At 36.6% G+C, this 54,679-nt stretch overlaps 1 protein-coding gene across 10 annotated transcripts; it reads left to right on the top strand.

Moving 5' to 3' along the window:
- Positions 1–1,396: 1,396 nt before the first annotated feature.
- plppr2b (phospholipid phosphatase related 2b) lies at positions 1,397–54,361 on the top strand. 10 transcript variants are annotated; one of them, XM_051898024.1, is made up of 10 exons: positions 1,399–1,562; positions 10,552–10,706; positions 11,811–11,853; positions 12,203–12,311; positions 27,893–28,081; positions 44,978–45,098; positions 47,291–47,541; positions 49,442–49,618; positions 50,811–50,950; positions 53,949–54,361. In XM_051898024.1, exons 2-10 carry the CDS (start codon positions 10,562–10,564, stop codon positions 54,058–54,060), a joined length of 1,287 nt encoding a protein of 428 aa, XP_051753984.1. In that variant the 5' UTR covers positions 1,399–1,562; positions 10,552–10,561; the 3' UTR covers positions 54,061–54,361. The 10 variants fall into 10 exon arrangements, with proteins under 10 accessions (XP_051753989.1, XP_051753984.1, XP_051753983.1 ...); XM_051898023.1 differs by having other exon boundaries at positions 53,925–54,361; XM_051898026.1 differs by having other exon boundaries at positions 50,811–50,966; positions 53,925–54,361.
- The last annotated feature ends 318 nt before the right edge of the window (positions 54,362–54,679 follow it).

Below are 54,679 nucleotides of genomic sequence, written 5' to 3'. Positions count from 1 at the left end.
GTGCAAATGCATGTTCACATTTAGTAACTACAATAACCATCATAGAACTACATCAGCGCACACAACACCTCTGCTCTTTATTTCTCTCAACATGGGGACAGGAGAGCTGTCACTCAATAAATGTGAAAAAGTAACTTGCATTACTTATTTAAGAAAGTAACTTTAGATATTTTGATATATTGATATCAAAATAAAGATATTTTGTTGTAAATTGAAAAAGTTATGCGTTACTATACTAGTTACTTGAAAAAGTAATCTGATTGTGTAACTCAAGTTACTTGTAATGCTTACCCCCAACACTGGTAGGGCAATCTTTTTTTTTTTTGCTTGATAGTTCTGATAAAAATAAATTTGCTTAACACATTCTGTTCATGCATTGTTAAAGTGTCTGCTCTGCTTTGTTTTGCTTGGCTGATGCTGATCCGAAACGTTGCAATTTTCACATAGATCGTCCAAGGAATCCATCGATGTTAAAGAGTGTAAGGGAACGTCTCTCTCGTGAGGCATGGTGCCCGAGTTTCCATGGGAACTGCAAATCTACCTCCCGCCCTACATGTAGACCTTGTGATATTTTTTAACAATGTCATGCAGCAGTACTAGCTCACTAAAAGCAGTGGGTTGATCACAGTCCCCTCCCTCTCTCTGTCTTTTATTATTCACATAGATTTATTCACAGCTTTTCAGTTCTGTCTTTTTTTGTTTTATCCAGCTACTTAATACTCCCACAGCATATGCAAACACACTGAATATCACAAACGACGTGTATTTAAGATCCTATACCCATAAAAGTTCTTTAGACAGCGAGGCTCTAAATATCTGTAAACATTAATAATGATCTGTTTATCTGATGCTTTATAAGTCACAACGCTCTGATTGATTATCATGTTAATATTCATGATACTGTTATTTTTTAACTTCATAGTGACTAGCAACTCTGAAACACTGTTCCTTAATGAGTTATTTTTGCCTGATCTGACATGTAAAAATTATTTTTGTTAGCGTAACCTCTTATATTTTTTCTTTAGGTTACATGACATTTTTCTACCTGCACATCAAAAGCAATTGCAAATGAGTTTATTATTATTATTATTATTATTAATTAAAAATTACAGGCATAAAAATGTTTAATCTCCTCTCAGTTTCTCCCAGCATCCTTTGTTTGCTGTTTTTCGCTCCCATTTCATCTATAATTCTCTCTCAGACCTTCATTCAAAAATAGACTCTTAATGAATTAGCTTGATCTTTGCTCTTGAATGCTGGGACATCAGTCCAGCTTATTTACATTACATCTCTTAATGTGAAGAGGGGTGGCGCTGATGCCACTGGCAGTGTGTGTGTGTCGAGAGAGAGAAACAGAGTGAGAGGAGGAGAGAAAAGAGAGAGAGAGAGAGAGAAGTGTGGCTGTATGCCTCTGGTGAAGAGACAGCCGTTTACACGCAGAGAGCTGAGTTAAGCAGGTGCTGCTGTTTCATTCACACACTTCTAAAAGCACTTGTGTTCAAGTCCAGCCGGAATGGCTGTAATATAGCATCTTTACTTCATCACTGCTTTTGCCATTAGAGGTAAGCTTTCTCTCTCTCTCTCTTTCTCACTCTTGCTGATGTGTTTATAATGGTGAATGTGGGCTGTGGGCATTCATTTGGGTGACTCAATAAGCCGGCTGTAATGGATGCAAAAGCAACAGAGGCGTTACTAGATCAAGGCTGTTGTTTGGGCTCTGACCCACATCAGGGAGTCGTAGCGCAGTGGCACTGTGTTGCACAGAGAGACTTTGTTTTTTCCTTTTGAGGAAAAGTGACAGTGATGTAAATGTAAAGTTTTGCACACAAACTGACTGCACGATGGAGTGCATGACGTGCTTTTGTTTGTGGGTTTTAATAGTGTGTGTGCCTACAAGATAACTATTTGTTTACTGCTACATTTGTGTTTTAAGGCAGTTATTACTTTGCAGACAGTATACTTGCACTGTTTTGTCAGGACCTGCAGTATGCAATGATGAATACTGCCCGTTAGTACTGCATCAGCTCAGTGTTTGTGTGTGTGTGTGTGTGTGTGTAAACCCGAAGCCCTAATGTAATCAGTATGTAATCAAAATGCTTCATCTCCCAAATTCGAGTGTCAGCCTCAGACGACATGCCCACGGTCCACCCACAGTCTGTTCACTGACCCTCTCTTCCAAATTACACTCAAAAATGACATGCGCTATCCAAGACCAATTTGCTTCGATGTAGCAGATTCTACTTAACTTATATTAAATATTAAAAACTTTAACATTTATTAAATTGTTAGCATGCTTTTGTACTCCATTAGTGTGCCAGTTGGGTCAGAGGTAGACTTTTTACATATGGCCCTGGTTCAATTTCTATGCTGAAATAAGTGCATTATCCTTTTTAAATACATCAAGTAAAATTGCAGCTGTGTGCCAATATCTGTGTGCAGGATCTCATCTGGTTTCAATAAAATTCATAATTTCACTGACTTTATTAGCTTGACCTCAGAGCAGTGATGAACTGCTGGCAGTTTTATCCTATCATGCTTTATTAGTGATAAAGTTTTAAAAACCAGCTAAAAAGACAACTATTGTAATTTGTATTGCATGAACAGTTACACTATGGCAACTTTGGACTGATTCCAAATTCTAGATTCCCCAAAGTGTTATTTTCTTTCCAATGAGCCCTTTTGAGAAATAAATCATCACTGGATTTTCAAAGTTTGCCAGGTTAATGGCTTCGTAAGTGCCTCAAATTTTTAGCACTCATTATGAAGTAAAATACATATCCAGTACACTCAAAAAAATAACTCTTTGAACGAACATAAAAAAATCATGGAAAGGATTTCCACATGATTAAGTTGCTTTATTTCAGCATTATGCAATTCTGTTATTCCAATTTAATGTACTTAGGTTGGGTCAACTTAATTTATTAAGGTTGATTCAACTCATTTACTATGGTTGGGCACAGCTTAATTTAATAGTGTCAGCCCAACTAATTTGCAATGTTTTGGAAAATAAATAAAAAGCAATAAATAAATAATAAATTGTTTTCATATACATCGATTTTTACAATTAATTCTTCTTGTTTAATTTTGTGATTTGTGTTCTGTGTTAGAAATCTAGATGTGATACTGGATTCATCCTAAATTGCCTTAACCAAAAACATTGTAAAGCCTAAACTGATCATAAATCCATTGGTGGCAATGGTTTTACAATCAACATAGGCTTACAATGCTTTTGGGAAATGCAACTCAGAGCACTACCACAGTGATTACTTTCTTATTAAAGTAATTTGAAAGTTTGTTAGCAGGTCCTCAACCCAAGCACAAGTGCAACAATTCACCACAATGGTAACCCTAAAACTATTAATTAACAGAAACTTTTAAATACCAACATAATAGAACGGTAAACATTAAAAAGTCTTTCCATTTTCTCATCTTCCTAAAAACTGCTTAAAATAACACTTTATTTCAACATTTACACTCCTAGTTCAGCCCCTTTGCAAAGCATGATGGGAAGTGAAAATCCTGTTTGATTGAGTCCTGGTTGGGTTTACTTGATTGAAACATGTTATTCCAATTTAACATGAATCAATCACATTTAAACCAGAAACCTGATACAATGGTGTTGAATCAAAATAAATTGTTTAAATAAACTGAACAGCATCAAAAAATCTTTTTTTTTTGAGTGTAGTAGAACTGTATGTTACGCTAGTTAGTTCTGAGTTTGTGAAATCTGTAATCTGTACTTAAAGGGTTAGTTCACCCAAAAATGAAAATTCTGTCATCATGTACTCACACTCATGTCATTCCAAATCCGTAAGACTTTTGTTCATCTTTGGAACACAAATTAAGATATTTTAACAAAATCTAAGAGATTACTATCCCTCCATAGACAGCTACGCAACTGAAACGTTGATGCTTCAAAAAAGTTCATAAAGAGATCGTAAATATCCATATGAATCGAGCGGTTTAGTCCAAATTTTCTGAAGAGATGATCGCTTTTTATGGTGAACAGATTAAATTTAGGATTTTATTCACATATAAACATTCATCAACTCACACATTAATTGTGGTAAACAGAAGCTCAAGCATGTTTGCTTGACATGTGAGAACCAATGAGGTTCATTCTCATTATGGATTCGTTTTACGATCTCTTAATGACCTTATTAAAGCATGAAAGTAGTAGTTGCATGGACTGTCAATAGAGGGACAGAAATCTCAGATTTCATTAAAAATATCTTCATTTGTGTTCCGAAGATGAATGAAAGTCTTACAGGTTTGGAACGACATGAGGGTGAGTAAATGATGACAGATTTTTCATTTTTGGCTGAAGTAACCCTTTAATATCTGAACGGACAGAAATTTGTATACAATCAGTATACAATCAGTGTGGAAGTCAAAAGCCATACCCGAAACTATGTGGATTCAGTCAAAGTAATTAATTCACAGTGTGGACGTATCTTGGCCACCATGTAGAGGATAAAGCAGCCAGTCAGCAGCTGGTACTGAAGATTTCTGCACTGTGAGTGACACAGAGACCCACATGCCCCCTGTTCTGTGTGTACACAGAGAGCATGAAACATCTGAGTACTGTCATAACATTCATTCTGTAACTTCAGATCATACTGGCTGAACAAGGGGCATGTTTTTCCTGTCTTTGAGTCCTCTACTGATGTTTGAAATGAAACAGACCTGAAAGACAGCAGCAAATCACTTGCAATGGATATGATAAGCATTCAAATCCATTGTGTAGACATTCACAGTTACAGCATTTGGTTAACAAATAGTGCACTGTACTGATAGTTTCACACAGTAGGAGGAACAATATTGGACATTTTTACACTTGAAGTTCTTCACTTAGGGTTCACACTTTTTTTTATCCCTGTGTTAAAATAATCTTGTTGTCTTGTTATCATGTTTCACACTGTTTATACTTTACCCCAGGATAGTCATTTATCCTGGGAAGTCAGGTTTTAAAATTTCACAGTGCTTATGATGAAGCTGGTTGTCAAAAAATCTTGTTGGTTAAGTTAACCAATGCACTACCCTCCAAAGACATGCAAGCCAACCTGATGTCAGCATTACCAAGGTTTTTGCGGGTTAGCAATATTCGGTTAGCTCCTGCTGATAGATCGTATAACTACACCATTATGGGAGCAAATAGGGCCTTTCTCCACTGACATCCATGTATTCTGACAAATAGATCACTCATATTTCATTATATTATAGTAGATGTTTTATCAGCGCCCTATTTTTGGAATGCTCTTAAAAGCGTGAAACGGACTTATATTTATCTGCTGCCTTTCACGTCACAGCTCAGAACAGTCACTAGTGAAGGGTTTGGGCCCGTGTGTGTTCGTTCTTGTGGTTCCATCAACCAATCAGAGTTCTCAGCGAATTTGATTTTCTTTTACTAGTATGTAGTGTCCTGCTAAATGACATACATAGCCTTAAAGGGTTAGTTCACCCAAAAATGAAAATTTATGTCATTAATTACTCACCCTCATGTCGTTCCACACCTGCAAGACCTTCGTTCATCTTCGGAACACCAATAAAGGTATTTTTGATAAAATCCGATGGCTCAGTGAGGCCTGCATTGAAAGCAAGATAATTAATACTTTCAAACGCCCAGAAAGGTACTAAAGTTATATTTAAAACAGTTCATGTGACTACAGTGGTTCAACCTTAATGTTATGAAGCGACAAGAATACTTTTTGTGCTCCAAAAAAACAAAATAACGACTTTATTCAACAATATCTAGTGATGGGCGATTTCAAAACACTGCTTCATGAAGCTTTACAAATCTTTTGTTTTGAATCAGTGGATCGGAGCACGTATCAAACTGCCAAAGTCACGTGAACCATTGCAATTTCAAAACACTTATGACGTAACGAAACCTCGTTAACTGAAATCACGTGACTTTGGCAGTTTGATACACGCTCCGAATCACTGATTCGAAACAAAAGATCTGTAAATCTTCGAAGCTTCATGAAGCGGTGTTTTGAAATCTCCCATCACTAGATATTGTTGAATAAAGCCATTATTTAATTTTTTGAGGGTGAGTAATTAATGACAGAATTTTCATTTTTGGGTGAACTAACCCTTTAAAATTGTTAGCGTTTTAAAATTATTGTTCAAGGTCAAGTTTTAAACCCAATTAGTGCTTCAGAAGACTCTTCCCTTGTTGTCCTGTCCTATCTTTGTCCTCTTTGTGGTTCTTCCTGTCCCTTGTGCTCTCCTTGTTTCTAATGTACCCCTCAGCAGTGACCTGAATTTGTCTTTCCCTTTCTCTGTTGCTAAGAGTGTATGTTTTAAAGAGCTCAGAGGAGAGACGCATCATAAGGGGTGCAGTAGACTTCCCTTTGAAGATGGATTTTTGAAGAACGTACACCTATCCTCGTTTTTCCTGTGCTGTGTGTTTGCTTTAAATGTAGCGGCCCACTTTTCAGTGTGGTGTGAGATTTTATGATGCATGTCAGTGGTCTGTCTGTCAGTGTATTGTTAATTGCAAGAACTGAGATTTTGACAGTTCACTTTCAAGAGTTTCAGCAGTATAAAGTCATTACACCTACTCAACCAAATCAGGCTTTTAGGATTATACAGATGCAGCTGGTCCTCAGGACAAAAACTGTAATGCGTTAGTGCCGCTGTCACTTCAGCAGCTAGTCAGCACAAGGCTTCAAACAGAATTTTAGACATGAGAACATGGCAGAAGTGTTTGAAATTGATGTTTGGTTTAGCCCAGTTACGATTAACCCAGACTGTTCCCCTTTTATTACACTGTAAAAAATGGTCATAATTTTAACTGTAAAAGACTGTAAAAATGCTATGGTAAAAACCTGTTTGTGGTTTTATTCAGTGAAAAACTGAATACAATAGAATTTAATAGATCTAATGGGGTATTTTGTGTAATTTTACAGTAAAATACTTTTAAATGTACAGTTTTTCAAAGTGAAAAAGAACTTGAAGTGAAGTCATGGTAAAAAAAAAAAACGTAAATTGAAATTTCCAGAACTCTGTGTGAATTTCATTTAAATAACTGTTTCTTCTTAGTTTTAAATAAATCTGAAAGACTTAAAATTTTGCTACCATTTTTTACATTAAAGTTTTGGCAACCACACTTTATTTCCCTGTTGTTTTTACATTATGGGCCCTATCATACACTGGGTGCAATGCGGCGGCAGGCACGGTGCATGTGTTTTTTGCTAGTTTCAGCCCGACACAGTTATCATTTTCACGTCCTGCGCCACGTTTTTTAAACAGCAAATGCATTTGCACCCATTTGTGCACCCATGGGCGTGCTGGTCTGAAAATGAGGTGTGTTCAGGCGCATTGTTGGCGTGTTACTATTTTGAGGCAACCGAAATGGACTGCGCCATTGACCAACTGAAACCTGGTCTAAAGTCAATGGCTCAGTATTTTTTTTTTGTTATTTAAAGAGCGCATTAGTAATATGCGCCTATAGGCGGGTGCACAACGCGCATACACACACAGGGATGCGCAGCAACACACAAACATGCCAAATATTAAAAATAAAAGGATTACAATGTAAAAGATTATTATTGTGTGCATAAACATAAAAATGTTTTGGTGGAATCCGGCTTGTCCCGATGACGGTCTGCTCGCGTGTTTTAACCTTGCACACGAGCAGATCCGTTTCCTCGCTATAGAAGCATTCAGTTTTTCCGCTTGCAAATTCCACCATGTAAATAGTGAATCTGCCACTGCATGAGCGCAACTGGCTTTTAAAAGGAATGGGAGATGACACTCTGATTGGTTTATTGCATGTTACGCCCAAAACACACCCATTACTCATTAAGAGAATAGGGACAACCCTTTTAGACCATGCACTGGGCACATCCCGTCGTTAAACTAGCAAAAGTGGATTCGGACACGCCCTAAGTACGCTTGCGCCGTGCACTTTAGAGCGTGCACTTAGATCGTTAAAATAGGGCCCTAAGTGTCCTGTTGGGTAATGTTAAGTGTCCTTAAAACCTTGATTTCTGAGTGTCCTTAAAGTGCCACTATACGCTTTTCGAATATAATATATCTGTTTGTGAATGCAAAGTTTCAAAGATCAAAGTGCACAATAAATTATCTCCCAAAAGAAAGAACTGATTCTGAAATGCCTGAAATGAGTCGTCAATATTCTAGCCTTACTTCCTGCATGAACTGCTATGTAGGTTTGTAACAGGTTTGCATAATGCCAGCATATGGCCTTCATTGCGAACAATGTCTACTTTGACCCTCAACACTGCTTGTGTTGTCGACATGCCAAGAAGATGCTGTTTTGTGCATTGCGAAAGCAAATCCACTCTGCATGCACTTCCAAAGAACAAGGACTCGGGCTCGAATTGATAATCAAAAAATTACTGTTCGTATCACTGTGTGTGCAAGTGCTGAGGAAGCCTCCGAAGCTGAAATTCAGTTATGGTAATGGGAGTTTCCGACACGCACTGTAAGCAGTAGCCCAATCACAACAGACTGGGCCATCTGGCCAATCAGAGCAGAGTATAGGCTCTCAGAAAGGCGGGGTTTAGAGAGAACGAATCCTTAATCAAAACGTTTCAGACACTGTGAGAAAAGAAGTGATGCTGCAGTGTATATTATTAGAAAATTTATGTTTTTTGGGGTTTTTTTTACCTTGGATGCATGTAAATGTATTGTGGGAGACCTCCAAAACCTTTAAAATAGCATAATAGAGACACCTTAAAACCCTTGTTAAAAGCTCATTTGTCTGTGATAGTTTTTTGTGAGGAACAGGACAAAATGTGTTGTTTGCTGATAATCTTACCTTGCCATGCCTCAGTTGGATTGCACTAAATTTGACAACATTAATTTTTATCTATTAATTTAGCAGACTCTTTTATCCAAAGTGATTTAAACATTACAAGTACTGCAATACAACGTTCTAAGATTGTTCTTACTCTAACAGAGATGCAAGAAGTGAGAAATAGTAAAATTATTGTTACAAAGAATAGTGAAAGAATGATTTAAGAGAACACCATTGTTAGATGCTTCAGGTAGACCAGCACCAAACCAGCATACTGTAAACCAGCCTGGTCCAGCATGGAAATTTGAAAGTCTATTGGCTGACCAAAAAATATGAATATGAAAAGGTCTGTTTGAGCAAAAGATCCCTGGAAACAAAGTTGTTAGCTAGAAGCTTTTCTTTCCCTAGTAAGTATAGACTGTCTTTTTAAATTGTTAAAAACTGTACAGCACCAATACGAAGCACAAATATCTTGTCCCTTATTTTAATTTGGTAGAGTTACAGACCTAAGTTGTTGCATCTTAATTGGTGCATAAAATCACATTTTGTTCTTTTTCAACTTAAGCCTCAGCATTTTTAGACGATGAATTTTAATGGCTGTGTGTAGATGGTGACAGCTACAAGATGTTTGTGGTGTTGTGTTTGCTTCTGGGCCTGAGGAACACAACACTAAAGACAGAAGCTAAACCTCATGATTTATTCATCTGTCTTTATTCATCTCTCTCCCCCTCATTATGTAACAATAGTGGAGAAAACATAAAAGTGATCTTGATCATTACAGAGTCTCAGAAGAGAGCTTATATTCAGATTTTTGGTCTCTTTACTAATGCATTCTTTGCTTGGGGCAACATGTATGTAAGTGTGTGTTTGTGACCTATACATCAAACGAGAGAATTCACTGCTCTCTCAAGTGGTGGACTAAGATTATAATCTCGAATTTCAGCTCCATGTCCTATAACTAATCTTCCGTTCAACACAGTGGGAATTCAGTTCTCATTCGAGTCCCTGCTGCAAATGAAATGAACAGTTGCTGTGCTGATAATGTTCTTAATGCTGCTAGACAGGATTTCAATTTAAAGATACAGAGTTGGTGTTGGATAAGCTCATGCCATGGTGCCATTGCTTATGGAAAATCTGCAATAAATAGACCAATTTGGAGCAGACGTCACAGTTACGTCACTTGCAGCTGTGCGTGCATAGTGGTGGCAGAAAAATAGCGGTAACAAGTGTAGGAAAATGGGCAAAATCCACAGAATAATAGAAAAATGTTTTGTTGTGCCTTTGGATGTCAGAATTGGAATACAAAAAAATATACTCTTCATTTTTTTTTTTTATAGAATACCGTCATTTAGGATGCCCTTTGAAGCTAAACGCAGACGTTTGTTGCAAGCACAGACTAAAATTGTAGTAAGTCTCTTCCATTGTAGTAAGTGAAGCCTCCAGTGTGCTAATATGGTGCTGACATCTTGAGTCTCGAGTCTGCGCATAGTGAACTTGGAGCCCGAATCTGCGCAGAAGTGAGCGCGAAGTAGATAATATATCAAGGTCCCGCCCACACTCCCGCAGAATCAGTTAATACTGCAGAACAACTCATTATGTCTGTGAAATTAACAGTTCTGGAAATGTAGTTAAAGTTAAAACACCAATCTCCTCCCGAAGATCCAGAAAAATACTCAGTTGGTGTTTCAGTGAGAAAAAAAACTAACTAAGACGACAGAAACCATCTTTTGACGTGTAATTTGACTATTTAGTTTGTCTCTCGTCTCATTACATTACATGGAAAGGGCGGGGTTTATGACCTATACTGCATCCAGCCACCTGGGGGCGATCGAGACGTTTTGGCTTCAGGACTCGTGTGGCAGTGGTACGCTTGGTCTGACTGGACAGATGAAACCTGAAATGATAAGTCAACTATTAAAGCTTGAATTTAATGTAAACCGTAAGTCTACATAATATTCACATATGCAGTTCATATGGGACATACATAGAAGTTACAGCATGAAGTAATATTTAAACCTATAACATTTTACATAACTTTTAAACAGCCTATAACATTTTTATCTCACAATTCTGACTTGATTTATTGCATTTGCGTGTTTATATCTCCCAGTTCGGATTTTATAACTCGCAATTGTGAGTTTATATCACAATTCTGAGGGGAAAAAGTCAGAATTGCAGGATATAAACTCGCAACTCTGAGGAAAAAGACAGAATAACGAGTATATCTCACAACTCTGTTTTGAATTGTGAGAAATTAACTTTTTTTGTTCTTTTATTCCGTGGCTTCCACAGACTGCTACTGCAGAACTGTCATTTTCTGCCACCAGGTAGGCTCTTAATGCTGCATCGCTGTTTGCAAACACAAAATAGATCTATATATCGTATTACAAAAACATGCATCTGGACGCCCAGTAATCTTCAGTATTTATGTAGGCCTAATGCATTATCGTAGTACAATAATCTGATTACTTTTTTCCTCAGAAAAAGTGTCTTATCTTTAATTATTTTATGCCCTAATTTCACATTTCTTAGAAGGATAATATTTTTATGTGTAAATCGTTTAAAATATGTTTGCAGCTGTTAACTTTTCTGCTAAAAGTGCATGCCCCTCATCAGCTGACAGCACAATTTTTTATTATTATTTTTTTTTTATATAGATTTTACCTCAGTTTTGCAAATTTAAAAACATGAACTACAAAACTGTCATGCTAGGACCTACCTAGAGGGCTATAATCAATCTTGACACCCACCAGAAGTTAGAGTGAAATACGAAGTGGGAAAATGCATTTGTTCTCTTTAAGTTAACATTTTTTGTTTTCCTTGACATATTATTACATTGGGTAGTCCTATCACAGATATAAAAGTCAGGAATCAGGATAACCATGAACAAAGAAGTGACATTGAGGTATAGAGTTAAAGAGAATTTATTTTGGTATCCAGGTGGCGCAGCAAGTAAGAGCAGCCTAATGGCTATATTGAAGTAGTGATGCATTGACATGGAACATTCAGTAAGTCATATTTGTTCTTGAATTGGACTACACAGGTTATGCTGTATTTTTTTCGCCCAGTGCGAGAAACACTATAAGGTAAGTGAAATGTCAGAAATGATTAAATACATGTTATGCCCACTAACGAATGTGTTAATTCTCATCTAATCGGGCTCTTGCAAACTATTCTAACTCAAACTTTCAGGACAAAGGTTTTTAAATAAAGACTGAAAGAGCTTAATGGTGGTGGCATTGAAGTCATGCAACTGTGGTGTAATTCATTTATAGCCTTCGTTTAGCTTTTCACTTCTGGCGACTATTTATAAACTCATAAAACTATATGATCATATACATGAATTAAATCTAAATGTTATCTACATGTACAATCCAAATGAATGAGATAGATGATCTCATTGAAATCGTTGTTTTCTGACTGTGTATGTTCCAGGTGTCTGACTGATATACTGAAGACAGGAGAGATGGACAGAGGGAGGATTGTGGGGAGGGGAGGAGTTAAGAGGAGCAAATATATAGTGCCATGCTTCTTGTTCGTAGAGGTGAGTTGTTCACTGGACGAGAGGTTGTTCACTTCTCAGTTCACCCTTCCACACATTTCATATTCACCATGTGATTGTCATGAATGTTGTGCTCTGCCCTCTAGTGGAACTAAAAGGAATTTAAGATTTTAAAGTCTTCAAAGGGTTAGTAAATCCTCTTGGGTCAAGCATCTCATTTGAGATTTTATCTGGTCTTTGTAGCTTATGAAATATCATAGTAACTCTCCAAGTTCACCATGGGAATTATCATGCCTTTGATTATTTAAGGAATAGTCCACCCAAAAATGAAAATTCTGTCAATATTTTACTTTAAGACCTTTGTCAGAATTATCCTTTTGTATTCCATGGAAACAGTTAACAGAATACAGATTTGGAATGACATCTGGGCTTGCAGGTGAGTAAATATTGGCAGAATTGTAACATTTAGGCAAACTATTTCTTTAGTTTGCGGTGCAGAGGGTGTCAACATCTTTAAGTGAATTCAGAAAAACGTGAAAAATATTCGACATTCCTCTGTAAGAAAGAGGAGGGTTTTTTTTTTTTTTTTGAACACTTCACCTGAGACGCGCTCTGCCATTTTCAATAATCTGTGGAGTGGAAATACATTAAACTGTACCTGAAAATCTGCTCCCAGGACTGGCAGCTCTAATAAACACTTCCAGAAGCGAACACATTACAGTCACACAGTATACCTGACTGCGACGCATGAGTCACTTTACATTAGCATAAACAGTACAGTCATCCTTTGAACTCAGTCACAGTATACTGTCAGTCTGCCGGATCTCCATGACCCTCTTTACTCATCTGTGATGTTCTCTTCCCACATCCCTTTATTCCAGAGTCCTCGCTGGCTCCTAGGTCTCAGAGGCATATACCCTCAAAAGTGCTCTTAATTAATCCTGCTAATGAGCAGTGTTAGCGTACACAGAGCCTGATTGCTTCAATCGCCTTAGGCCCAGTGCGGAAGCAAAGACTGCAGCCAAAAACATTTGCATCACTCTTACATAGAAATTTGATGGGACTAAGTTTGCGTGCCTGCAAACAGATTTCACAGGCTTTCCAAAGTAAGTTAAAGGGGACCTATAATGCCCCTTTTACAAGATGTAATATAAGTCTCTGGTGTCCCTAGAATGTGTCTGTGAAGTTTCTGCTCAAAATACCCCACAGATCATTTATTATAGCTTGTCGAATTTGCCCCTATTTGGGTGTGAGCAAAAACACACAGTTTTTGTGTGTCCCTTTAAATGCAAATGAGCTGCTGCTCCCGGCCCCCTTTCCAGAAGAGGGCGGAGCTTTAACAGCTCACGCTTCGGTTGCTCAACAACAAAAAAAGCTGGAGAATCTCAAGCAGCCAAAATGAGGACTGTCAGTAACGGTGTTCAGCCTTACATTGTTCAAACCGGAGTCGGACACTGATGGAGAGACTCAGGAAGAAGTTACAACTTTTAGAATCCATCTGGAAGTTGTTATTGGATAAATTTATGTAGTTGCTGTGGAGTTGATTCAACTCATCGACTAGCATGTGCCGTCATGTTAATCTTTTGTGCAAATCCAGCGTTGAATTGACCTTCATTTGTGAAGCAGTCTGGCGTAAAATGACGGCATAGTAACAATACTCTACTACAACAGCTTTTCCTTTTCTCTAAAGCAGCCCAACATTTTGTTCAGGGTTTTCAGGACACACCTGTGATCCATTTTTGGTCATAATCCACCATTTGAGAAGCACTGCCCTAAAGACTGACCTGAGGAGTAACCTATGTGCTTTAAAAACATCTGAAAGCATAAACTCAGCAGCTGCCATTTCACAGATGCTGTTCATCCAACTGTTCAACTTTGTACACTTACTGCATGGATTGGATAAATCAGAGATAGAGTCTGAGGTTAAAGCTCTTGTAGTCCACAGACCACCCACAGCCTGTGCAGAGACCATCTGCAAACTGCACACTAAATTAAATATCTATCATCAACTTTAAAAATGCTAGCAATGTATTAAATCATGCTAGCAACATACTAAAACATGCTACCAGTATTAAACCATGCTAGCAACGTGTTAAAGCATATTAGCAATATGTTAATTCATGCTAGAAACAGTTAGCAATGTGTTCAATCATGTTAGCAAAATGTTAAAACATGCTAACAATGTGCTAATTCATGCTAACAATGCTAACAATGTGTTAAAACATGTTAACATGTTAAAACATCCTATCATCTATTTATCATCTATCTATCTATCTATCATGGTAAATCATGCTACCAACATGCTAACAATATCATAATTCATGCTAGAAACATGCTAGCAACATGTTAAATAATGCTAACAACATGCTGATAGCAGTCTGTTAATTCATGTTAGAAACATGCTAAAACATGTTACCAATGTGTTAAGTCATGTTAATACCATGTTAAAACATGCTAGCAATGTGCTAATTCATGTAAGAAACATGCTAGCAATGTGCTAAATCATGCTAGCAACATGTTAAAACATACTAGCAATGTGCTACTGTGTCTGTCTTTTTTTGTCAGACTGTATTACCTTCAAAACCTTCAAACTTTAAGCTTTAAAACTACTTTAAATAACAAACTACTTCAACCTAAAACTTCAAGCAAAACTTTGTCTTTTTGATCTAGTTCTTTTTGTTTGTTTGCTTAGCAAACTAAAAACAGTATCAACAGCATACTAACTTTGTGCTCTTAGTATTTCTGTGGTATGTAGTGTGCATAGTGTGTTTTTAATTACTTATAAATTCTGAACACTAAGTTATTTAATTACTTCTATAATCTATATTTTGACTCATTATTTGATCAGAAGTTAAGACAAAAGTTTAAGTTTAAGTTGATAACTAGGCACTACTCATTTAGAATGTAACGAGGACACTTGACAGCAGTGTAGCATATTACTGTTAATAAACAGTAGGGAGTAAACAGTGTATACTGCACAGTATTCAGTAAGTAGAAAAGGTGCGTTCACACCATGTAGTAATTATGAGATTTCAACTTGTAAAAACTGTTCACATCCTCGTAGAACTTGTACCACCTAACCGCTGCAGATTCATTTAGGCGCTGATAGTGTTGTCATAGAAATGCATAATCATGTGTTGTCATCTCGAGACTATGGTAATTACAACATGGTGTGAACGCAGCAGAAGCTATAGTTTTCCAAACCTAGCCAAAGGTTGGTAGTAACCAGGCCTGTAGAGCCTTCAGTGTCTCCAGTACACTTTCATGTAGCAAAGTAGCACTCTCTGCTGGAATCCCGTCCTCTCTTGCGGCCAATAATCCTTTGTTCTACATTTGCATCTCATTATCAGTTGCTTTTGGTAAAATTCTCTAAGGCATTTCTCTTTTCCCTTTCCTTGATGCAGTTCCAGTTCGGTTTCATTCGCTCTTCATCTCAGCACTGTGGGAAATATGTTATCTGCATGTTAAAAGCTTGAGGATCTCTCAGCACTGACAAGCTTCATCAATGAACACTTGCTTGGTGTGACTTAAAAAACTTTCTTTCAGGAAGTCTAGCTCTGTTTATGTCTGCAAAGTAAGAACATTGAAACATGGTAGATAAAGAATTGATTGGTTTCTTCTTATTAAACTGGATTAACTTTTTTAAGTTAATACTTAAAAACTTTCCATTTAGAAACTGACTTCACTTTTGATCCAGTCTCCATGGCAACTAAAACACCTGTTTTATGTCATTCCATATGTATAAAATGCCCCTCATATAGACCTTAATCAAACTGCTCTGTGTTGAATGCTTTATATTCTAATGCAGATAACTTATAAATTATATAATATACCTAATACAATATTAAGTTGAACAAATTTTAAGAAGGTCACTGTACAAGTACATGACTGTCAGTCAGAAATGATTATTTTTAATGGTGTTGCAATATAAGCATCATAATATGTAAAAGCCATTAATATGGTACTTTATAAAGCGGATAGTTCCGGCCCTTGATTCTGATTGGTTGAGCCGTGTTCAAAGCGGTTGTACGGTTTTCCCGTGCCCTGCTGACACTGACAGCGCTAGTCATAGCATTTGCGTCTTGTTCCGTGTTCACAACAAGTTTCAATATAAAAGTTTTTGCGACCGAGTGACTCACTCATCTAATGGCGTAATAAATGTAACTTCTGTTGCTGTTCACTGTCAGGGACTATTTTTTTTAAAAGGAAGCCTTTTAATGATTTTACTTCATGAAAGTTGCATTGATACATATTTTTTGGCTTTAATATTTGTATTGTGTGGTAACCGTTTTATTGAAGTAATAAGACCCGTGAAGCCGTGGTTTACAGTGAATTTATAACAGCTAAGGGGGTTTTAGGCACTCCACTCTGCGTCGTGCCTAATAACGCCCCTTAGCTGTTATAAATTTACTGTAAACCACGGCTTCTTGTGTAACGGTATGTGACCACAGGCAGAAGAAAGCAGGAGAAGCAGGTTTCCAACGAACTCAAAAGGTTTAATAAGAACTCAAAGGGTAGGTAACACATCAAAAACATAACAGTGACAGGACAAAGAGTGAACAAACAAAGGAGTACTTATACAGGAAATAATGAGGGAACTAATGAGATAATAAACAAGACACACCTAAAACGAGGACACTAATCAAATTAGAAACCATGACAACTAACTAAAGGTGGGAAAACTAAACAAAGGAGGACATGTGACAAACAGAACATGGTGAAAAACAGACAGACATGTGACATTACTCCCCCCTCCCGGAAGGTGCGACCTCGCGCCATAAAGAGTCCAACCAGGGAGGCCATCATTGGACTCTGGTCACGGGCTGAAGCAGACACTGGAGCAGGTTCAGGGGCTGGCGAAGACATTGGAGCGAACTCAGGGGCTGGAGAAGACACTGGACTCTGGTCAGGGATGGTTCTTGCCTCTGATTAGAAGTTGATCAGCCAGAAGTCCTCCATTAGCTCTGGAGAGGACTTAGGCATGGCGGCCATTTTGGCCGAGGGCTCAGGCGTGGCGGCGGCCATCTTGGGACGAGGCTCAGGGATGTCGGCCATCTTGCGACGAGGCTCAGGGATGTCGGCCATCTTGCGACGAGGCTCAGGGATGTCGGCCATCTTGCGACGAGGCTCTAGGATGGCGGCCATCTTGCAATGAGGCTTTGTGCTAGGTTTGTGCTAGTCAATTTACTGGTTATTTGTCCCATTATTTACCACCCCAAAAAAAGCATGTTTTAAAGGGGTCATATAATGACACTTTTACAAGATGTAAAATAAGTCTCTGATGTCCCCAGAGCGTGTATGTGAAGTTTTAGCTCAAAATACCCCACAGATCATTTTTTATAACATTGTCACTTTTTGAGGGTGAGCAAAAACGCTCCGTTTTTGTGCGTGTCCCTTTAAATGCAAATGAGCTGCTGTTCCCAAGAAGAGGGCGGAGTGTCAAGAGCTCGTGTTTTACAGTCTATGGTTACCGATTACCTCACGCACACTCACTAAAAATGTCAGAAACTGTTCAGCCTTTAATGTTCAAACCAAAGTCGGACAATGATGGAGAGACTCAATAAGAAGTGACATGTAGAATGCAACAGGGCATTTCTGAATGGTTAGTTGATGAATTTATGTAGCTGATGTGGAGTTAACTATCTTAAATTCACAGAGCCAGAGAATGTATGCTGCATGAAGATAGAACAGGTATAGTTTAGCTTAATTACGGTTATAATTTGTCATGTTGTCATCTTGCTTTTATGACATGCTATTGCATTTGTGTTATGTACTGTATTGTAATAACATGGCCTCACCCCTTTGTTGTGTGTTCTTGGGGGCAGGGTTTATGTAAATTTTAGGGTTAGTGATGCCACTAACCCAGGAAGAAGCTCGTTGTAGTCTCTACCAGCTGTTTGTTGTAGTCCTTTCTTTAAAAGAAAATATATCCCTTTGCTTTGAACTTTGAACGTTGTAACTTTGCAGATGTTGTTTATGCTCAAGCAGCAACATTACACACAAACTAAAGTTAAAAAAGTGAAATCACAATCAACCACCCCTTTAAACCAGACGCTAATTTGCGCTGCTCTTGGTAGATTGCATTTGTCTTTATGGAAATGATCCAGCTGTGTCGGTGGTCTTTAATTTGTGCGTCAATGGTAGATCACGCTCAGAACTTTCCACTCCCATTGGCGCTTTTTGGAATTGCGCTAATGCTGATTTTCCCTGTTTAGTAGCCCTAAATCTGGCCCTTAGTATTTACGGTTTCTGTTGTTGTTTCTTTGATACACACTCCACAACCCACTCAAAACAGTCTTGCCACCCACCGGTTAAAAAACACTGCTCAAAATCACAAATCTTCCCTTTGGGATTTGAACCTGCATCCTTTGGATTATTAGCCCATCTCCTCATCTCATGAGCTGCCACCAGTATTCTTGTAATCTGTTAGGCATGTTTTGTTAGGGATCCATTTTTGAAGTCCCACTAATGTCCCCCAGAGGAGAAAACTCATTCCCGTGTTGACGTTCAACGAGTGTGTTGCTGGAGATTAGATAAGACCACAGATAAGAGACTAATTCTGAACTTCCACAGAACAGCAGAGGTGGGCGGAACACATGGAAGTGTTCGCCAAGAGGAAAGATTGTTACTTTGATCACAATTTGTCTTAGTTCTTTGCACCCCAGTCACAAAAGCAAGTCGAAAGAGAATTAGATGAAGAATGCAATGTGTTGTGTAAAAATGTAATGGTAAATAAGTCCTAACTTAAAAAAAGAATCCATTGGAAAAATTCACCCAAGTAGAGAAACAGAAGCGCTCCGAAGAACTGAATACAGTGCTCATACAATGTTAACAGAAGAAAATGTTAATAGAAAAGAATAAAATATAAAAGGAATATCATGGCATGAATAATGATTTTGGCTTGCTGAGGAAAAAAAAGATCTGGTAGAATTTGAGCAGTTTGCACACAAAAAAAAAAAAAAAAATCTGGTGTTTCTTTTCATTTGCTCATCCTAAAGTAGGTCTACTTTTTGTAATGGTAAAACCTTCACTAATGTATTCTCTTGCATATACAGAAATACTTGGGCAATTGTTCAATTTTTTTTTCACTGAATAATTTGGTAGATGTGCCTCTATGAATTCTCAGTTTAGCATTCATTTGGTAACTTGCTGAAGCAAACAACAATAATACCATACAAAAGAGTTCTGTTCAAAGTTGTTTTCCTCTGGGGTTTACAGACCCAGTTTGTTATTCATCTCAGATCAGTTATTTTAACAACGTGTGGGCATCATTGAACGTCCTACATGAGCTTCAGTGAGCCAGTTTTATGAACTCACTCCTTCAGTAGTTCTGCTACTTTATTATGTTTTCATCTACAGAAAAACGGGTTACGATCAACAAGTGGCGAAATGTAAAACCCAAATGTCATGCAGCCTACACTACATACAGCAAAATGTCATTTCATTACAGAATACAACAGTGCAATATACTGTAGGATTATATATGGTTTAGCTATTGTAAAAAGCATTGGACTAATGCATACTACAGAAAAGATGCAGCTAACCTCTCAGCTAGTGGCTTTTTGGGTTTCTGGAAAAGGAAGAATAAGATTAATAGGAATGATTCACTTCTGACCATTTTTATGTGTCCTTCTATTAATAAAACACTTAATCCAGCACATAACTTTGCATGCTTGCCATCTGTTCACAACGGCAGTTTCGCATGTGGAGCTAAATCACTTTTTTTAATACACTCACTCGGCATAAAAGCATCTGACAAATTCTTTGCAAATACTTACACAATAGACACTGTGTGTGTGTGTGTGTGTGTGTGATTCAACAAATTAGTAGACCAAAGACAACATCATGTTTTTTGTCAGGTAACTGTTCCCTACATTAGACCTGGATAATTAAAGAAAGCCTCTAATGAAACATAAATTATCAAGATATCAGTGACAGATGAGTCTTGACTAAAAAACTAAAAATCTTTGAACTAAATTTTGTGAACTGCCTTTGAAATATAAGTATGTGAACAGCAGAGGGCACAATTATCCCACTGGTCTGGGTGGGAAGCTCACAGGCAAATTTCTTATTTAGGTCTGTGAGATTATTAAACTCTAATATTGCTATAATTTTTTCATCAGTTGTTTCAAGATACAAGATTTATACTGTATTTTGTCAGGGAGGCTTGTTTACTTTTAAATGGCTCACAATTAGAGAGATAGAAAATGGATTTGAAATCACCTAAACAAACAAAATTGCTTAATTTCTGCATCTGGTGGTTTACAAAGCTGAATGCAACGTGGTTTAAAGTCAGTCAAGTCAAGTCACCTTTATTTATATAGCGCTTTTTACCATGCAGATTGTGCCAAAGCAGCTTTACAGTGATAACTGGTATATAATTTTGGCTGCACATCAGCTCTTAAAGAAAATGGTGTCAGTATCCATCTTAAGTAAATTCAGTACTGGAGTAAACAGTGATTGTCATCATCCAGCTCAGTTCAGTTCGCATACAATGGTGTCAATGCAGGCAGATCAAAACACTTGAATTTCAAATGTCAAGTGGGATATCAAATGTTAAAGGGGTGGTTGATTATGATTTCACTTTTTTTTTTTTTTTAATGTTGCTGTTTGTGCATAAACAACATCTGCAAAGTTACAATGCTCATAGTTCAATGCAATGGGAGATATTTTCTTTTAAAGAACTAGCTGTTTAAGGACTACAACAAATGGCTGGTAGAACTACAATGAGCTTTTCCCAGGTTAGTGACATCATTAACCCTAAAATTTACATAAACCCACCCCCAAGAACATGCAACAAAGGGGGTGAGGCCATGTTGGGCTGCTTTAGGGGCCGTTCACATATCGCGTCTAAAAACGTGTGGAAAGCGTGGTCGCACCGCTTTTTCCTTCTTTCCAAAGCGCTTGCACTCCCGTGGCGTCTGTCGTTGCTATGCAACCATGAACTGCGCTCTCCACGAGAAGTAGGAAGTTTCAGCAAAGGATAAATTGATTTCTAGCCCTTGCATTAGCTTTACTACTAGATATATTTATGGAGATGAGATATAAAAACCACCCTGTACAGCTATGATCAGCTGTTCGACTGAGATTTCGATGTTTTGTTACGGAAAAGCTGAAGCTGATTGGTTGGTTCTTGTCACATGACCTGCAGTGCACTTGCAGCATTCTGAAAAGTTGAGAATTTTTCATGTCGATGCGCCTGGAAAACACACCGCATGCATGTCACAACCACATCACTTCCATTATGAGCGCGCCTGCCACACGTTATGTGAACGGCCCCTTAGAGAAGAGGAAGAGTTGTTGTAGTAGAGTGTTCTTGCCATGCCGTCTTTTTACGCCAGACTGCTTCACAAACAAGGGTCAATTCAATGCTGGATTTGCACAAAAGATTAACATGACGGCACATGCTAGTCAATGAGTTGAATCAACTCCACAGCAACTACATAAATTTATCCACTAACCATTCAGAAACGTAGAGGTTGCATTCTAAAAGTTGTAACTAAGAGTCTCTCCATCAGTGTCCGACTCCGGTTTGAACAATGTAAGGCTGAACACCGTTACTGACAATCGTCATTCTCCAGCTTTGTTGTTGTTGAGCAACCAAAGCGCGTGCTGTTTAAGCTCCACCCTCTTTTGGAAAGGGGGCCGGGAGCAGCAGCTCATTTGCATTTAAAGGGGGACACACAAAATTGGCATGTTTTTGCTTACACCCAAATAAGGGCAAATTTGACAAGCTATAATAAATGATCTGTGGGGTATTTTGAGCTGAAACTTCACAGACACATTCTGGGAACACCAGAGACTTATAGTACATCTTGTAAAAGGGGCATAATAGGTCCCCTTTAAGGTAGTTTATCTGCTTCTCCAACCTGGCGAAGCTGGTTTTGCTATTGTCGGTCAGCTGGTCCCATCTAATATCAACATAACTGGTTTGGCCAGGCTGGGGGACTGATTAACCACCCTAGACTGGTTTAAGCTGTTTTTTCAACAGGGCAATTTTTTTAAGCTGTTTTTTCAACCTCTTTCCTGTGTGTAAGTGCTAACGGTAATAGCTAAAGTTAGCCAAAGACATTTTCTTTCTTTCTGTCACCATCCTGTCAGTTTTCTCCATGTTTTTGACAGAGTAGCAGAGTTAGCATGACGGCTGAATTTTTATTTGCTGGCACAGCAGTTAAAAAATTCAGAAAGAGTAAAAAACTGACTAAGCAATGGACTCGCTCTGAGAAATGAGGCCACAAAAGTGGACCGCTCTTTAAAAGTCCCATGTATAATAAGACACATCTGTGACATTTCTCGCAACAAATAAACTGAGATTTGCATTTATGGCATTCACAGCACTCACCCAAGATATATGTCAAAACTGTGGTCTTGTTTCTTGGTTACATTTATAATTATTTCATTTGAAAGTGTTTGGTTCATTTGACTTTGTGTCCATCTGTCCTGTTTTCCTGCTGTTTATGTCAGTGTGTGACCTTTCTTCTTCAGCATTGCTAAACAAGGGCACATGCCTTCTGCTCTCAATTAGCAGGTCTGTTGAAAATGAGATAATGAACTTAATTCTGTCACTCCTGTCATGCATTTATTTTCCACACTTATTCATCTTGACAAAGAACCTCAAGGATTAGCCTGCACTGATTACATTATATAACAAGCATTCACATTATAGTTAAACATGCAGGCTACTGTCTTTATTATTAGGGATTGTTGTTAAATGAAATACAAAGTCGAGTTCATTGCCTTTCAACCGTAGGTGCACATGAGGCAATGGAATTGCATTTCTCTTAAGTCCCTGTGATAATTTTACATAAAACTAATTTGAGCTTTAAGACAGTAATTATAGTACACATGGGACATTATATAACACAATAGAATGCGCAAAAGTGTTTATACTAAGTTTGAGGTTGGTAATATTTTAAATGTTTTTATAAGTTTTTGTGGTTATGCAAGGCTGTGTTTATTTGATCAAAATACAGTAATATTGTGAAATATTATTACAATTTAAAATAAAATAACTGTTTTCTATTTTAATATATGTAATTTATTCCTGTGATAGCAAAGCTGAATTTTCAGCATCATTACTCCAGTCTTCAGTGTCACATGATCCTTCAGAAATCATCCTAATATGCTGATTTGCTGCTTAAGAAACATTTCTTATCAATTTTTAAAACAGTTGTATTGCTTGATAATTTTGTGGAAACCCTGATACATTTTATTTTTAGGATACCTAAAAATAAAGGATTACTTACTAGGATTACTTTGATGAATCGAAAGTTCAAAAGAACAGCATTTATTTGAAATAGAAATCTTTTGTAACAATGTTAAATATCTGTACTGTCTTTTCTGATCAATGTAATGTATTAGTATGACAGTATGAACAGTACCTGTAAGTATTGTGTAAAAAAAAAATGTTTATCATTAAAAAAATATAATTATTATATTATTATTTAAAAATGAATATATAATGTGGAGAATAACCAAACATATGAATACAACTTAATATTTATTATTAAAGTTTGTAGTTGGAATCTTCAGATTATTGTGAGTTGTTATCAGTTTATATTTCTAAATGCCAGTTTTATTACAAACCAGTTTAGAGAGGATTTCTCTGGGTTATGTTTGGATGAGGGTTATTATCTTCAAGCAAATTGTTAATTCCACACTAAAACTGAATTAGAATGTTTGTGTTTACAATACTGTAATCAACACAGGATTTGAGGCATGAATTTATTATTCTGAGCCTTTTAGCTGTAACCTACTTTGGAAAATATTACTTTGCCTTTGCATTTTAACCCTGTAACATACAGTAGGACTGTGTGAATGTGGAAAGAATCAAATTGGGTTTTATCTTATCTTTCCAACCAGGTTATATTTAAAAAATAATTATCACCGGAAAGTGATTTCAAGGGGGCCCACAGCAACAAACCTGCTTAAAGACTGCATTCAAAGTATCAGTTTTTGAGATTGACAGCCACATTCACTTACAGGTGTGAGTCTCGAAACGTCCCGTTCACACAGCAACTTACAATAGCATCTCAAAAACTGTCTGTATGAACAGGAATCAAGCCCGTGTTCTCTTAACGCTAACAACTGGACTTGTCGTGTGATATGACTTTTCAGTTTTATGGATGTCACCATCATTGATATTACTTTGGTCAGTGCCGCTATGGTTACTGGTAACAGAATACGAGATTGACTCCCGTTGCACATTCATACAGACAGTATTCGAGACGCTACTGTAAGTTGCTGTGTGAACGGGACATTTCGAGACTTACACCATTAGGTAAATGCGGTTGTCAATCCCAAAAACTGACAGTGTGAACGTAGCTTAGGTGTCCAGTCCAATTCCATTCAAACAGTGTGAGTTAGGTTATAGAATGTGGTTTTGAGTCCTGAAAACTTACGGGTGTGGGTTCAGTTATAGAATGTGGTTGTCACTTCCATAAATAACTGAACTGTGTGTGAATGTAACCGTTTTAAGGACTCAAATACAGGACTGACAACCGTATTCTGCTGCTGTGTGAACATGATCTTAACATGAGTCTTTTTCACCCACAGTATTGTTTTTTGTTTAAAAGTGAATCATTGTAATAATTTACACTTAAATGAAATAAATGATACTGTTGAATGATATCCATTATAACATAAGTGAAATCAGTTTCTGGTTTGGTGTTTATGAAAGGCTACCTCGTGGAGCTATTGGATGACAAAAAAAAAATGTTAGGAAATGCTGTGAGGGCTTATAAAGCAGACTAAAGCTGGGTGCAGAACTCTGTTGATCGCTTTTAGATGAGTGAGAGCGGAAAACTCATGTTCGTGTTCATGTGGGATAGGAGCTAGAAATAACATGAAAGCAGGCACAGTGGGGGAGACAGAAGAAGTCAGCAGAAAAGATCATAGTAGAGTAAATCAAGAATGAAGCAATAACTAGGCAACGGTTTATACAACAGCTTCATGGAATTGCTTATCATAAACCGAACCAGAAATGGATGATAGAATTTAGCAATTATTATCTCTGTCACTGACTCCAAAGAGACCAGAAGTTTATTTAGGCTTTGGAAAAAACACACTAACCACTATACTTGTAGAACATCTCAAGATCTGAGATGTCCCTGAGGAAGTTCCTGAGTCTATGCTGGAAGTTGAACTTCTTCTAGCCTTTCTTGTACAATTTAACTGTAGTTTGTCCATGGGTCATTATTTGCTATTCATAATGACTGAATATAATTTCAAAAGTTTACATTGAACAAAAGCTATAAATACCATAGAAATACATTGAGAGACCACCATAGATGGATGCATTACCTCCAATATTGTGATTAGAGGTCAACAGCTGAGTTTTACAATTGGCAATTCATACATTAGAGGGGTTTTGGAGTTGAATGTTACAGGGTCAGTATTCTTTCTTTGTGCCGAGAGCAGAATATTTTGTCTATAAAAATGGATCCCTGTGATGTTTCCCACAACATTGAACTACTGAGCTTGAGAAGCTGATATGTGTAAATGAAATACTGATAAATACAGTAAGAGAAACTTACCGCTGTTCAAAAGTGATAACGACGGAACTTGCGACCATAGTTCGCTTTGGAAAAACCCCAGATTGGCTGATGAAAACAATTCTGATGAAAAACAAACTTTTAACAATACAGTTGCTTTATTTTATTAAAATTCTTTTGTCTTGCACAGTAAATAGTGTTAAAGCAACTGTATGTAGTTTTGTGTATGTTTTGCGTGTTCGGAACCTCTACAGTTAAGTGAATGGAATTCACTGTCACATTGTCGTAATTACCGTGAAAGCTGTACACGTGCATATGTTGAAAAACTAAATGATTTCAGAAGCCAGGAAGAACCATGTTGACTGATAAGGTGAGCAATATTACAACCATAACAAAAAGAATAACATATGAATAACAGAAATGTTTAGTTGATAAATCTGAACATCAGATATGAGGCTATGCTGAACTATAAGCTGTTAATCTTTCATAGAACTGTCACGTTCTGAGTTTGCTTTTGATCTGTATCCCTGTTCTGTTCATGTATGAGTTTTTCTTTGGTCACATGTTCTCCTTTGTTCTCAGTTTCCCGTCACTTGTTTGTATCCTTGGTTACTCATTTGATTAGTGTTTGAGCTCAGCTGTGTCTTATTAATTAGTCTCATTAGATCTTCTGTTCACCTTGTATATAAGCCCTCAGTTTCTGTCTATTCCTTGTCTAGCTTTGTTTATGTTACATGGTGTTGTGAGTTACTTTCCTGGTGATTTTCCTTGTTCCTTGTTCATAGTACTCCGTTAAATGTTCTTGAAGATATCTCCTTCGTTGTGCGTTTAAATACTGCAACACCAACCGTGACAAGAACATTTCTGGTAGCACTGGCACAAGATGGTTATGGATCCAATATGTCATCGCTGATTCACACACCTGCACCTACACATGCATGCAAATACTTTCCATGAATACACTTGTCTCAGGATTTTTTCAAGCATTAGAACCACAAAACATCATGTTTTTCTGTAGTAAGAACTAGATTAGATTCAGCTCTGTTACCTAAGTTATTGTAAAAAATTAAATAAATAAATAAAAAAAATCAAATAAATATTTTTCTTTAATCTATTGGAAATACGAGCTTGTCAAATGTAAACCAACAATTGGTCCCAAACTAGCAAACCGCAATAGTTTAGGCTAAATATGGAACCCTGTTTCCTATTCTGCCATCATATTTTTAGGTAACACTTTATTTTACAGTGTCCTTGTTGCACATTTTACATGCAACTAACCCTAAACCACACCCTAATCCTAAGCCTATAGTACATGTAGTTTAATTATTATTAGTACTTAAATGCAAAATTACACTGTAACACGGACACTTTAAAATAACGTGTAACCTATTTTTGGTACATTTTTTATTTTGGTAATTATGTAATGTATATTGCTAGAAAATACAAAAAATTGCAATGAAGCGTGTCATTTCATTTGTTGAAAAGAAAAAATATATATATTTTTAGAGTTTCAGACACTATTTATTTATACCCTATTGACTGAAAGTGCCATTCCATAAATTATTGTAATAAATGTCATGCTATTTATCTTTGCTGCCCAAAAATCTAAAGAACTGGATGCCTTACTTGTAGCAATGTACCCATTTCCTCTCCCGCTGTGAGCACAGATGCACACGCCCCCCTTCCTCTCTCTCTCTCTCTCTCTCTCTCTCTCTCTCTCTACCATCTCCAGTCATCCTCCCTCTCTTTCTCTCTCTATAACATTGCCATCTCTTTTCCTCCTCCCCTATTTTTCTTCTCTTCCTTGATCATTCTCATCTGCTTATTTCCTTTTCCATAAAATGCCTCTCTTTATTTGTGTCTTCCATGGCTCTTTTTTATTTCTATAGATAGGCACAGCTGAAGGGATTCTAGCCATTCTCTTAGTATCCTTTCATGCTGCCTTCACTCATTCACACCACAAAATCTTCTGTCACTTCTCTCACGGGGGAGAATTGTCAGTTTTTCTTCTTCTTATTCCTTCACTCAGCCGAAGATTCCGACTGCAGCTTGTGTTTTATTCCAGAACCCCACCATCCACGTATTAGAAAGGATTTTCTATTCTAAACTGGAATCATGTTCTATTTCCAGCTGGTGATCATGGCAGGAACGGTTCTCCTGGCATACTACTTTGAGTATACGGACACATTCCCGGTGCACGTTCAAGGATTCTTCTGCTTCGATAAATCCTTCTCCAAGCCGTATCCAGGACCTGAAGATGACAGCAAAGCTCCCCCGGTGCTGGTGTATTCGTTGGTCACCGCCATCCCCACTGTCACCGTAAGAGTTTTACTGCCATTCATAAACTCACACTTCTCTGAGGTGCCACACGTGTGTGTGCGTCAGTGTGTCTGCATGTGGGATCGTTAATGACTGTGTGAATGTGAGTGTCTCAACGTGATCTTATGCATTGGATATTTCACTAACTTCAACTTTGTTTGCAACAATCTAAATAATGAAAATGGAAAAAAAATTCTTAGGAGAAACATAAATATACATAATGAGGCAACTGTCATTGTGTCTGTAAGTACAGTAAGTACAGTAGCTATAAAATATGCGTATAGAATCTATTGAGTTCAATTGCTTTTTAATCTAATTGCAATGTAAGAGAAACAATTGTGATATAAATGGGAATTATAATTTATTGCGTTGGTTAAAGTAAATGATTTACCTAAGATTTAAAAATAATAAAATCACCCCAGACTATCCTAACTGGTTCAGCTGATTTAAGAAGCTGCATTTAGCTTGTTTTGGGCACTTTCATGCTGGTTTTGGTTGGTCATCTTCCATGGTCACACCGGTCAGGCTGGTTTACCTGCAAAAAAACAGCTTCTTGTGTCAGTTACAGACCAGAATTATTCATCTAAAACTAGTTGAGACCATTTTGGAATGGTCTGAACTGGTTTAAGCTTTTTTTCATCAGGTTAAAAAAGGGTAAATCCAACAGAGCCTATATTGCTTACATTTACTGTTGTTCAGTGAGTTTTGCAGACGAAATCCAGTCTTTTCAATTGGAATCCATGTGATCAGGAATTTCCCTTTAGGGTGAAATGTTCCGCATTGGTTTCAAGTTGGTCATACAAATTTGGCATGTTGACCAACGGAAAGCGGCTTGGTTTGAAAGTGACTTCTGTGTGAGCAGTTCTTGATGCATCTTTACACTTGATAATGGACCTTTTTCCCTACAAAATTTTGCTAATGTGACTGCATTGTCACTTTTGCTCACAAAGGCTGCATTTATTTGATCACAAATACAGTAAAAAATAGTAATGTTATAAAATATTATTACAATTTAAAATAATTTTCTATTTTAATATATTTTAAAATGTAATTTATTCCTGTGATGCAAAGCTGGATTTTCAGCATCATTACTCCAGTCTTCAGTGTCACATGATCCTTCAGAAATCATTCTAATATGCTGATTTGCTGCTCATGAAACATTTCTTATCATCATTGTTAAAAACAGCACTACTTAATATTCTTGTGAAAACTGATAATTTTTTCTTTCAGGATTCTTTGATGAACAGGAAAAGAACAACAGATATATGAAATAGAATTTTTTGTAACAATGTATTAAAGTTTTTACTGTCACTTTTGATATATGTAATGCATCCTTGCTGAATAAAAGTGAGTATTTCTATTTAAAAGATCTAATGGACCTCAAACCTTTAAATGGTAGTCCATGTACTTACGTAGAGCATGCTTTGGGCCTCTTGGTTGGATGTCAGGGTTGAGATGTCATGTCATTATTATTTAGGTCAGACCAAACAAAAGTGACATTAACAAGGTCAGATATCTACAGTGTGGTGCAGTGTAATGAAAGGAAGCTAGATGAGGTCAACACAAGAGTCTCGATTCAGCTAGCCAGGAAAAATACAGATTTCCCAGTGGTGTCAAATGATTCATTATCAGAGGAAGGGTGAATTAATGTCTGTCTCTCACCCAACATCACAGAAACAGATGGTGAGATACCACAACATCAAACATCAGAGGCGCTTTCTTCACTTTTGAGTATTTATACACACACTGCACACACACACATACACGTTCCTCATCTGTGCAAATGAGAGCAGAAGGTGGAAAAAAGCTCTTTTCTTCCTTCACATGGAGATGACAGCAGTGTGCACAGGGACACCTGAGGCTCCCTGTGCATGCTGAGAGTCACCTGAGGTTTAATTTCGGCAAAGCTGTGTGTTTTTCTTGCCATGTGTGTCTGTGTGTGTGAATGTGAACTCTGAAAACAGTAAGAAATTATTTTAGTGATTATGTCTTTTGTCCTTGTGGGGACATTTTTGGTCCCCATGAGGAAAACAGCTTATAAATCATATAGAATTATATTTTTTGAAAATGTAAAATTGCTCAAATTTTTCTGTGGTGGTTAGGGTTAGGTGATAGAATATACGGTTTGTAGGATTAGGGTTTTGTCTCCATGAGGAAATCAGCTTATAAATTATACAGAAGGGGTAGGGTTAAGGTTACAGTATAGAATAATTTCGTTTGTACAGTATAAAAATCATTATGTCTATGGAAAGTCCCCATAAAACATGGAAATGCAACGTGTGTGTGTGAGTGTGTGAGAGAGAGAGCATGCTCTCTTTGTGAGTAATTGCCCTTATCTCTTTGTCTTGAGGATAGTGAGCATTTGCATCTGCGCCCTGTATGCGTGCATGCATGTATCAGTGTGCACGTGTATGAATATGTGGGTTCTTGGAGTGTGTGTGGGCGGTTAGAGCTTTCTGTCTTTTGCTGAGAGTTGAATCTGGAAACGGTGATAGTGAAATGAAAAAACTCTCCCGTCAGTTCTAGCGCCTTAAACAAGGCAGATTTTCCCGCTGTAAACACGTGTTTGAACCCCGCTGAAGGGCTTAATTATTGAGACATGCTGCCTCTCCACATCTGAAGATGTCAAGTGGCCCTCTAATTCTCAGCAGTCATCGACGTTTGTGTTCCCTAATGAGAGGAGTGCCACTGAGTTCTGGATTGGGGTCAGTTCCTTTTCAGTATAGCGAGTTTAAAGGGATAGTCCACCTAAAAATGAAAATTGTCATTTACTCACCCTCATGTGGATCCAAAGAGGTTTGATTTCCATTGATTTCCACTGAATGTACAAAAAATACAATGGAAGTCAATTGGAACAAAAACTGTCTTCTCTTTAACAGGGGGGAGTAATTTTCATGCCTTAAATTCCTTAAAAGGAAGAGTTCACTAAAAATTAAAATTTTGTCAACATTTGTTCATGTTATTCCAAACCAATATGACTTGCTTTCTTTTGGTAAACACAAAAACAGTTATTTGTCAGAATGTCCAGGCTGGTCTTTTCCTTGCAATAAGAGTGAAGGGCTGACAAGCTCAGAATATGACTAAAATTCACAATCAATTAGTTTAACGACATTATATTCCAAGTCTTCCTTGAATGTTCACCTTTGTAGTAGACAATTAACAGAGAAATAAAAAGAACCCAAAGACTAAAAGACATAAACAGCTCAAAGACTTACAGAAGGAAGCTAAAATAGCATGGTTGCATTTTTATCTTGTCAGGAGGAAGGTCATTTCTGAACTGCTGCTATACAATGCTGTACAATAACCAAAGTAATGAAACATTGCCAGATTCACGTTCAGTGTTGGGGGTAATGCATTACAAGTAAGGTGAGTTATGTAATCAGATTACCTTTTTCAAGTAAGTAGTAAAGTAATGCATTACTTTTAAATTTACAACGAAATATCTGAGTTACTTTTTCAAATAAGTAACGCAAGTTACTACACAAATTACACAAATATACTTTATGTATTTAATCTCACTTTATTGTCTTTGCTGCTGACCTTTAGATAAACATCATGTTTTTGTGTCATTTTTATGTTTTTATTGCTAAAGATTGTTGAACTTTCTCCTGCGTCCTATCCTTCTTTAATCCAGAATGGCAGCACAGCTGAACGGTTTGTTTGAGCTGCGCCCTCTACTGTACAGGCATGAATTTGCATTTCCTTCCGCCTGAGGCTTATTCATTTAATTTTTGATGTGAAAGGGCCTTTACATTTGCCAAAAAATATAACTTTTTTTGTTGTTATTAAAAAACAAACAAGCAAGCCCAGCCCAGATGAGGAAAAAGTAACGCAATGCATTACTTACAATATTTTTTTTTTTGAGAGTAACGCAATATTGTAATGCATTACTTTTAAAAGTAACTTCCCCCAGCACGTTTATCTGTTTTGGTTAAAACTGAACACGCTTTTAGCACAACTCACTGGACATTTCACTTTGAAAATGTTGTGAAACATGTAAGAAGCAATATCATTTTGCTGAAATGTCACCACAGGTACATTTTTCCAACAAGCCGGGGTTGAAATGATTTCAAAGCATTATTTCAAAGAATAGTATATATACTGTAAACCTCCTTTGGCAGCTTTCCCATTTCTTCAATTAAAAAATAATTTCTGTCAATAGTGTTTGTTGATACAGGTAAATGCATCACTGTTATTTTTATTATTGCTCATATAGGGTTAGTGATTTGACCCTAAGCATTAGCTAACCCTTAGCGCATAACTCATACCACACTGTTTGTGCTACGGACATGACTGAAACCTCAGATCGCATGGCTTGTCGTTGTGGGCTAGTAAACAACCACTTAAAATCAGATCACCTCTTTGTCATTGAATGGAAAAAAATCATTCTCTGTGTTCCATGGAACCAGTAACATCATGCAGGTTTGGAGCAACATGAGGGTGAGTAAATAGTGACACTGTTCCATTAATGGTGCTTTAATGAAGTCTACAAATGCTAACAAATACACCTTAAATTATTCATGCTGCTCTCTGAGTTTTTGGCAGTCGGATTTTCTGGTAAATATGGCAGCTCTGGTACAGTCTGTGCCTTTGATCTGAAGCGAGCTCTGGCCCAGCAGAGATGTACAGCGTCATCCAGTGAGAAGCTGCAGCTTGCTGATGTCACAATTCTGTTTTCATGATGGATGTTTGGGGACTGTGTGCTCCTATATGCCAGTAATGCGGGTTTGCCATAAGTGTGTTTCTGTGACCTCATTCTGTTTGTCTGGGGATGCTCACATGATAGTGGAGAGAGAGAGAGTGAAGAATGCTGGGAACACAGACAATTGGAGTCATACAAACAGTGAAATTTCCCGGTACCGATCGGCCACTCAAATTCGAGGGCAGATACTAATTGCTGTATTATTGTTAGAGAGGTCGATGTTCTCACCATACACTGGAAAAGAAAAAGAAAAAGAAAAAAACAGCAACTCTGGTTATAAAATACAGTAGCAAAAATGTTCATTTCACGGATTTAACTTGCAAAATTCACTTTTACATGGTGTTTTTTTTATAATGGTAAAAATCCACCCACTCCTCTTTTTTAATCCCCATAAGTCATAAGCAGTGTCTCAGAACAAGCCATTTGCAGATTGTAGCTTTTGTGACATCACAAATGCTTAGGCCCCGCCCACAACTGCTGACGCACTGTGCCCTATTAGAGCAAGTGAGGCAAAGTAAACGCACACCTGTAGAGGTGCAATTTGAAGGAAAAAACTATAGCCTAATTGAAGAAGAAAACAAGTGTACACTCACTTAAGCATAGGCTATTTATTAACCAATGTTTCGGCTAGTAACCTTTGTCAAGGTATGCCCTATTAGCATAGACCCCGCCCTGAGTGATCTGTACACAGTCGTGTTTATCTCCATGCCAGAGCTTTTAACAGAAGCATTCAAGAAAGAAATCTATTCTTATTAAAGCTACTAAGTTATTCAGTCAAGAGCAGTGAGTGATCTTCTGCTTTTCTATTGTTGTTTGATTCATATTAGCAGCATTTACAGCAGTAGGTACTGTATATTACACTGCTTTCACTTTAATACACAGATCTAATATACACATGTGATTTATTTATTTGCTATTTACGTTCACAGACATAGCTGACTGAGTTTATGTGAACTTTGTGTGTTTTTGACATTAACTTGTGTGTATTTGACAGTTTAAGCATAATAACACGTAAAAGAGAACTTAGTTTAATGTTCCGTCTGACAGCCAGCTTTCTGTGCGTGCGCTTCAGATGTGTGTGAAGTTTAGACTGATATGGCTTTAAAACACATTCATATAATAAGCTTTCATGATGATAAAGAACTGCAATGTCACGTGAGCGTGACCATGATAGAGATGATAATCAGAATCGATGTTTTGTTAGTTTTTGGCAGAGTTTTTCCTCTTCTGGAAAGCAGGGTGGGGAGCAACAGCTCATTTGCATTTAAATACACATGCATGAAAACAGCATGTTTTTTCTTCCACTCAAAAATGGGCTTTTACAACATGGTATAATAAAAGATCTGTGGGGTATTTTGAGCTGAAACACATTCAGGGGACACCTGAGACTTATATTACATCTTGTAAAAAAGGGCCTTAATATAGGTCCCTTTTAAATTTACAGTAAATGTTTACTTTTTTATTAACTGATGTAATGTGAGTAGCTTTTTCATGAGCAGAGATAATACTCATATATAGAAGGTGCACACAGTGTCATGCACACAAATAAAAAAAGACTCAAATAATGGAATAAACATTAATCTGACAACATAAAACCTGATTGTCCATAACTGATAAGAAAAAGCAAAGAAGAAACAGTTATTTCAGTGAAAAACTGTAATATATGAGATGTCACATATAGAGAATTCTTGGAATGTCAATTTACTTTTCTTTTTTCATTGTAAATTATGACACATCCTATTAGATTTATTACAGTATTTCACCCAATACAGTTAGGCAACTTACTGATAACCAATTAACAGGTTTTTACCTTAGCATTTTTACAGTGTTTTAGAGTTCAAATTACGATTATTGTTTAGAAACACATATGAGATGAGTTTTAATGGAGCAGCATCAATCCTGAAATTATCCACTTTACTTACCGCTCTAATAAGTGTTTAAGCAAGGCAGAGAAATGGGAAAACATACTGATGGAGAATAGGGTGTAAAAAGAGGAATGGAGGAAGAGACACACACACACATAAAGATGATATTCTTATTGAGATCCGTGTCATCCGCACTCAGCTCTTGTAAGTGTACAGCAATGCCCTGCGGATGTGTTTAACCTCTCTCTGTGGAGACAATCCACAGCCTAATCTTAGTAAGCCTTAGATTAAGGCATCAGCTTTTGTTTAACACTCCTACTCAGCCTCGGGAACACTGGGAGTTGGTCATGTGGGCATGGAGAGAGAGATGTACTAGAGTAAAGAGAGAAGCAGGACTGTTTGTGGATGGAAATGTGAAAAATGGAGAAAATGAAGGCCCTTTCACCTGAATTGTGTCAGGACTTCAGCGCACAGCTCAAACCAAGCATCGTACACTGCTGTGACCTTCACATGAAAAGCTTGGCAGATAGCGATTCTACAAGGTTGCTAGGTAGCAAGAAAGCAGGAAGTGTTCACTGTAAACCAGTGAAAATAGAAAGTGAGTTTACAATAGAAAAGAGGTACTCATCAAACCAAAATTATTAGAGAATAACAACTAAAATTAACAGCAAAAATCATTAACAAAAAAAAAAAAAAAAAGGAAATGTTTATAAAGAGAAAAAGCTAATTGAAACTGTAAATGTGCATCAAAATAAGAAGCTTAATAAAATTGCAAAATTAATTAGTTGCAATTTTTTGATTATTGTCTTTACTGCATATTGTCTTAAATGTGTAGAAATTTTGTGTCTTATGAGACGCCAAAGGAAAATTTCCACATTGATGGAAAATAAAGTTCAATCGATTAAAATAAAGAAATTAATAGTTACATTACCATTTGAAAGTTTGGGTTTTGTAAAATGTTGTTTTAAAGAAATTAATACTTTTCTTCAGGAAATACACATTACATTGATCAAAAGTGACAGTAAATACTTTTATTTCAACTTTCTACTCATCAAAATATCTTTAAATACGAAAGAATACAAAAGAAATAACCAAGCGTATTAGAATGATTTCTGAAGGATCATGTGACACTTAAGACTGTGTAATGATGTTGAAAATGTAGCTTTGCCATCACATGAATAAATTAAAATTTAATAAGTATTAAAATAGAAAACAGTTGTTTTAAATTGTAATAATATTTCCTAACATTACTTTTTTTACTGTATTTTTGGTCAAATAAATGCAGCCTTGGTGAGCAAAAGAGACGTATTTTAAAACATTAAAATAATTGTATCGACCGTAAACTTTTGAACGGTAATGTATATTAATCAACAATATATATATATGTATATATATATATATATATATATATATATATTTTTTTTTTTTTTTTTTTTTTTTTTTTTTAATACTGATACTTCTAAATATCTCATACCTGACATCACTATCAGTGTTTCAGAGTGAGAATGGATACTGAGTAAGAAAAAACAGGACTTTTATTTTGAATGGGAAATGATTGGGTTGTGAAAAGTGGGCGTTACCAGAAAGGAGTCAGGTGGTTGGAGGTGAGTGGTTGAAAAATAAAAGGGTAGGTGACATCAGCTAAGAGGGTTTTTTAATATTTAAATATTTTATTATATTAATGCATATATTTTACCAGTACCCTGTTTGTTTTGAAGGACTGCCTTTGATGTCACAGGTCAGGATAGTCACTAAATAAGGGTTTGTGTGCAGTCTTGTGGTGCCATCAGCCAATCAGTGTTGTCATGATGTCATTTTCTGCAGCTGCAAAGTAAAAATTGGCTGCAGATCTGTGCCCAGAATTTGGCAAATTTCAAATCGTGTACTTCCAGGTTGTCCTGCACCAACCTAGCAACTTCCATTGAGATGGGAATGCTAACAGATAGCACTCTGTATTTTAGACCTGCATCACCAAGGAAAGGCATTTCAGAGGAAGAGCGTTATTACATTTTGATGAATGATTACAAAGACTAACATTTGTTTTTCCTCGCAGTAATGTGCACTGATGAATAATCCACAATGGGACTAAAAAGATGCTTTAGGAAAATAAATGGGGTCAAATTAGATTTCACGTTGAGTTTAAAGAGGAGAATAAAGCATGAGAACTGAAGAGAAAAGAAGAGCTGGTGGTGGGTAGAGAGAGATAGAGGGATGATGCTAACCCAGTTTCCCTATACGGCACTTGGAGAGATGCCTGCAGAAAGACAGAAGGACAAAATCCCAGAAATCAGGAATGACAAGAGTGTAAAACCCACAAAAAGGGCAAGAGAAAAGAACAACTAGATGAAAGAAATATAAGAAGGTTGTGATAACAGTGGACACACATTATGGGCAGAAAAGATTAATGCAAACACACTGGCACTGGTATCTCAGTTTGCTGTAATCAAACGACAGCTAAAAATTTGGCTGACAGCATGTGGAAATGAATGTGATCTGTGATGTGGTGTGGTCTATTTGTGATCTGCATTGGATTAGCAGGAGCATGAGTGCATCAGCTGTCAAACTGATGCCATGGTAACGCTATGACAACAGAGCAGGTTGTATCAGCCTGTATCCTTGAGCATGTCACACGGAAAGACGATCCTAAGGAGGCTGCCAGTCTCAGTCTGCTAAGCGAGTGCATCATTTCCGAATAAGTTGATGTCCAATTTGTTCTTGTTTTCTGTCATCATTGACTCACCCTCATGTCGTTCCAAACCCAAATGACTTGTTTTTTTCTGTGGAACACCAAACAAGATATTTAGAAGAAGGTTAATTCTGCTGCTTTTCACGTGAACAAGGAAATGTGTGGGAAAAACAAAGGTGAAACGAGAGCTGTGGTGGAGGGAAAGACGTTCCATGAATAGTGACTTAAAGTGCCTCTATTATGCTTTTTTGGATATTGTCTTTCATGTAGTGTGTAAAATAGCTGTTTGTAAATGTAAAAGATCTGCAAAGTTTTAAAAAATCAAAATACACGATAAATGGAGTTATTGCCTCCCAAAAGTTTCTGCCTGAAATGAGCCATCAGTAATTCCAGTTCCATGAAAGAAAAAAAAACATTCTGATTTGGAATGATATAAGGGTGAATAAATGATGACAGAATTTTCATTTCTTTTGGTCAAACTATTACTTTTAATATATTACAGTAGAAATTTTGATCTTTTCCCTCTTCTCTCTAGAAACGATGATCTTGCTCCTTTTCCAAACAGCCTCTTTAAGGCACATGAAGTGTACAGTGAATTATTAATATTTTTCTATGTTACTATGGACTGGAAGGTATATTATAAGTACCCAGTCCACCGAGAGAATTGGTTTGGCAGAAGAGAAGTGGGCCAGCGCCTGGGGCAGTGCACTGCCAGTGAAATGTCCAGTACTGTTGGTGGTGTGATACGGTCCTGCTCCGCAAACCATGGTTGTTCCAGGTGCACCATCCTGCAGAAAAAAAAAAATCATAACTATATGGTGTTTTTGATTTTGGTCATCATCATTATAGACTTCATGTTCTGGGGTTCCCAACAGGTTCCTTAAAGTCCCCCTGTAGTCAATAATTTTATCCCTTAAAACTCATCTTTGATCACCCAAATTACAAATTGAAACGTTTTTTCCTGTGAAAAAAATTCTTAATGCCTTAAAATAGCTTGAATGTAACTCTACACCCTTGCCTTATTTAATATCCACGGATCTATGAATATGATAATTAGCCCCGCCTCCACTCACTCGCACAAGCTCAGAGATCCACTCGGTCAACTTACTGAGGAAAACGCTGCACAATGGCATCGCTTTTTACAAGGTTGGACACATAACGGTAATATGATAAGCGTTTTGCTTGACTATGTTATCAAACAGCTAATAATGTATTGCTAATGTTACACAAACCATGTTCACATTCACGAGTCAGACAGCTGCCTTCTAACAATCAGTATCCTTAGAAATGCTTTGAACAACTCAGAATGTCAGTGGAGAAAGGCTTATAGTTCATCATAACATCATAATATGCATCATACACCTGCCATATTGCTAAATCTACCCGATTTTTCATATCAACAGAAAAATATACCGGGATAACCTTCTTTTGAGACTCCCTTGCGCGGTCAGTTAATGATATGCTAAAGCCCGCCGGCATGTTGACGTGATTGTTCACAAGGTAGTTTGTGACTTCAGAAACACCAGCGATTTCAAACCGCGGGTTTGAGACTGTCTTTGGTTTACTGCAGTTTTAAAGAGAAAATACTAAGCAATGGTGTTGACTTATGAATTTGCACATGGTTTGTCTTAAAGCATGTTAAAAATACCACATAGTCATATAAACAACATTAAAAACTTGATTTTCACCCCAGGGGGACTTTAATCAAACAAGCAAGATTTGTTTGGTCAGCTAGTCTAACAGCTAGACCAGCACCAAAATAACCATTTTTGACCAGCATGGAGATTTATGTTGATTTTAAGCTGTAGCTGGTTACATAAACTGCTAAAACTAGTCTTACAAATTTTTTTTTCTTTAAGACTAGTCATAACTTTTTAAAGACATTTACATAAAAAACTATCTATTTGAATCTGAAAATTAAGACTGATTATCCCTTGGGTAACTGCTGTAGATAAACAGACTTGTTCTCAAAGGGTTGTTCTCAAATTTTGTCATTAATTACTCACCCTCATGTCGTTCCACACCCGTAAGACCTTCGTTCATCTTCGGAAAACAACTTAAGATATTTTTTATGAAATCCGAGAGCTTTCTGACCTCCCTATAGACAGCAACGTCATAACCAATTTCTCCTACACTGTTGACGTTGTACACACAGTGCAGCGCTTCCGGGTTCTATGTCAGAACGCTGGCTCAGTATTGGTCGACGCTGTACATGTGAGCACCATGACACGTGTGTGATGCTGACGCAGGAGCTGGCCAATAATGAGTCGGCATTCTGATGTAGAACCCGGAAGCGCTGCACTGTGTTTACAACGTCAACAGCATAGGAGACTGACAGGGAAGAGAAGAAATTGTTGAATAAAGTTTTTATTTTCTTTTTTTTGCGCATAAAAAGTATTCTCCTCGCTTCATAACATTAAGGTTGAACCACTGCAGTCACATGGACTATTTTAACGAAGGTCTTACGGGTTTGGAACGACATGAGAGTGAGTAATTAATGACAGAAATTTCATTTTTGGGTAAACTAACCCTTTAAGACAGTGTTAAAATTATGGCTGTGTTTATGCAACTGGCCCCTGGTCTTTTCAGTAAAGTGCAGTGTAAAACAAGTCAGGGTTATGTAAATTTGGCAGACATGCTTTATGACTTAATCAAGCACGTCTGTATTTTTCTTCACACAACCTCAGTAAAAATTACAGAGCAAATTACAGACTGCTTTTCTGGCTCAGGCATCCTCTGAGAAATTTAATTTCTGTTAAGATGTATTTTCACAATGCTTCTCCTCATTTAATTTGACCTTTGTCAAATGCCATAATTAAAGTTAATTTGGTCCTTGTGCACAAACCTTCTGGCTGCCTGCTGCACCTTTATTTTGGATTTAGACCCTTTTGCCAAGTTTCTGAGTAAAATAACAGTTGGTGGTTCAAGGACTGCTGATCATCCCATCTGATGTAAAAATGCCATCCCATTTTTGGTCAGTCTTATGACCTTACTTACTTTAGACAATTCCAGATATTTCAGTCATTCCATCGCTTTATACATAGTGAAATTGATTTCAGTACAAAACTACCTTGATGTTATCAATGGTAGATGCATCTATTGAATTCACAAGTCAGTGGTATTTCAACTTTATCATAATCAGCATAAGCAAATTGAATCGCCAAATTCCATGTGAAGAACTGCATAGCCATAATTTTAAAAAGAAAGATCCGCTGATCGGAGAACTGTGATAAACATCAGTACGATAGAGGTCAACAGTGGCCGTCCACTCCTATGAAGCATTGTAAATGATGTAGTTGAGTTGGTGTCCCTATACACTCTTAAACTACTTATATATAGTTTTTGCAGTAATTTGTACTGTAGATATGTACATTTTATACATATTACCAATGACTATACATCACTAGTTTTATGTTGTAATATTGTTGCTGTTTTGAGTTGGGATTTGTTTTCATGACACCTTTGCTAGAACGTTTGGATCATTTGGCATTCGGTGGAGTTTGTATGATTTATTTTTTGACCGACAGTCTTGACACCCGCTGTAGACGTCAGAGGGTTTTCAACATCGCTAAGTGCCTACATTTTCTGGTGCTCTACATTTCTGCTAGAAGCTTTGGATTTGACAGCATTCCCAGCTGCCACAAAACGTCTACAATGTTCAAATACTATATGATTTCTTTAGGAAACAGACAGGCCCGCCACTTCAGCTACCATCTCTCTTTCCTCTTTTGTTTCTCCCTATTTTGGTGGTTTGTTTTCACTATCGATCTCTTTCTCACCATGCTTTGAACTCCTTGTCCCCTCCGTCTGTCTTTCCCTTAAAGTCTTCAGAGTCAGCAGAGCTGTTTCATCAATTAAACATGTAACCACTTCGCTTCAACAGCTTCCATTAATCCGCTCTAAAGACCGTGTTTTTTGTCCTCTCTAGCTACAGCTTCTAGAGGACAAGGTAAACCTTGTTTCTTAATTTATATGAAATGACACTGACAGCTCCCTCTTTGTCTGATTAGTGAGGATCAAGGATGATGTTGCCTTGGGGGTTTGATGCTAGTGCTGAGCACATCTTGCTGGTTTATCAGTTTCATTCTCATTATCTATGTCAACTACAGCAAAATGCAGCAAACCACTGCAAAATGCTTACTGACAGTGTCACTGTAAAATAATTGTGCCACTTCAGTTCAAACAATAAATTAAAAGGATAATTCACACAAACATGAAAGTTTTTTCATTATTTACTCACCCTCATATCATTCAAAACCCATTTGACTTCCTTTCTTCCAAAACACAAAAGGAGATGTGATGAAAAGGAAGTAGCAAGAGATAATTTCTACCGTTTTAAATGATACATCCTATTGAAATGGATTATCGTAAAAGAAAAGGGTGGGGACCTGGTTCTAAGCATCGGTTGTTGATTAGATTTTGAGATATGGGCGTTAAGTTCAAAAGTGGAGGCAGATGAATGGAAGCTTGCAGGGTTTAAGTGAACCAAATAATTGGAGAAGTCCTGAATATGTCACCAGAGAGAAGTATTTTTCACCAGAAGGTCTAGTTATGACATTTATTCAAATGGAACTTATGCAATGGTAAATTGTTCACAATAAAAGAAATTTAGAAAATAGATAGGGTAGATAAAATTAAGTAAACCTAACTTTGTCATTTTGTCAGAGCAAGAACATAAAAACATGATAAAAGTGGGTTTTCAATCTCGTAAAGTGCTAAAAATCTCCATTGAAGTACCATAAAAGTTGTCCATATGATGCTATGTTAAGTCTTCTGAAGTAATGTGTGATAAACAAACCGAAATTTAAAGGGATAGTTCACCCAAAAATGAAATTTTTGTCATCATTTACACACCCTTGAGTTGTTCCAAACCTGTATGAGTTTCTTTCTTCTGTTCAACACAAAAGAAGGTATTTTGAACAATGTTGGTAACCAGACAGTTGATGGCACCCACTGACTTCCATAGTAGGAAAAAAAAATACTATGGAAGTCAATGGGTGCCGTCAACTGTCTAGTTACTGACATTCTTTAAAATATCTTCTTTTTTGTTTAACAGAAGAAAGAAACTCATACAGGTTTGGAACAACATGAGGGTGAGTAAATGATAAAAATTTTTTCATTTTCTGGTGAACTATCCCTTTAAGTCACATGAAAATCTTTCCCTTTATCACCACTTTCAAATCTTATATACAGTAGTGGTCAAAAATGTCCGGAGGGTATATTTGTTTAATTCCATTAAGTTTGATTAAAACACCAAAATATGAGGAATATATATATATATATAAAATTAAGTAATTAAAATATTAAAACCCTCGCTTAAACCCTGCAAGCTTTTTAATATTTTAAATATGAGGGAAGAGCAAAACACTAAACTTGGGTAAGGTATTTACCTGACAAAATTATTTGTCCAAAAAAAGGGCAAACTACAGCTACAGGTTTTATTTTACTATGCAAAAAAAAAATTCATTTTCTTTATATGACATACTAGCCAAAAATTATGTCTGCACAATTTGTCATGTTTCATTGCGTTATTACAAATAAAACAATGGACTCCAAGTACAACTATGCAATACGCTTATAAAATCTTTAACAAATTTTTAATAATATTTGAATAAAGGGTGAAGATGTCAATTTTTCTAGAACAACATCATTTTTAGCAACTACTGTATGTTTCTCAATTTTATAAAATTAACACGTGTTCCATTGAAAAAGGAAAGTCATATGAGTTTGGAGTAACTTGTGTGGATGAATAAATGATGACATGGAGTAATCTATTCCTTTAAATGACTGAACCGTTAACATTTTTTACTCTTCTTTATTTTATGGAAGGATAACGCAGAAGTAACCACAACAAAACAACCCTAATGTGTCCACAGATGTGAACTCTACTAAGAGTGCTTTGAGCTCCTTTAATGTTTGACACTGAGGCATTCAGTGAACTCCAAATGTTTCATCTGTGTGTGTGTGTGTGTGTCACTTTTCCCAGAGTTTTGAAACTCTTCAGAGCAGATGTGTTATAATCGTGATGTGTGTTAAGGATTTGAAAGCATAATGGTTGCCAGTATCACTGCTGCTTCAACATTGCGGCTTCAGAGCACTCTGATATATCAAGGATGTTCTTGTCAAATATTCATTCTCTCTCTCTTTTTTTTTTCTCGCTTTCTCTTCCTCTGTCTGTCTATTTTCACCTTTTTTGTTAAACCGCAACACAAGAGCCCTCAAAACGCCACAATATGCCCCACAAAATATCATTCATAGAATATCACTAAACATTTGAAGGTTACTCAGAAATTCAGGCTTTTATGTCCCTGAATAATATCCATTTTCCCTCTGTAAGAGGGTTGGAGTGGCATTTGTCAACGCATAAAAAATAGGCATTAGATAAGAGATCTTTTAGCACAGGCAACAACCACTTTTACAAAACGTTGACCTGGATCTTCATGTCTATGGAGGTCAGATAGATCAAAGACTTTTCAGTTAGGTTAAGTAACACTTAAAAAGGTGTGATATTTAACACCAGACATTTGCTGTTTGAGATGGCAACCAAACATTTTCACAAGTGCAACTAACTCAGACACTTAATGCCATAGCAAATTGTGTCTTTTTAAAAGTATTTTCTGCTTGTCCATGTTTCTTGGTATTGATATAATTTGTTTTTCATTGGGTGCAATTACTGGAAATGCAATTCATTCGTACAATGACATATGAAAACATTGCATATATGATGATGAGCATGTTTTTCATTTCTGAATTAAAACTAATTTTGCTATTTTTGGTGGTGGTAGGGGTGGGGAAGCATAAAGTAAACAGAAAAAAAAAAACACAAAACAGAACATATTATTTATGAATTAATAATTCGTGATATTTGTACAAATACTTTTAAATATACTTTAAAGGGTTAGTTCACCCAAAAATGGAATTTCTGTCATTAACCCTCTGTCATGTCGTTCCAAACCCGTAATCCTCTTGGATTTCATCAAAATATCTTAATTTGTGTTCCGAAGATGAACGAAGGTCTAACGGGTTTGGAACGACATGAGGGTGAGTAAATAATGACATTTTTTTTGTGTGTGTGAACCAACCCTTTAAATATTCAAAACTGTATAAAGAAATATGTTATTACTTTTTACTTGATGGTTACACCACATGACATTTTTAGAGTGATTAAACCTTTCTAGAAAATGGTTTTCAAAACTGCATAATTTAAGATTATCAAAACCATGTAACACCAACATAAATATAGGCCTATATATTTCTACGAAGACGTTTTTGAAAAAATATTTTCTTTATCATGGATACTTTTATTTGTCAGCATATAGTGTTGCTTTCCAATCTGTGAGGATTCATGTTTTATGAATGCAGTCTCATTAGGGCACATTGAACATGTATGTCTCAGCTGTGCTGGTACATTTAGCATTTATAGATTCATGGGATTGAAAATGAGATTCTATCATTCTTGTAAATTTCTTGTAAATTTTGGAACTGGAACACAAGCAGTCTTGACAATGAAAAATGTTGCCTTGTACATTTGGCAATCGTTTTAATCAGTTTAAGGAAAATAAATATTGTGGTTCCCCCTAAGCGCTGTTCTTTGTAAGCTATATGCACCTGAGAAATCTCATTCCCACGTCTGTCTCCTGCAGATACTACTGGGGGAGCTCGCATCCTTCTTCACTAAACCTGAGGCCACACAGGAGAAGACGATTGTTACGGCTGACTGCTGCTATTTCAACCCGCTGCTGAGACGCATCGTCCGCTTCCTTGGTAAGCAATGCTTTGAGTTTTCTTTGCTTCTTTGGGTCTTATTCAAATGTTAGTCTTTCAGACACATAGAATCAAACTTTTCCTGCCATGTTACAACTTCTTTGGGAAATGGGTATGTGTGTATGTGTGAAGCACCTTACACTGCTGTTCAAAAATTTGGGGATGGTAAGATTTTTGGTAACACTTTATTTCAATAAAGAAATTTAAACTCAAATTTTGAGTTTAAAAAGAGCCAAAAACAAACAAGTTTCTCTAGAAACATATTAGCCCCATTAGTGTTGTTCTATTCCATAGACTACTTGATCCGCACTTTAAACATTATACTGACTATAAGTAACTTTGCAACTACATGTCAACTTATTCTACTAACCCTAACTTAACAGTCTACTACAGTCTACTAAACCCTAACGCTCAAAATAATTAATTGGTTTGAGTAGGACAAACTTAAATTAAACAAATTAGTTCAGTCAAATTAACTTTTATGAGTATTTAGCACTTTTTTTTCTTTCAAGTTCACAGAACTGATATATTTTAAGTAAGCTGAACTGTTTCATTGTTTTGAGTTTTAAGAGCTTATTTGTTGTAGTTTAGACAAACTTAAGTTTATCTGAATCTGGGCTGGGATTTCTGTTTCTCAGCATGCTTTGTCCAGGGCACTCGAAAGGGAGAGTAAATGCTAAAATTAAGTGTTATATAATAGTTGCATCCCAAACGACGCACTATACACTATGCACTTATACACTATGTACTCATGCACTATGTAGGTTATTTTGTCATTTAACAACGGAGTCTGATACCCCATCCCCCCTCCGCTAAGTAACTAAAGCTGCGACAGTTGAGTGCATGAAGTGTCCAACATTCCACACTTCGTTTTTTCCGTTAATTTAGTGCATCATCCTGGTATTTAAAGTGTACTTTTTCTTTTTGGAATTTTCAGTGTGAACACACTACTTGCACTATTTATACTTAAAAACGTCATAGAATAGTGCATAAGTACACGGATTGGGACGCACCTAATGTTTTTTGTGCAAGATTAATGTTAAGTGGGGGATTTAGTGGTGACTGATGTTTTGTTATGCTAATTTAGAAGAGTTTCTGTTAATGCGGGTTTTTTTGGAGAGTTATCATCATGGTGACAAGTGGCGCATGCGGCTTGGTTTAAGAGCAAGTATGTTAAATGTTTTATATTGCTGCACTCATTCAGCAAGTCAATGTTGTAGTTAACATGCTAGCAAATTAGCAAGTTATCATTTTCTGAATTAGCTTGTTATAGCTAGCTAATTTTACACTAATAAAAATATTTACATTGGGGTTACGTGATAATTTTAAGGTACATGTATGAGTGTACTCAAACATTTCAAGTTAGGAACAATTAAAATGTATTAGTTGTATAAAATAAAAATTTGTCAGTTCTGCTTACTTAAACTTTGAATTTCTTAACTTAAAAATTTTGAGGCAATTGATTGCCTCAATTGTTTTGAGTTTTATCCAACTTATCCGGGTTAACAGTGTAGAGTTTGTTGACATGTAGTTGCAAAGTAGAATGTCTAAAGCGGACCATTGAAATAACCAGTGTAACCAGATTTTTAATGTTTTTGAAAAATGTCACATATGCTCACCAAGGATGCTTTTATTTGAAATATAGTAAAAACAGTAATATTGTGAAATATTATTACAATTTAAGATAACTATTTTTTATTCTAATATATTTTAAATGTAATTTATTCCTGTGATGCAAATCTGAATTTTCAGTATCATTACTCCAGTCTTCAGTGTCACATGATCCTTCAGAAATCATTCTAATATGATGATTTGCTGCTCAAGAAATATTTCTTATTATTATCAATGTTGAAAACAGTTGTGCTGCTTAATATTTTTGTGAAAACCATGATACATTATGTTCAGGATTCTCTGATGAATAGAAAGTTCAAAAGAACAGCCTTTACTGTATTTGAAATACAAATATTTTGTAACATTACAGGTCTAAATGTTTTTACTGTCACTTTTGATCAATTTAATGCATCCTTTCTGGAAAAAAAAAAAATCTTTTAAAAAAAATCTTACTGCATTCAAACTTAGTGTATATCAAACTACTCTAAATGGCCAGCATGTTAAAAATCACCTTATAATTATCAAGTGGTTGATGAAATGTTAATTTTTGCATCCTTCTCCCCTCTTCCTCTTATTCTCAGGTGTGTATTCTTTTGGCCTCTTTACCACCACCATCTTTGCCAATGCAGGGCAGGTAGTGACAGGAAACCAGACACCTCACTTCCTGTCTACATGCCGCCCAAACTACACAGCACTGGGCTGCCATTCACCGCTGCAGTACATCACAGAGCGGCGAGCGTGCACCGGCAACCCTTACCTCATCGTCTCTGCCCGCAAATCTTTCCCCTCGAAGGACGCAGCGCTGAGCATGTACTCCGCTGTCTATACGGTGGTGAGTACAGCCGGGACAAGACATCAAACATGACTGCCAATCAAATCACTGCCATCCTCTCCTCTTCTTCAGTAGTGCTGATGTTTTAACTAACTGAAGAGATGACAGAGATCTAGATCCTGTGCCATCATGATTCAGAATATCTGGTCATGATTCTGCTGAAATGACCAGTATATCTGACTGGTCAACTTTGCATTCTGATCCCCAGTTTATCATTTAAGATGTTTTTATGTTTTTGAAAGAAATTTATAATTCTATTCTTAATTCACAAATGTACCATTTAATGAATCAAAATACAATAAAAAACATAACATTTTTAGATGTTTCTAAAATTAAATTTTTTGCTATAATGGCAAAACGCAGTTTACAATATCATTTCTTAAGACATTTTTATGTTTGTGAATGAATTGCATAATTCTGTTCGCCAATATGGCATTTAATTAATTAAAATACAATGAAAATGTAATATAGTAAATAATTATTTACTATTATTTAAAAAAAAAATTTTTTTTTAAATATTTATTTATTTATTTAATTATTCATTCATTTGTGCCATGAAGCCAAAACCAGGTTTACAATTTAATTTCTTAAGACATTTTAGTTGGCAAAAAAAAAAAAAAAAAGGTTTTGAAAGAAATTCATAATTCTATTCCCCAAATGTGGCATTAATTAATCAAAATACAAAAAAAACCCACAATATAGTAATTATGATTGTTTAAAATTACTGTTTTTTATTTTTAGATATTTTTAAAATTACTTTTTTTTTGTGATGGCAGTTTACAATATCATTTCTTAAGACATGTTTATGTTTTTGAAAGAAATTCATAATCCTATTCACCAATGTAGCATTTAATGAATCACAATATAATAAAAAATGTAATGTAGTACATAATCTGTAATGTTTAAAATAACTTTTATATTTTTAGATAATTTTAAAATTACATGTTTTGCTGTGATGCCAAAACCCAAATTAAATATCATTTCTTAAGACATTTCTATGTTTTTGAAAGTAATTCACAAACTATTCACCAATTTAGCATTTAATTAATCAATATACCATACAAAAAAGTGATATTGTTAATGATTATTACTGCTTAAAATAACTTATTTATTTATAGATATTTTATTTAAAATAATTTTTTTATGCTGTGATTGCAAATCCCCATTTTCAGCAGCCATTAATCCAGTGCACTAAGGAAACTTTGTGTTATATAATCCTTAAGAAATTATCATAATGTGTTGATTTGGTACTCAAGATCTTTTTCCTATTATTAGCACACTTGGGAATGATTATGCAGCTTTAATGAAGTGTGGAGACGGCAGTGCAGTGTCTTTTGCACTGCTGAAGTATAGTGTAGAATACATTTGTATTTCTTGTAAGTCGGCGTATACTTTCAAGTTTCAAGTCAAATTTTGAGTTTAAAAAAGGCCAAAAACAAACAAGTTTCTCTAGAAACCTATTAGCCCCATTAGTGCTGTTCTTTTAAGGGATGAAGTCTATTCTGTGGACTACTCAATCTAACCACCACAGAGAAAAGTGCACAGCCCAGACATCAAGATAAGGAGTACATCAGAGTCTCTAGTTTGAGAAACAGCTAGAAGCTTTGCGCACAATAAACTCCTGCAACAGTGCAGAGAAGACTCTGAGATGATGCTGCTGGCCTTCAGGCAGAGTTGTGAAGTAAAAACACAAATAAAAGGATAGAATAGGCAAAGTTTAGTTGACAAATGATTCGACAAGAGTATTATGCGTGCATAAATCTATGTTCGAGGTGTTGTGCTGTTAGAAGCACCCTACAACAAATGTTGTATATTGCATAATGTTATTGCATACAGCTGAGCGAATTGTCATGAAATAAGTATTTATGCATACCAATGTGTATTTTTGTGTTTTCTTCAGATGTATGTAACTCTGGTATGGAAGACTAAAGGCACAAGGCTGACCAAACCCACTCTCTGTCTGACTCTCATCTCATTGGCTGTTCTGGTGGGCATCGTGCGTGTAGCTGAGTACCGCAACCACTGGTCTGATGTTCTCGCTGGATATCTCACTGGAGGAGCTATCGCTGCTTTTCTGGTGAGAATCTGCCAACCTTAGAGACCAGAACATACATTCACCGCAGCCAGACTGTTCAATGTATTCTTCAGTTAAAGAATTCATTCCAATTCAAAAATATATACACTACCATTCAAAAGTTTGGGGTCAATGATATATATATATATATATATATATATATATATAAAGAGATTTTAATCATTTTTATTCATCAAGGATGCATTAAACTGATCAAAAGTGACAGTAACATTTATTATGTTACAAAAGATTTCAAATAAATGCCGTTCTTTTTGCAGCAAATCAGCATATTAGAATGATTTCTGAAGGATCATGTGACTCTGAAGACTGGAGTAATGATGCTGAAAATTCAGCTTTGATCACAGAATAAATTACATTTTCAAATATATTAAAATAGAGAACAGATATTTTAAATTGTAATAATACACTGCCCAGCCAAAAAAGAAGTCACTGTTTGGATTTAAATAGGCAAATACTTAAGAGTCTATGACTGGATCATTATTGCAGTGATTATTATGTTTCTAGCATGTTATATGTTTGGGAACAGTTCTTCTAACCCTAATTGATGGAGTGTGTAGCTTTTCATTTCTTAAACAACCATGTAGGAAGACATCATGGCCATATTCCAGGATGACAATGTCAAGATTCATCAGGCTCAAATTGTGAAAGAATGGTTTTTCTCACATGAATTGGCACCTTTGAGTCCAGACCTTAGATCCATTGAAAGTCTTTGGGATGTGCTGGAGAAGACTTTACAGAGTGCTTGACTCTTGCACTGTCAATGCAAGATCTTGACCAAAAGCTGATGCACTTCTTGATGGAAATAAATGTTGTGATGTTATTTCCATCAAAAAGAATGCCAGAAAACCCACCCTGAAATAATACTATTTTCAACTAACTAAAATCTAAATGCACACTAGAGTGTGAATTGGAATACATCTAAAATCTCACGCCATGTCAGAGGGTGAAACAGGTCACTACCTGTTTATCAGTTAATACTAGTACTCAGATGTTTAGTAAGTCTGCAGCTAATCCACTGGCTTTAGACTCACTCCTTCATCCTCTTAGTACAATCACAAACATGCCAAGGCTGAACATGCTCTGGGCATTAAGCCTTAATCCTACATTGTCATATAGTATATGTCTTGCACATTTTTGTTGTCATTATTAACCTCCCTTCTTGGTTCACCTCTAGGTCACATGTGTGATCAATAACTTCAAGCAGACCCAGCCTTATCTGCCACCCTTACCACCCCCTGTGCACCCTCCACGCCCGGAGCCTTCGCTCAACATGCCCATGGTGGCCATGCCCTGCGTAGAGAGTCCACTCGAAAAGTTAAGTGGCCCTCAGGTAAGGGGTGACGGGTGGGTGCATTGGACACCAGGATAAGGAGGGGAAGCGTGGGAAATCTAACTGCTAACTATACTGTATAATAATGTGCCTATTCTTCAGCTGAATAAGGACTGCTTCCCACATACTTGTGGTTTTTAAATAGCCATGAATAATTGGATCATACACTTTAAAAAAACACTAAGTTATTTTTCAACCTAAATGCTGGTTTGAGACTGTTGGGTGAGGAAGCTGGGTTGATTTGGTTTAATAATCATTCATAACCAGTAACCCAATGGTGCTGGTTTGGGAATGCGAATGTGAAAGAGCACATCACGCAAGTTCAAACGGTTCAAGTTAAACTTCGCCTATCTATCTAAGTTTCAAAGATCAAAGTGCATGCTTGTCTCCTAAAAGACAGAATCAATTCTGAACTGGCAAAATGATCCAAGTTTTCTAAACAAAAATCAGCAATTCCGGTCTCACTTCCGTAACATACACTATATTGCCAAAAGTTTTGGGACGCCTGCCTTTACGTGCACATGAACTTTAATGACATTCCATTCTTAATCCGTAGGGTTTAATATGGAGTTGGCCAACCCTTTGCAGCTATAACAGCCTCAACTCTTCTGGGAAGGCTTTTCACAAGGTTTAGGAGTGTGTTTATGGGAATTTTTGACCATTCTTCTCAGAAAGTTGGCGACTTCTGCGCACTGTGCACCTCAGCATGCGCTGACCCCGCTCTGTGATTTTACGTGGCCTACCACTTTGTGCCTGAGTTGCTGTTGTTCCCAATTGCTTCCACTTTGTTATGATACCACTAACAGTTGACCGTGGAATATTTAGTAGTGATTTCATGAATGAACTTATTGCACAGGTGGCAACCTATCACGGTACCACGCTTGAATTCACTGAGCTCTTGAGAGCGACCCATTCTTTCACAAATGTTTGTAGAAGCAGTCTGCATGCCTAGGTGCTTGATTTTATACACCTGTGGCCATGGAAGTGATTGGAACACCTGAATTCAATGATTTGGAGGGGTGTCCCAATACTTTTGGCAATATAGTTTATCTACGTTGGTTTGTAACAAATTTGCATAATGCCAGCCTATAGTCTTCCTATGGTCTTTCCACGATCAATGATTGTGTGGACTTCCATATTTCCTTATTTCAAAGGATGAGGACTCGTACTGGAATTGGTACAGTAAAACTGACTGTGATAAGGTTCAAGGGTTAGGGAAGAAGTCAGGGCGGCGAGAATACTTTGCAAATGTATTTATTAAACAACTCAAAAACTGGTGCTTCCAGCACATCAACTCAAAGAGCTTTCATTCAGCTTGAGTGACCAGCTCTCATTCTCTCACTGGTCTTCCAGTGTCTTATATCTTATCTCTCCGCCAATTACTAGAATCAGAGACAGGTGTTAGTCTCAAGCTCTTGACCCAATTCTCACTGCTTGTCTCCACACTCTCTCTCCTGTCACAGACTGCGCTTTACCACGCCCCCCACACCAGTACTATTGTTACTGTTTGTATTACTGTGTATACAAGTACTAAGGAAGCCTCTGGAGCTAAAATTAAGATATAGTTACGGTTTCGTTTCCAGCTCGCACTGTAAGCTCTAGACCAATCACAACAGACTGAGCCATCTGACCAATCAGAGCAGAGTAGACTCTCGGAAAGGAGACTGAATCCTTTATCAAACCGTTTCAGACACTGTGAGAAAAGAGATGATGCTGCAATGAATATTAGGAAAAATTTATTTTTATTTTTTTTACATTGGATGCATGTAAACCTATTTTAGGAGACCTCCAAAAAAAAAATTAGGAAAGTTTAAAATACCATAATAGGGCCACTTTAAAAACACTTTAGTCTTATCGATTCGCTATAATACACAGTTTATTCTCACTTTTTAGTGTTTATTACTAGGTTTCAGTCTGTGTGTTTCTTGGCCTGAGGCTTTGGCCATAGTTGGACTATTTTACAATAAGCATAAACAAAATATCTGGTCAAGTTTGGTCTTGAAACAGAAGTTACGATAGTCTTTTCTTCCCTATTGCATATATCCGAGTGAAATGGCTTCTTAAACAAGAAAAAATGTAGGGCAGGACTTGATTTTTGGCCATGGGGAATTGATTGGATCGTTGGATGGTTATGGTTTGCTATTGGTCGAGCTCATGTGAGTGACAAGTTGTCCCGCCCTCACACCAATAAACACATCATCAGAGAAGCGAAGAGATGTTACTGCAAGAGGGAGAGGAAGTTATTTTGATTAAAGATTACAAGGGCACATGAATTTAAAAAAAATAAATAAATAATGATATCCACATATAAATCATTTATAATAAATGCTGCAACATTCCATAAAAAAAATGTCGATTTTGATTTAAAGGTGACTTTAACGTAAGCTATTAAAAATTTATTCAACAATGTTTATTTCATAAATAGCAACTTCATTGCTATTTCTAATATTCTATTGCTATTGCTTCATTGCTATTATAAGCTTTATATTTTGATTTGCCATTTTCTGTACTTTTTCTCACACTCTACACATTGTTTTTACTTTTGCCTATATTTTTTTTTCTAGGTGTTCTTGCTTAATAAATCTCACCTTTTGTTTATTACTGTTGCTGTGCTGTTCCTGTAGTCATTCCGCATGTTAAAATGATTTTAATGTGCAACCCATTTTAACCCAGCAGTATAGTCCAAAATGACCTAAAATGGGTTGTTTTAACCCAGCATTTTTAAGAGTGATATCCAGGATGGGGAAATACTTATTTATTTGGTTATGAAGGGGAATTTGGTGCATTGTGTTTGAGGTTTTCAAAGTGTCTCATTAGCTCTGTTCCAACATTTTAAGGCATCATGTGTGCTTTAGATGCTCTAAAACATATCATAGTCACCTTGTATTGAGCAGCATTACACCCTTCACTAATTAAATATTACCTTAACCCTGTTTTCTCCCTCTCACACTCTTTCAGAAACGCTTTGTTTTCTATGATCAGCAGGTTCCAGGGGTTTTGTACACAGGCATCACATGACCATCAGCCATACCTGGCCCCCGCCCCTCCCGATGTCCTCATCCACTCACGTCGCTCCATCTCCAGCGCAGTCTAGACATGCCTTCAGAATATTCTACCTGCGCCCGCCCTAGACCCTCTCTCACAAGATCATACTCCACTCAGGTCTAGAGGCTCCTGTACTCACCTCTACTGCCCCCTACCGGCTGACAGAGACAACGACAGCAATATCCACACATTTCAATCGGGAAAATTGTTTTTTAATGAGAGCATTTCATGTTTATCTGAATCCTTTTGGGTTCCGTCTCTTGTCTTTTGGGTGTTTTTTTTATTTATTATTAAAGAAAAGTGTTCCAACTGATAATAATCTTCCACCTCTGTAATTTTGTAGAGTATTACCATTATTAATGGCAAACGTTGACATTTTATGTACATTCTAAAAAGATTTTCTCATCTAACAGCCATACAGAAACTGAATATCAACTGTGAAATTTAAGATTTAAATTAACATTTACTGACATTTAAGAGTGAAAAGTGGAAAAGCAATTCTATTTTTGGAAATATAGATTGGTAGGATGTAGCAATCTACTAGTAAGTGTATCTGAAAGATATTAAATAGATTATTAGCACTATTTTTATGGCTAAGTATTTCGGTTAAGTATCCATGGGGAAAAAAGTGTTATTCAGAAATAACATGAATCAAATATTAATCAAAA

The sequence above is a fragment of the Ctenopharyngodon idella genome, chromosome 6 (assembly GCF_019924925.1).
Source record: "Ctenopharyngodon idella isolate HZGC_01 chromosome 6, HZGC01, whole genome shotgun sequence".
Lineage (NCBI taxonomy): Eukaryota > Metazoa > Chordata > Actinopteri > Cypriniformes > Xenocyprididae > Ctenopharyngodon > Ctenopharyngodon idella.
This window is presented reverse-complemented; position numbering and strand designations above follow the sequence as displayed.

Coding starts and splice junctions, on each gene's coding strand:
- plppr2b (XM_051898023.1), top strand. CDS start 10,562: ATGACCTATACTGCATCCAGCCACCTGGGGGCGATCGAGACGTTTTGG. Junction 47,542..49,441: donor ACTCCGCTGTCTATACGGTG/GTGAGTACAGCC, acceptor TGTTTTCTTCAG/ATGTATGTAACTCTGGTATG. Junction 49,619..50,810: donor GAGCTATCGCTGCTTTTCTG/GTGAGAATCTGC, acceptor GTTCACCTCTAG/GTCACATGTGTGATCAATAA.